Source organism: Chinchilla lanigera, unplaced genomic scaffold (assembly GCF_000276665.1).
Source record: "Chinchilla lanigera isolate Chin_1 unplaced genomic scaffold, ChiLan1.0 scaffold00046, whole genome shotgun sequence".
NCBI classification, from domain to species: Eukaryota; Metazoa; Chordata; class Mammalia; order Rodentia; family Chinchillidae; genus Chinchilla; species Chinchilla lanigera.
In genome coordinates, this window is record NW_004955447.1 from 2,916,001 (window position 1) to 2,978,012 (window position 62,012).

General features: G+C 36.7%; 1 protein-coding gene and 1 pseudogene across 1 annotated transcript in view; one reads left to right on the plus strand and one right to left on the minus strand.

Annotated features, from left to right (window-relative positions):
* The window catches only part of Csn1s1 (casein alpha s1), a 20,350-nt gene extending 7,906 nt beyond the window's left edge, over positions 1-12,444 (minus strand). Inside the window, exons 1-9 of the mRNA XM_013518489.1 lie at positions 12,364-12,444; positions 6,359-6,421; positions 5,043-5,075; positions 4,555-4,584; positions 4,058-4,096; positions 3,520-3,543; positions 3,022-3,063; positions 2,512-2,535; positions 884-916 (exon numbers count right to left, since the gene is read on the minus strand). Of these exons, the coding sequence (XP_013373943.1) occupies positions 884-916; positions 2,512-2,535; positions 3,022-3,063; positions 3,520-3,543; positions 4,058-4,096; positions 4,555-4,584; positions 5,043-5,075; positions 6,359-6,409 (276 nt within the window). The 5' untranslated portion in view covers positions 6,410-6,421; positions 12,364-12,444. The remainder of the gene's footprint in view (positions 1-883; positions 917-2,511; positions 2,536-3,021; positions 3,064-3,519; positions 3,544-4,057; positions 4,097-4,554; positions 4,585-5,042; positions 5,076-6,358; positions 6,422-12,363) is intronic.
* Positions 12,445-40,540: 28,096 nt separating this feature from the next.
* Positions 40,541-44,029, plus strand: LOC102028354 (annotated as a pseudogene).
* The last annotated feature ends 17,983 nt before the right edge of the window (positions 44,030-62,012 follow it).

A 62,012-nucleotide genomic window follows, 5' to 3' on the forward strand; every position in this document is an offset into this window, starting at 1 on the left:
TTGGTTTTTCTCCGGTACCGGGAACTGAACTCACGACCTTGCGCTTGCCAGGCAGGCGCTTTTGCCGCTGAGCTAAATCCCCAGCCCCTAATATTATGATTTCTTAATTCACATTTTAGGTACGAATACTAATGCACTAGCTCCTAGCGTGGAATAACTGAAGTAAACTGAATTGAGTCATAGGTTCCTGAATAACTGAGATGAGGTTAATAGCTTGTTCCACTTGTTATATTTATGCTGCCTTTTCTCTGCTCCTGCTTTCACCAGGATGTTACTCAAAATGGTGGAGGTTTAGCAAGTAAAAACCTTGGTTTGATGCAAACATATTGGTTTTATGAAGATCCATCCACCTTGGCGGATTTGGTTTATTTTTGTAATTTGTGTGAAAAGCTTGCTTCCAGCATCAAAAAGGAACTTATCACCTGGTAGGCCTGCTCCCTTTTTTCTCTAGACTACTAAGTGGAAAGAATGATCAATCTTTAGAGGAGTCTATGCTTAGGTATGGCTAGAATTGGTTTATTTTTACACAATATAAAGTTTATACATCAATGATCAGAAGTATAATCATTGTTGGAATTTTTAATGGTAAGGTTGTATTCATGTAAAATCTGGGAAAGACAAACTAAGAAGGAGAAAAGAACAAAAACAATATCATACATGGCCAGAAGGGATTGTTTGCCCCAAAATAATTCTGTAAGTTTGTTATTGATGAAAAGTTGCTGACCTTTTTTTTTCTGAGCTGATAATCGGATACTAAAGTTAGGATAATGTTGAATACATAGTACCTGGTACAGTGAGACCTCATAGAGTATGTAACCCTCATAAGTTTTTATAAATGTCTTCTAGTTAATTGGGACTCCGAATTAATATCAAATTCTTTTACCTCGCTTGGTGAACTGCTGGTAGATTTTATCTGCTAAGAGAAACAAAACCAGTGTTATGACTTTTTGTGGAACTTTTAGAATGCTCTGAAGGAAACTTAATACCATACATTCATATAGATTGTTTATACCTGAGAGAATTAGAATTGAAATGAATTATGTGAAAACATTCAAGGCCAATCTGATGCATTTTCTCCAAGTGTCAATTTCACTTGAAAAATGTAGGGAGGGAGAGTTTAACAGCTTACCAGAGAACTTAAAATTCAAAGCCATTTTTAATTCATTAAACACAGAAATATCACTATATAGAATGCAAAATTTGTAAAAGTTTTTGTGATGTTAGGTGTTCATTCTCATCTCCCTTGGGACTATTTTGATTTGAATAAATTAAAAGTACTAAATCTAACAATTTCAAGATAAAAATAAAGTTACATTAGGTTTCAAGACATCTACCACTTGAAATAATTACTTCTTTTAAGTCATATGTTTATATTTACATAGAGTTATAATTTTTGCTACCAAGAACATTTTAAGATTGATTTTAATATTCATCTACACAGAGAGCTTATTAACTATATGCGGTAGACTGACATATTTCTCCCCCACATTTACAGTAGACTGTATGGTCCATGGGTCTTTCATGACTGTTGTGTAGATTCTTTCTGCTCTCAATGGAAGAACATGTGAGTCCTTTGTTGAGGTTGTCAGATATAAGGTTTTTACCCTCCATTTTAATAAGTAATGTTTTCACTGATTATTGTTTAAATTCCTCTTCCAATTTTAACTTTGGCACTACATTTTACATTTGCAGATATAATAAATCTTTGAAAGTTCAGTAAGTAAAGCATTTTAAAATTTAATCTTTTACCCTGCTTAATCTGATAAGACAGCTTTTTAAAAATGAAGCATATTGCAGGTCCTTGTGAGCTACCTAAGTGTGCAGGTCACTAGAATAAAAGTGTCTTACCTCAGAATTGACCATATGTTCCTCAGGAAAAGAGGAGCAATTATATTTTCATGGAAAATAGCGAAATGCAAAATGAATGATTTCTAAATAAGATAGAAGCCGAGGATGGTAAAAATTTAAGGCAATGTCTAAGAAATCAGCAAAACACAAAAGCATGACTACTCTGATCTAAACTAACTGAAGGATTACTTTCCTAATTTGCAATTAAAATTTTAAAAAATCACTTTAAATTCTCCTACGTTGTAGTAAATCAATATAAACGAGCTTTTCTTCTTTTTAAAAATTTGGCGTTTGGAGATTAAGCAGCAGCACTGGATTCAAGGCCATGGGGTAAGTAAAAGTTTGCATAAAAAAGCATTGGTTCAATGGTGTATAAAATCTGAATCCAAAAGTCTTTCCCTAGGGTGTCATCTTCAGTGGTGTCACTATGCAGAGTAGTGATAATGTTCATAGAATTTAAATTCAAGGAATTAGTTTTGATTAGTCATCTAGGTAATACTGCCCTATATATGATACAGTATACTTTTTGTTTCATTGAATTAAAGATCCTTATTGTAGTTTTAAAAGAATTTTTGTTCATTTGGCTGTAGATATTTAAAGGAAACACTTGGTTATTACCTTTCCTCATGTTGGGTTTAATGATTTTAACACAAAGAGCCTTACCTCAGTAGACTCGCTGCTCGTTTCCTGCCAAGAAAAGATGGCAGTGCAAAGAATAGTGAGGATGATATACTTTTAAATTTTGTAAATTCTAAGCAATCTCTTAGTAGAAGTCCATTTATAAATTACTAGACAATCCAGATCAAAAATATGTTAAAGAAATAAAAATCAAGTATGTTTATGTAAAACGTTATTCAGTCACATATATTGTTCTATAAAACACCCTTGATTAAGTGTTCCTTTATCCTTAGGAATAGTACAGCCAGCTGAGACAAAATTACCTACTGTCCATTCATTCACTCTAACACCTGCTTAATCACAGCTACATGGTTAAGGTAATAAAACCAGTTGTCTTGGAATGCTCTGCACAATTCACTAGCCATTTTGAATGTGTGTCTGAGAAGTTCAGAGAAAGAATAAGTGCCCTAAAATTAATTTTTTCCAAATAAAAACATTGTTTTTTACTCAAGAATATATACTCTTATGACTTAACTTTAAGAAAAAATTTGGTACCTTGATTTCCTCATTCTGTCTTTCGCTCTGATGCTCTGTCTGCTAAAATTAAAGAAGTATAACTTGTGAAATGTATTTTTAGAAGGAAAAACTTCTAGAATAACACAGATTCCTTTGATGTTTCATATCCTGTTCAGTTCATTGATGCATTGCTTAATGATAGGAGAGATAAACAACATTAGTTTGAAAGGGCATACATGAATGAAAGCTATTATAAAGTGTACTTCAAATTATGCTGTTGCAAATTGAAAAAACAAATGTATTTTTATGTGTGCCTCAATATTTCTTATTGTATAATTTCTAAGCTTGTTTGTTTGCTATGCTTTTCTGCTTGAGCGCTCAGTACGTAAATGTACACTTAAACTCTAAAACTTTGTTCCACTTAGTTTTGTTTTCTCTGATTTTCATTTTGTTTTATGCACAGTTCTGAGGTTTTCTGATCTTAACACTTGCTCTCTTGTTTTAATTCTATAATAGATCTTGTGAAATCATTCTTACCTTTCTAAATTCCACTGATGTAGGCTACACACAGCGGGAATAAAAAAGGTTAAGTTAAAATTAATTCAGACTAATTAGATTATCTAGTAAATCTTTTAAATAATGGCCTCAAATTAAAATTTTTTCTTTTTTTTTTTGGTTTTGGTTTTTCTCCGGTACCGGGAACCGAACTCACAACCTTGTGCTTGCTAGGCAGGCGCTTTTGCTGCTGAGCTAAATCCCCAGCCCCCTCAAATTAAAATTTGATATTATTTTACTCAATAAGTCACAGAATCACAGGCATATGTAATGTGTTTTATTAGTTACAGATAAGGAATGTCCCAGTGTAATGAAAATAGAAATTGTACAATTCTAATGTCACACAGAAAAGTGGACTTGTTTTGAAAAGAGGGAAACATTTAGATATAATTTAAACTTTAAAGCAGCTCTTATTAAGGAAAGGCTTAGTCAATTCAAGCAAAAATATTTTTATTGAAAATTAAGTTAAATTTCCTAAATAAGTGAGTTTGTGTTTTAAGAGTAAATGGATGGCACTTACCTGAATAAATTTGGAAATCTTATCATCTTTAAGGATTTCCTATTAAAATTAAATTGTGAATTACAAGAGTGATAAAAATACCATATAATGTACGCATGTACCAAAGCATTGCATGATATCTCATTAAAATGTGAAAAAAAGATAAACATGCTAAACCTGAACAAGTGTTTTTCATTTCAACACGTGTTTCATTTAATTTGATAAACTAGTTGAACTGTCAGATAAAAGGAAAAAAGTCCGTTCTTTAATTTTATAAAAATTTTAAAATCTAAAGGAGACACCTTAAATAGTTCTCTCTTCACCCGTCCTAGAAACAAATCCACGACTACCAAAGTGTCTAAAGACACTAAATAGAGATTTCCTGAAAACGAAACTGAGAGTAATTCAAGCACACGAAAATCAGTGAGAACTAGGATAAAGGAGACATTCGATCTTGATGATTCAAAGAGCAGAGGTAGGAAGGGGAGACACCTCGAGTGCCCGTGCCCGTGGTTTACCTCGCTGCTGCTGCTGCTGTCTTGCTGGTTCTGCAAAGAACAGTAAGACCAAAAAATAGCGTTACTGGGCAGAACGGATTATTAATGCCCTTGTAGCAGTGTGTGATAAAGCTAATTTAAGGATCAGTGCAAAAAATGACAAAACTATAAATCCCATGATTGAGGGCATATAAAACAGAAAAGAGCAATGATACTTCAAAATAGACTTTTAGTATTTTCTGCTTAATTAACCACTTCTCTTATCAGTATAGAAAAGTGGACAGAAGTCTATGTGTACTCTCATCTTAAGAAGTTGAGCATTTCAGTGAGAGTAAGCAGAGGTCCACAGTACGGAACAGAAGTAAATAACTCCGTACTTGAGCTCGGCCAAAGGGATGCAGGCTGTCACATGGGGTAAGGAGAAGCATGTGGGAGCTCTGTGTTGTCGCAAATGGACACATGGGGCCAAGACCAGCGTGAATTCTTGAAATTCAGAGTAGAATACTTACTTGAGAGAGTTCCATATGTCTAAAAGCAAATTTCTGTGAAAACAATCCAAGAATTATAAAATAGGAACAACCTCCAAAGCAATCAAGTGGCAATAACAGTATAGCTCTACACATAGAATATAATTAACTTTGTCATTATATTTTTTAAAAGTGTATAATAGAACATTTTCCAGAGACCAATTTTCCCTGGGATGGAAGAGAACAAACAATGCTAATTAGTTTATTGACAAATACCAAAGGAAAAGTGTTTATTTTCTTTCTTTAAGGTATGACAGGTAATTTTAAAAAGTCCATAAAAAGCCTTGAGTTATTCTATTAATTCAAAATGAAAAGAAACTTATTTAGTTTTCTAAGCTATTTCTGTTCCATAATAATCCTAAAATGATTTTAAACCATTTAAAAAATTGGAGGGTAACATGTACTTTCTTAATTAAGTCTTTGGATTTCTTTTTTATTACCTACCGAATTATGTAAAAATAATGACAATTTGCATTTTGACTACAGAGATATGCCTTAAGGATAAACCAGGCATCGTGGTACACGTGTGTAATCCCAACACTCTGAGAGGCTGAGGCAGGAGGATTGCAATTCTGGACAAGTTTAGGCAGCTTAGCAATTAGTGAATCTCTGTCTCAAAGTAATAAATAAAGAATGAAAGACAAACAGAGCAAGCTAAGACTCTAAATCTTGGGGAAAAGGTGCTGAATTCAATCTCCAGTGCCAAAAGGAAAGGAGCCAAGAAAGGAGAAAAGAAAGGTGGAGAAAACGAAAACAAAATGGAAAAGATGACAAAAAGATGTAAGGAGAGTTAAGCGGTGGCATAAACAAACACATTATTTTCTTTGGAAGAAGAGTTTCCTTTCCTTTGGCCAAGATGAAGGTTGACTTTGGTTCCAAACACAGAATGCAGAGGATTGTGTGGCTTTATGTCATACTGGTAAAGAACTATTGGATACCTATAACATTTTTAGAAATATGCTAATTCCACAGTGGACTTGAGAAACAAACCTAACTGTACTACTTGATGTTATTTGTTAGGTTATATAATACTCTACTTCTTCTTTGCTTCTTTCCATATTTTTAATTTTTCATTGTGGGGCATTCATATTTCAATTCAGACATTTCATTTGGTGGTTACAACTTTGGAGGACTCCATAAGGATTACTGTCGTCACAGTTCCAGTGTCAAGACTTCAGCAGCTGATGAGAAATCAGCTAATGCATGACGACATCATTCACAGGGTCTCATGTCCCGGGAGGTTGCCGGGCCATTGCTACATGGCCTGTAGACTCTTTGAGGTTCTCTCCTGTACTTACCGGCATGGCTGCAGCGGCAACCAGCAGGCAGGCGAGGATGAGAAGCTTCATGGCTGCCGAGTCCTACGTGGAGGGTGAGGGGGAAAAAGTTGGTCCCATAACATTTCTTTCATAAAAAATTCCTGATTTTTCCACAAAGAGGCAAATTATGATAAAACGGGTTCATTTGAAAAGTAGTTCTAAATATTGGTATTCAAAGTAAACATTTATCATTCTTGTCCTTTTTCTTAGTTTTTATATCACTTTGAAATACCAATTTTTAAGCAATTTTTTTATTAATACTCTAAAATAAGACGTTTGGTCTTAATTTGGTAATAATGGCTTCCTTAAAGGAAGAAAAAAATCAATATTTAAAAACAGTTTGAAAACCAATGTTTTTCCTTCAGATCATGAGATTTGTTAAAGTGGGCAAAAAACTACAATTCACTGAGAGTTGGTATTTCTCTTATCTGAAAATTTTTGAAAAAGTAATTCCCTTATAAATCTGTTTGAAGTAGATTGTTCTTTGTGAAAGATACTGTCAGTTCCTTAGGTAGACACTAAAAACTGCCATGAATTAATTTGTGAAAGGATCTGGTTCTCACTTCACAGTGTGCTACTTTGGAACGTCTATAACACTACTATTGAAGATGACTGAATTGGTTCAAACTCAGATGCCTCACATTTGATTGCTTCAGTGCCGTCAAACTTTTAGAACCCAGAAATACTGATAGTTACACATCTTAAAGAAAGTAGTTTCCTTAGGAGAAAAACTGAGCCAAGTTAACACAAGCGGTGTGTTTATGCATTAGTCAGCCAGTGAATACTGGACTATCTGCTGCACACTGCTTCAGTTCACAAAGCACAGCATCTGAAGGCATTAAGAAAGAAGACGTGTTTTAAATTTCCAATTAATTCACTATATTTTCTCTTCTTACCCTTCCATATAGCTTCTCACCTTTATAAAAATAGCCATTATATCTACAGGTTTTTCATTAATGTAGACATTACAGAAGTAATTAGGTAAATAACACAGAATAAAAATGGCCTTTGTATATTCTACCAAAATGGTCTTTGCTATGGCAATTATCAAAATCAGAAATTCTTTTGCATAACAGCTTTCCATAGAATTCAACAAAACTAACTCAAATTTACCTCAAGACTACTGAAGTTATTTATTTACTTTTTTCAATATATGGTATTTTTGTTTCAGAATTATCAGAAAAAGAGTTGGACTTTACAAACCTCTATTTTCACCCGGTGCTTTTAGGTGGTATCAAAATTTGGAAACTACCAGTATATAAGAATGCATCAATATTTTCTAAACATATGGAAAAATTATAAATACACCTTATAGAGAGTTGGAAATTAGGTGTGTGAAATCACAGCAACTTTACCAATGTAAAAAACATACCTTGAACCCAAGCCTGGGAGGCAGGGAGCTGTGTTGGTGCTGAAGGTGATAGTGCGTGCCCTTCTTCACACCTATTTAAACCTAGTGATAAGTACTATGCTAATTTTGTGGTTTTATTTCAACCAGTAGGTTCATTTAAATTCTAAGAATTCTCTCAAATAGGAAATTAATTTTCTGCCTAATTCTTTTCCAAGGAAACTATGAGGAAAGCTAGCAACAAAAGACTGATTCATGCCACAATGACAGATTACACAGGGAACAGAGTGACATTATTAAAAATTAAAAGACAAAAATTTACAAATTTACGATTATTATAACAACTTGATTTTTATGTTTAATAACCACTGGAAAAATTCTTGAAAAATTAAATTTGTGTGCAGGAAATTCTTGGGACAAAGTAGAATCTTAAGGACTTGAAATTTTAGCAATATACTAGGCTACCAAAATAATTTGTCATTTGTTTAACCTGTTAAAGTGCTATTTTTTCTTCTAGTAATTTGATTCTTTACATAGTATGTGGTCTGTTTTTTATAAGAAGAAAATACAATTACTCTATAAATTTTGGCGGTATTTCAGCTACACTAAATTTTTTGTTTGCTTTGTTTTAGGTCTACTGTTTATGACAGTATTTATTTAGCGACTATATTGTTTAATTAAAATTAATAATTATTCACAAATTACAATTTAAAAGGTTTTAGTAAAAAATACATACTTCTAATTTTCCATCTTTTAAAATAAAGGTAGAGTGAAAAGAAAACCTCCTCTTACTAGTCCCAAATTTTACTCTTAGAATTAACTAGCTTTACACATCTTAGAAAAAAATGTTTATGTTAAAAATAATCGTATATAGATAGCATTAAAATAGATATTATTATAATTGTTATTTTGCCTTTTTACAAAAGACAATTATATATTTTAACTTTTAAAAATGTAATAATATTTACAACATATTGACATGTGACAGGAGTTTTTCTGAGTTAAAAGAAATTTCAAAGTGATTTGGAGTCTCCATATTGGGGTTCAGAAGAGATTGTATTTTTCTGCATTAGTGTTCTCCATGGAGATTATCTTTACTGATGGCTGATTCACATCAGTTTAGACAATTTACTGAAATATGTTCAGGGGCTAAGGACAAGCATCATCGGCTGGACTATAATACCATGATTCATCTTGTCTCAGGTGTCTATCCAAGATGGCTGATTTTACCTTACTCTCAATTCAGAGTCATGCTCCATGAAAATCTACTTTGATTGCGAGTGTTCATTTATTATTTATTTATTGTACTTATTCAGAGAGGTGGAAAACTGGAGAAGGTGCTAGTGGTAAAAAAATAACTAAGAGTATGTGGGCAACTCATATGTGAAAAACAAATAGTTTTTCTAAGTCACAGTAGTCTAAAAACAGAGATCTGAACAGGACCTCTGGAGTATGCATGGGCAGCTGAGACTGGGGCTCACCCAAGAGAAGCTCGCTTGGCTACAAGTGTAATAGTAAGGGGATCAATCAGACTTAAAGGTAAGATAAGCCACCTCTAGTGAATTTATCTCTCTGTTTTGGGAATTCTCATGTACTCAAAATGCAAGTTTCCCTATCTATAATCTATATCTATATAATCCATCTACAATTCCTTAGTGGTAAAGATTACTCTAAAAGATATACATTAGAGTTGTCTAATTTTGTCATTGCATAATATAACTATGCACTTTAATATATAAAAAAACATGGTTTTGTATATCCATTGTAAGTCTACAAGATTTTAATAAGTTTACTTGGTATATCTTAATCATTTTCTTATCAATTAAAGTTGGCTAATTCCAAGCAGCAGCAAAGCTCAAATGTAAAGTATATATTTAGAGCATTTGTATTCAGATGAGCCTTTGCCTCAGGAATAAAGACAATGTCAAATTATTATCTAAATGTCGATATCAACTACCTAGTATATGTCAAACATAACTGGTCATTCAGCAGTGAACACTTCTGATAAGAATGGGTCTACTCTTAATCATTAGGGTAGAATAACAGACCTAGATCAGGGCTTCTCTAAACATACAAGGGCACGGTTACCTATACTCATGTCACACAACTGCTTTTAGAAACCCGACAGATTCCCTGAACAGAAGTGGAAATAGAGCTCATGAGGGACATCCAAATAGAAAGTTTCTTTGTTTTCCCACTTTGAGATAATGGAAAAATATATCTTTTCTGATTTATACTCATTAAAATTCATTTGTACAAAAATGAAAGGATATGACAATGTTCTTTAACAATATATTTAGGTTTTGTAAAACACCTAGCTTAGAAGTAAAGTTTACTCTGCAATATTATGTATGTTACTGTTTTATTTTCCACTCCATACTTACGCCTGCTTTGAGGGACTCATTTTGTATGAAGCAGAGCAAGAAGCTTTAGAGGTAGCTCTTCAGAGTTCTCTGAGGACATGAGCTTAAAGACTGATGATTGCTGAGTCTTCCAGAAAAAATATTCTTTCATTGTGCAGTAAGCCGTGGTGAACTTTCAAGAAATGCTGAGAAATGTGAATGTGAAAGATAGTTTTGCTTTTTTGTAGAAACCCATGCATTCCTTGGAACTTTTGAGAGGGCTCGTAATGGATTTTTGTATCTGTTCTTGAGGATTGTATGAATAGAATTTTGGTATCCAGAAACACAGAAGCCAAAACAGAGCTATTTTCAGGAAATTTTTGTCTAGTATGAATTTATACTAGCACTGATATTTGGGATTTGCAATTAGTTTCATGTTGCATTGGAATCTTGCTAACAGATGTCTAGAGAACTGAAACAAAACCCAAAGTGTAAGTGATGGGATCTAATGGGGCCGTAATAATGTGAGGCCCTGGCGTCCAGTTATAAATTTATATCCAAACTCTCACTCACCAGCTGTGTAATTTAGGGTAGATGGCTGTGGCTTGCTGTTCCTGTATGTTCACTGACATCTACTTCTTAAATGATTGGAAAAAACACAAGAGTGCAATTTTAGGAATATCCAATATTTGAAAACGACCTTGGAAACTTTTGAAAATTTGTTAAACTCTTTAATTTGTATAGGAAATATGTGAGGGGGAAAAGACAAAATTTCTAATAGAGAGCAGTAAGAGATTTGGGGTGGGGCATCAGAGCTTAGCAGAAAGGAGAGGTTTGAAGAAATCCTGTACTATCTGATGTTTTCACCTAATAGTGACTAAAACATTCCTTCTTAAAATTTAATTATTTATGGTTAAAATTCAGGTCCAGATTTCACTGTGGTACATCCTAAGATTCTCCTTTTTAAACAAAGTTCCAGTGAGAATTACTGGTGATCTATGGGACACTCTTTGAAGCAGTCCAAGAGCTCAAAATGTAATGCATAGTCTTACCCAAGAGTAAGAGTTTTTATATAAAATACCATTAAAATACTTTAACCATTCAAGGTAATTATACAAACATGAAGCATGTATAGAAAAAGTAGAGATATAAAAAATTCCGGAATCACATTGCCACTAAATCATTTACCTTCACAATAATGTCTAAAATAAAACATTACTTTATCCAATATGGGAATGTCTTTGTAAGTAGGATGTTCCTGCAAATATTGTCTAAATAATACTTACAAAACCACTCTCCTGTTCCACTAATCTTGCCACTGAGACCAGCCCCAGACATATCTCAAAAGTGGAATAAAATTCAACCCTGACAACTAAATCCTACCCATTTTACCTCAGTGAGTTCTTTATGAAAGACTGTACATTTTGATGGATAAGGAAATTTTTATCAGAAATATCTCTTCCTTTGTCTTGATATCATAATTGATATTTTTTGACTAAATCTAATAACTGTGTGTCCTTATTTAACAATAAAATTATAGTTATGATCCATTTAGCAGACACTATTTTTAAAAACATAGTATACCAGCCATTCATCAGCAGAATAGAATATATTCATTTATTGACTTAGTTTTCCACAGTGTTTAAAATCTTAAAATTATTCTATTTGCTATACACAAGAACCATACAATAAAGGGAAAATAAGTGTTAACTTGTCTATTATACATAAGGAAATCAAACCTCTCATAATTTAAGTAAATTAATATCCATAAAGGCCATGTATCAACTAACAAGTAAGGAGAGACTTGGGTCTCCCAACATCAGAATTTATTCTATTTCAAAAATTATATTACCATTCCATTCTATTTCAAATATACCATGTTATATTACTGCCTATACCTTGTGCAAAATATTGAAGTTTTGGATAATTGTTACAGAAAGTGCATATTAGGGAATGTAAGTAATGTTAGGGAATGTGAGGGCGGGGAAAGTAAATTTTACAAACTTAAAAGGCATGTAAGGTAAACTTACATAAGACCTCAAGGGAAGGGATGAGAAAAAGAAATATCTAGTAGAATAAAAAGTATCACCCTATGCTCGAAACAAACCAGAATAACTTTATAGAAGTCCCACTATTTTTAGATTTACTAAATCCAGTGCAATTAGACCACAATTTTCAATTCATTCTGCCTTTTACTTACTACCATACCAATAATAAGAATGTTTCATTTTTTCTTAACTAAACTTTAACAGCTGTTATGAGTATCTGGAAGTAATAAGAAAATACAGAGGTACCTGCCAGTAAATGTTTGAGCAGAAAGGGGATTTCAGGTTTGAGTAATTTGAAAGATAAGGTGACTCTTGATGATGGTGACAGGAGGCTTTGGGTGACCTGAGGCTGTTTTAGTCATGGAGGTCAGAAGTTTCCAGGGAGCCTTTGTGTGCGCACACTGATGGGGCCCAGGGTCCTGACGGGTGTCTTGGTTACTTTTCTCTCGCTGCTGGGACAAAATACCTGATGCCCAAAATGAAGGAAGGAAAGGTTTATTTCGCTTACAGTTTGTGGAGGTTTCAGTCCGTACTTGGCAGATTATAAGGCAGAGTGGCACATGGTAGAGAGCTACAGCTCATGGCGGCAGAACACAGCTAAGCAACCAGCATACACCAGGGAGGAATGGGGGTGGAATGGCCTCAAGCACTCTCTTCCTCTGCCTTAGATATGCAAACTATCCACCCCAGGGCGGGTGCAGCTCTTACACCCTTAATCAAACTTTAAAAGCCTGCCCCGTGACTGCATGAGGCTTTGGGGGGACACCCAGACATAAACCATAACAACGGGTTTGAAGGTAGGATGGAGAAGAAACGGGAAACAGGGTAGCACTAGAGACTGTGGGTCAGGAGACAGGAGTAGTGAACCTGAGAAGGACAAGTATGGGAGGACAGAGGCTTCCATGCAGGGAGGCACTTGGATAAAGTGGATGCAAAAAGTAACTGGGATACTGAAGTGGAAAACAGTTCTGTCCCCTCCTCTAGCTTCCAGATAAAAGCGGCAATGAGGAAGAGCTACCTTCCTCAAGTTGAGATGGTTAGAACATGAGTTATGGTTTTGCCAGGGATATCAAGGTCCAAATTCTGGTCTTTCTTGGATGTAAAAGAGATGAAAAGAGTGTCTATTAATGCTATGAAAAGAGCTATAAGGAGGCTAGGAGAAAGAATTTGCAGAGAAGGGATAATAAAAGGTGAATTGCAGGGAGAAGCTAGCAGACTAGCATTCTTCAGAATATGGTTGGTGATTAAGTGTTACAGAAATGAAGGATGTAAGTACAGTACAGAAGATTTCACAGAGGCAATAAAAATCTACATACATATTTAACAAGTAGCCATGCATGGTGGCCCTCGCTTGTAATTCCAGCCCTCAGGAGATCGGGGCAAGAGGATCACCAAGATCATTAGTGAGCTCAGGAGCATTCAGGACTCTATAGCAAGACCCAGTCTCAAAACAACAACACAACTGCATTATGAAGTAGATTACTCCAGAATTTAACTTTTAAATGGCTGATGTAAATGATGTGTAGAAGTCCAGTATAGAGACAGAACAGGATCCAATGAGGTGGTCAGGAGTTTGATATGACAGTATTTGAGTAAAATGTGGAAATACTGAGAATGAGGTGAGAAGCTTATAGATGAAAATGTGGGGACATGAAATGAAAACTGTGAGATAATTTTGGGGAAGCCAAACAGCAAGCCAATACATTTTATATTTTGGAAGTCAGTATGGTTTTGAGAAACCTGAGAATTTGGATGGGACAGAACCAGCAAGTGCTACTGTCTAAGCGAGCGGATGGAGAGTGGAGCCTTGGTGGAGAAGGCGAGGGAGGGACTGGAGACAGAAGACAGGCGGTCACACTGGGAGCGGGAAGGTGGAGAATGACCACGATTGATGCGACTGTATCACGGCGAAAGTAAGGGTAGTGATGAGCGAGGTCGCTGGAAAGGAAGGTGGAAAATGTAGAACACGGAAGACCACAAAGTACGAAAAGAAATTTGGACTTGACTGAGAACTGGAAATTCTCCTTCCTTATGAGGAAGGCAAAGACTGAAAGGCTGGCACCTTCTCTCTGCGGACTGCGGTGAAGTTCTTCCGCAGTGCTTGTTTTTCCTACCTCACTTCTGACCTCATTTCTTTCCAGGATGCCCTAACTTCCTCTTGTTCTGAACCAACACGATCATTGTTGTGCCAGTACTTTCTGGCCTTCCTCTTCCCCGGCCCAGGAGATCTCCAACAAGGATGTTGGAGTTAAGTCTTTCCTTGCTTCAACAATTCATTTGTCATGACTCTGGCCTCGTTTTCCTGTTTCCAAGCACTCAACTGAACAGCTAAGGAAGGACTTTCACAATAATGTTCCATTGATGCCAGGGCCAGCTCTGTAATGCAGCTAGACTCTTTCCCCAGTGATAAGCACTGGCATTTAAAGTGAGGCAGACCGTAAGGCATGGAGCTAGGACTTTACGCCTTTTCTGACTGGGAAGATATTCTCAAGGAACTCAATGTTTTTGCAATTTCAGCTTTAGAGATGAAGAAATTCTAACGTTCTTAGGATGAGGTTCAGGACAGTCAAAAATCTTCCCGAGATTGCAGCATAAACAGTTAAACTGCGACTTGTACCGGACTTTTTTATTCTAAAGTCACTGGTTTAAAGACTGCTGTTTATTTTCTAACTTGTACCTCAAAAGACTTTCTGGGCCCTTAACAAAGATTTAGGCAGTTCCAAAAGGCTTTGTAATATTTTTGCAGTTTATTGTTTAAATTTAATAATCAAATGGTAAGTCACTGAAGTCAGTTTTAGAGGTTTCTGACAATATATAATGTGACACTGTGTAATGTTTGCAGTTTATGCTTTTATTTATTGCAGAAAGATTACAGCTTTAAGTTTAGTCATTAAATCTATACTTTTTTAAAAAAAAAAGAAGACAAAAAAGTAAAAATATAAATAAAGCATTAACTCACCACCACAAGAAAAACTAATTGATCAATATAGAGTACATAAACCTGTGGCACATGCCAATAATCCCAGCACTTGGGAGGCTGAAGCAGGAGGATCAAGTTCAAGGCCAGCCTGAACTACATAGCAAGACCTTATCTCAAAGAAAGGAAAAAAATAGAGTATATTTGTTGTTTTATGGTTTATACATGTGAAAATTTGTGTATAGTATATTTACATGTAATTAAAAAACTGCCTTTCCCCACTTTGTTATAATAGTTTCTATAGTTATCTTTATAGAGTAATGATTTTCAAAAATTTTTTAAGCAATTGATTTTGTTATTCAAAGTTGAAAACAAAGAAAAGAAATAAATGAGGACTTCTGCCCAATGAAATATTGATCTTTTCATTCTGTAGGTACAGAAATAAAGCACTGCAGACCACAAACAGATAATATGGTTCATATAATCTTATTGAGTCATTCCACAACAGTTTTTCTTATTGATACATCTGTATATACCCATCATACACTAGTATTAACATTTTTCAGAATGTCTTTTTTGATTGCTTATTTTCTGCTGGTGTATCTAACGAGGTCATATACATATATGTACACACATTTTAATATGTACCCTATGATGTCTTTTGTGTGCATTCCAGAAAAGAAAATGGAAATTATTGCTGAGTGTAAACCTTCCTAACATTTGATTAAGATTTCCAAATAACCTTCAGAAACATTCTTTTCTATTTACAAAGGCAGAATCAAAGTTTGAACATAACCATTTGGCCAGTGGTTTTATAACTATTTTCTTCTAATTTAAAATATTACTTGTTTTCCTCTGTAGAAAACTCTATTAGTAGGGGATGGGGATTTAGCTCAGCGGCAAAAGCGCCTGCCTGGCAAGCGCAAGGTTGTGAGTCGGTTCCCGGTACGGGAGAAAAACAAAACAAACAAAAAAAAGAAAACTCTATTAGTACTAGGTTACATTTTTCTTATTATAGGAAGTAACACTGAATATTTTTCAAAAATCTTGTCAATGTCTACTGTTTTCAACTATTTTGTATTGTTTATCTTGTATATTAAGAAATGCTTTTATATTTTTTTAGAATTTAATGGTAAATATGCAAGTGTAGTATTTGTCTTTTTTCCATCACAAGTCTTGTAAGCACATTTTCACAAATGACGTATTCCTTTTAATATGGTTGATTTAAAATTCAGAAATTTTCAATATTTATATAAAACCAAATTGTTGTTTTTCTGTATTTATTTTCTTTGACATTTAACAGATTACATATTTACTGATTTTATTTTATTTACTTAGCATATATAATAAAGAGAGTGTCATGAGGTAGAAAATTCATTTCTTTTCAATAAAATTATTTTTTCACATTCAAGAAATAAAATCATTACACAACCAAAACTTCAGGAGGAGTGTCTTTTGATATCATAAGTACAATCTTAAGCTACAAAAAAATTTCTGCTTGTAATGTGCTTTTTCTTTCTAGTTTTAATCTTTACATTTAATTCTTAGTTAATAATTTTTTGAGAAAAAATAGAGAATCAATCAGGTAACTTTACCTGTGGTTAAGGAAACATTTAAACTGGAAGTTGAAGACATTTTGTTTGCTTTAAGTTGTGTGTGAGAAACAGCTCAAAAAGAAAGAACAACTGGGATGGATGAAAGGAGAAAAGAAAAGGAAAAATAAAAAAATATATAAGATAGCTATACTGCTGACTTGTTTTAGTTCATTGAAAAAAACAGTTTGTGCTTATATGGTCTGATCAGTTATGCATGCCTGTACCTTGTAATCTGAGCAATTACTCTGAACATATCAATACACAATATATTAACCATTGTTAATCTCCTATTATCTTGTATTGCAATTCTATATTATTGGTTTTTTTGTTATCTTCTCTTTAAAAGAAAAAAATTAAAAGAATTGTTTCACCTTGGCTATACCAGATCACTCAGGATAAGTGGTATCATTTGCCGTCCATAGAACCATCCTTGCTGTGTGACAGCCCCAGCAAGCCTGACAAATCCTTTATCTCAGTCATAAAAGTGTAATAGCTTACCAGAATCTTTCAAAGCAGTGGCTTCTTTAAAAGCCATTTAAGCAGATGATTTTTGCTTAAAATATAAATGTAAAATTACATTTTAACTCAGAGAAGGAATAACCAAAAATTATGTTATAGTGCAGTATTTAAATTTGATAAATATATCAATTAGTTTTGGATCCCTTTAATATGCAATTAGCATTCATATATAACACAAGTCTTAAAACTGTGGCTGAATTTACCACTTCAGTCCATTTACCACAAATTGCTTTTATGCAATAGCTGCTTACAAAAGCTTATTTTAATGACATGCTCACCTTTTGGAAAGATCATAATCTCAGTTATAATTCTGAATTATAATACGGATAATAAATAAAAATAATAAGTTTTTAATGTTTCCATTTTTGCTTTCACAAAGGAAAGATCAAACTGCCTGTTACTTCTTCATATTGTCTTTTCTTTCCTTGAGCCTTTTTTAAACTATGCAGAGGTTGAGAGCTGCGTTATGTGACTAACAACTACTGTTAAATAACCTTGCACTATTCGTGACTAAAATTTAGACTTCATTTTGGCAGAAATCATAAAGTTAAGAAAACCATCTAATATTTCAAAAGGTGGAAAAATCAGAGATGTTTCCTTTAGAGTCAGTCTTCACAGAAGCATTTGAACATCCTCTCTGGCTTTCACTGAATATTGGGAGACTGTGTCCTATCAGTTCTCCATGCTGTATGCCCCACAAGCAGGGGAATTGACCGCATTTGTTCTGCATTACATTCTCAAGTGTGTTATTACAGCATACGTCCTAGGAAAGAGAGATGTAGTGTGTCCTTTCAGAATAAAGGACTTTGTGTGTCCCCAGAGGTAAAAGCTCAGGGAGGCTCAGGGAGGCTCAGGAAGGGAGGCTCACTGCTTATCATAAACTATTGTAGTCCTCTGCATTTGGAGTCTCTGCCTTGGTGCACACCCACTGCAGATGTGGCTGCCTCATTCTCTGAAGTTGGGACCCACAGAACCAGTGCAGTGCTGATAACTGTCCACAATCATTGCTGTGAGTAATAAAATCCATTGCTTAGGCCCAGGAGTCTTGGGTTTTTCTGCCAGTTCTTTGTAATTATGGCTATCTCATTAATTGTGGCAGGCTGTCTCATTAATTTGAAAATCACAGACTCTTCAACGTTTCTGATTTTGAGGTCATGGGACATTGGAAAGTATTTCAGAGTCCATTCAGTAGATGTGTCGTCCTTTTAGGCAAACTGTTACTGGTTTGCTTTTGGGAAAAAAAAAAATAGAAAGAGATGAATACCAGAGAAACTGTCAGAGGTCAAACCTGACTGATGAAAGAAAGAAAGAAGGAAAAGAGTAGAGGAAAGTAATAGGAGGAAAAGTAAAGCACAAGACTGAAGTTATCATCAAAAAGAATCCGAGAGGATAGAAGGATTCAGAATTAATGGAGATTTTGAGATTAAATAATCAAGGTAGTACTTCCTAGTACTCTCAGTGGCTTGTGCTGCTCCAAGTCTATGCACCGACTGTTCTGAAACACAGTGAGGAATCTCAAGGGGGGCGATACGTGTAAATTGAGGGCTAAGGCATGGCTGCTCTCTGGCCATGTTATAGCACAAGTACGAGAGAAACCAGAAATCAAGACCATTTTAGAATGTTCAAGGAATAATGTAGACATGCATGTTTCCAGTATCTGATATGTATTTTAGGCTGTATTATCTCATAGCAATAGAAATTTTAGTTCTGATGATAATAAAGAGAAGTAGATAATTGATCTATAGATATGATTATCAGGCAGATAGACTTGTCTGAAATATTGTTAGTGAATGAATAGGCAAACAGATGGATAAAAGGTGAGTAAAAACATTGAAATAAGAGTTTCTGTAAATAGAAGATTAGAAAATATATTTAGGTTATAAAAGGAGTGGTCAGAAAAATATTCCACTTCTAATATTGTAACAATAATATAATTTTATATGATCACACAGCAATAGAATTTTATTATAGTCATTTAACATAATAAGCTCATATTATGAAAAACGTATATTAATGACTATCATTGCATTTTAAATAGTAGTCTCACTCAAAAATTAAAAGCAATTTTTTTTCAAATATTGCAGAAATCGTGCTGGTCCTCCTTACAGGAATAGTATCCATGAATGGGCACAATAGCAAACATTGTGCACTGGTCATGTGCTTCTTAAACAACTGTGCTACCTACCAAGTGCATCTAGGCATTAGTTTCAGGATGTCAAAATTGCTGAATTAGGGAATTATTACTTTTCCCCATTAAGATAGTTAATTTCTTAGGTAACTGTTTAAAAATGTATAATTTGTTTTAAAAATTCATTATCACTTTAAACACAAATAAAATTCACTATCATTTTAAACACATACACACACACACAAATAATATTCACCATCACTTTACATGCACACACACACAAACACAACCCCTTATCCATTTTGAAAATGTAATTGTAAGCCATAATTCTGTTTAATATTCATCAAATTAATAGCTTTGTGACATATGGTTGGAATTTCCAAGGAGGATCTTAGGTTTTACATAAGCAATGAGAGACTCACTGGGACCATAGCACCCCCTGAAGGTCCCAGGCAATCTCATTAGGAGCTGGTTTCCCTAAATTTTTGGTTTGGATTTAGTGCTTCCACTTTGCCATGTATTTTTTGTATTATCCCTTGTGATCCATGGGATTCAGACCTATCCTTTTTCTTTATTAGCCAGGCAATACTATGTATTGTGCACCAGGTTAATCAATGATGAAAATCTTCATCCTTGAGCAAACACGCAGAGAAGTTTTGAAGACAAGGGGACTGAGGGGTGGAGGGGAAGACTCAGCAACAGAGAAAAGGAACAAAGAAAGGAGATCAGAAGCTGAAAATCTGCTCTACTCAACATACTGGACAGTATTAGAGATGTCCACATGGTAGCCCAAAGGCTGACTATTTTGTTCTGGAACAGTCATTTGTTTGCTTCATAAAATGAAATCACTAATGTGTGCTTTATTCACTATTAAACGTCATTGTTAATAACCTAGTATATAAGGAGTATTGTACTAGCTAATACAGATTATGCAAAGGTACTTTAAATTATGGGCCTTGCCTTTACAGAGCCTTAATGGTAGAAAGGGTGGTAAGTGATTAGTACTCCAAGAATGTTTATCAATCTATAAAGCAGTATATTTCCAATTAGAATATCAGTAAAAACATGATGTTGTGGGTAGATCAGAGTAAGAACTTGGTGGACTCTTTAAGGATAGGTAAATATGTATTTATAAAGTTATGTGCAGCTGGTAAAAGTCATCACACCTGAGAGATTATCAGTATTAAGCATTAGAATAAACATATTTATTTATATATTATACATGTGTACACATGTACAAGTCTGTTATATTCATATAGGGTATTTATATTGTGTATACATAGAGAGCACATTGGTATTGATCACTTGCCCCTTTGCCATTTACAAATCATTGTAATACCTTGTCCTTTTGCATATATTGAAATTTCAGGGCTGGGGATTTAGCTCAGAGGCAAAGCGCCTGCCTGGCAAGCGAAAGGTCGTGAGTTCAGTTCCTGGTACCGGAGAAAAAAAAAAAAAAAAAAAAAAAAAAAAAAAAGAAATTTCATACAAAAACTTTAAAGAAGTTCTGAAAGGTTTTAATTATCTTGAACCACTTTAATGCACTTAAGCTAGTATTAGTTTTTAAATATAATATTAATTAATGTTTATCAACATAATAAATTATATGCTCAGTACTTTATATACTCTATGTTTCTTAATTTCTATAAGCATCCTAGGAGTTATCACCAGCATATATATATATATTTTTGGTTTGTGTGTTTTTTGTTTTTCTCCAGTACCAGGAATCAAACTCATGACCTCGTGCTTGCCAGGCAGGCTCTGTGCCGCTGAGCTAAATCCCCAGCCCCTATCACCAGCATATTGATATGAACTGAGTCTGAGAGATTTTCAACAACTTATCCACAGTGAAAGGGCACGTGGTAAGGTCAAGCTGTGAGTCTAGCTATATTGCCACAGACCTAACATTACTATGATATATAACGATTGAATTTGAAAGGAAACTCCAAAACTTTTTTTAAAAAAGAATACAAAACATTCAAACACAAAGCTATCACAAAAAGGCTAGTAAAAAGTACATACTTGGCTCACAAGCTTTGTTAATTTCTGTTGAGCCTCCTCCTTGGAGATGAATAGCAGCTCTCTGAATCCTCAAAACAAGCTTGCTGGAGGGCACAAACGGTGTTGGAAATGTGCTGAAACCTACTGGGTTTAACGTTAGATTATTTACTTCAATAGCAAGAACTTTCATCTTAATACCAAGAAATAAGTTATGCTAAAAGAGCGGTCATTCTAGGAAGAAAATGGCATGCACCATTACTCTATTGGATTAGCCAATCTGAACCTTTTGTGACACTCTTAACAACAAAGATAACACGGAATAGAGCACAGTGTTGTGGACACAAGTGAAGGGGGCCGGAGATCTGGAGAGATCAGCAGAGGCTTCTTCCGGGGAAATTGGCACTTCAGCTGGTGTTGACAGATGACAAAGAGTTGAAATATTTCTTGAAAAACCATCACACCATGTGCATGGGCTTGGTAAAGGAAGATTGAGATGTTGCGGCAGTGTTGTAGTCAATGTTTAGAAGGGAAAGTGTTTAATACAGGACATATAATTTATAGGATTTTATAATATTCACCCAAAGAGTGAAATGCAAAAGAGTGCAGGAGATCTGTCACACACTAGAGACCCAAAGAATGCAGCTGAGGGCCTGGAACCCATGGCCATGTCCACCCCCCAGGAGTTCAGCTGGAGGCCAAGAGCGCATGACAATGTCTCATGCAAGTTTGTTTCAAAGATCTGCACTGGGAAGACCCAAAGGCCTGTGGTGGAAGCTAGGAAGTCTGTGCCAGTGGGGTGAAAGATCCGTGCCAGCAGGCTGAGGGATCTGCACTGCAGCCAGGAAGTGAGACTCAAAGTAAGGACAAGAGCTCCCACAGGTGAACCACAGCCGTCCTCAGTGCCAGCAAGGACCTGAGCTCCTCCAATAATGAGAACGGCTGAGTTCACATACTAGAAAAGCTAATATGAAAAGCTTCTCCAGGAGAATCAGTAGCACATCATCTTCCCCTCCAGTTCTCCATTTATGCTGCTGGCAATAGTCCTCAGCTGGGGCTTCATCACCCTGGGCCATGCTGGTCAGTTCAGCTGGGTGTTACAAGTTGACCACCAGTTCTTCATTCACCACAGGCAGGATGAGACAAGCCAGTGTCTCTGGAGTGAGGAGGATGGGGAGAGAAAGCAGCCTGTGACACTGGGACAGCAGGACTCAGGGCATCCGGGGATTTGCAGACCAATGGAAGGATTTCGGTTGACAAGACTAGATTTATATACTGAAAATAGTATTCTGGGTCAAGTGCGGCTAACAGATTGGGGTAGAGGAAAAGTGAAGCAGTTGATCAGTTCTCAAGTCATCCAAATAAAAGCTGTAGTGTTTAAATTCGAGGATTGGTAGGAATGGAAAGAACTGGAGGAATTATCGAGATTTCGGGAAGGAAATGCCTTGGAATTCTGGATGTGGGTGGCAAGGGAAGTAGGACATGCATGGATATCAATTTCTTTCGTAAGATAAGAACCCTGATGGGAAGATGATGGAGGTCTCAGACGTCTCAGATTCAGTTTGCCTAAAATGGCGTTTTTCACTTTTCACTTGGTCTTCCTCCATCATTTCTTTGGTTGTTCAGAGCAGGCATCTGCTTGCTGTTCTTGACTCCTGTCCTCAATAGATCTCTTAGCATTAAATCACTTGGGTCTATCTAAAAGTGTGCTCTGTCTAATGAAGTCACCAGGTCTTACTGAGCCCTTCCTGGGCCTCGCCACCCCTGATACTCTTCCTAACTCATGTTCCACAATTACATTCAAGCAGTTTCTCAAATATGCAAAACTAACCATTCCCTCTTTTACTACAACCCTTCCTTCGTGGCTCCCGATTGCTTATATGGTACTAGGGAAACCCCAGATCACCTGTGGACCCTGCGTGCTGCGAGCCTTGCTTCCTTCTTTATCTTCACTTACCCATCAGCATTCATCATCGTCAGAGACACAGCCACGGATAACTTCCTTTGGCTTCAGGAATGCGTGAGACTCTTTTCCACTCTTCACAGGCTGCTTGCTTCTCACCGATATTCTCACTTTGCACTGCTCCGTTCAATCCTCCATTGCCTAACTGGCATCTCCTTTGTCACAATTTTCCCTCCAGTGTTTGTAAAGTGAATTTTTCCTGTCAGTAAGACACTGTTCAACTTTCACAAGTGTTAGCATTTACCAGTGCATTAATTCAACTGTGTATTTAAATTATTGTCTTTCTCTATAGTAAATCAGGGACGTGGTGAGGTATAAGTGTAGCTACGCTGTGAACAACTTGTGGTATTTGAAATATACTTGTCCACAAATTGATAACTTAGAACTGAATTGAAAGTGAATTAACTGACCTGTCAGCCTTCACTTAAACTCAAAATTAATATATGTTTACTTAGAGACAGAGGTGTGTACACAAGAAAATAAACTAGGGCTCTGCTTAGGGCTTTTCCATAATCCTGACTGAATGGAGTGAAAAACAAACTTTACTAAGGAGATTCCCCTGGGAAATAAGTCAAAGATAGGGGTAAAATAAAGTAAAATATCAGATAAGGGAAGGCACCAAATAGCCTTGGGACTTGCACCAAGAGACTAGGAAAAGAGCTGATAGACAGGACACAGACAGAAAGTCAGGGGCACAAATGATAGGCCGCCCCAGCTTCCAATAAAATATAAGGGAAGCAAAGAGGGGCCTGAGTAACCTTAATGCAGTGTGTGTTCACAACTATGCATGAGCTTGTACAGCAAATGCAACAAGAGCAAGGAGTGGGGGAAGCAAGCCTCCTTCCTCCCTTATGTTATAGGCAGGCTACCACCCCCTAGGGTGGGTGTAGCACTCACACCATCTCCATGCCCTCCTCTGGCACAGGATGAGGATGTTTACAAAGTGAGGACCTTGGCTCCCTGCTGAGTTGCTTAGTTAAATTCCACACTTCTCAAACTGACACACTGCATCAACCGTTACAATTGGTGGCACATTTCTTTATGCATTGCAATGATGAGTTCCTGAAGAACGTAAATGTTAAGGACCTGATCCACTGACAACAAAAATATCTAGACAAATGTAATTTCTAATGCTTATTTTACTTATTTTTTCGTTTTTATTTTCTGGTAGTATCTGTTTGCCATACATAATAATTACATTTCCTTTAGGAAGTTGGTACCTGTAATAACACATCTTAATTATCTTCTCAGCCCCTCCCCCTCCCTTCTTCTCATTATCTTTTATTGCTCTTTATATTTTGGGTTTCTCATATAAGAGAAACCATGTGATATTTAAGCTTGTGTGTCTGATTTTTTTTCACCTAATATTATGGTCTCAGTGTTTATCCATTTTCTTACAAATGATTGAAGTTTATCCTTCTTCAAGGCAGAGTAGTATTCCATTGCATATTGTGTATAAATACCACACATTTTTATGCATTCATCTGTTGATCAACAAATAGGCTTCTTCCAAGATTGGGCTATTATGAATTAAGCTGCTATAAACATAGATATGCATGTATCACTGTACTATAATATCTTTAACACTTTTGAAGATATCTAGAAGGGGGATAGTTGGGTTCTGTGGACTTTCTATTTTTAAGTTTTTTTGAGAATTCTCAATATTGAGAACTCTTAATTTTTCTTAATGATAGTACTGGTTTACACTCCCACCAACAATGAAGAAAGGTTCCCTTTTCGCCACATTCTCTCCAGCATTTGGTATTGTTTATTTGCTTGATGATTGCCATTTTTTCTGGGGTAATATGGAATCTCAGTGTTGTTTTAATTTGCATTTTTTCTAATGACCAGAGATGTTGACATATTTCATGTAAGTAGTGCTTATTTTGAGAAAAAGTTAAAAAAATTCATATGATGAAGTTGTTATGATTTTTAATTATTTATAGATTATGTGGTCCATTCATTTCAAAGAGACTATTTCGTGTTATCCAGTCCAGATACAGAGTCTTGATGTTTCTACAGAAAAATGATTTACTGTGGGAGATGCTTTGCTCTTTGTTTTTCTGTTATTTCCCTCTTGCTCATCAGAACACACCAGGCTGCTGTTTGATGCCACCTAATGATCAAAGCTTGTACTCCCTTCACAAGTAAAGGGTGAGATTTATAGCTCTGTTACTCACAAAGATGTGTCAGAACCATGGCGTACGGAGGGGATTATTAATTCTCCCACGAAGCACGTGTTACGTGTAGGTGTGCCGGGGAGCAGAGGGGGACAGAGAGAGGAGAAAAGAGGTAGTGTGGTAGTGGGATGAGCTCTCCTCACTCCATGAAGTCACATCTTTTGTCCACTAAACTTCCCTGAATGCAATTTCAAGTAGTATATCTCTGAGTTATGAACACGGGAGTCACCATCTTTCACAGGTGTGCTGCGTAAGACCCACTTTGTCAGACTTAGGACCCAATTTGCCTCATGAAGGTTCTCCCCGAAGGGAACTGATCCCTAAGTCGAGGACTTACTGTTTCCATTAAAAATGGTCCGAAAGCAGCTAGACTCAAAAGCGAAGCTTTGCATTCTTAACCCCTCGGACTAAGTTTGACAAAAGTGTTTGTAATTATCCCCCAAAGTCTGGGTTTCAGCGCTGTGGGCTCCTTGTTTTAGATCTTTGGGTTTTACCTCCCCCTACTGGAGCAAAAGAGAATAGCTCTCTGAAAAACCTCAGAAATCATTTTTTCAATACTTACTAAACATTTTCTGCTGAAATATTTTTATAAAATGCTTTTTTTGGTCATCTACCAAGCTACTTACTAAATTTTAGTTTTTGTTTGTTTTTTGAGACAAGGTCCCATTCATGTAGTTCAGGTTGGCTTTGAACTCATCATGTAGCCCAGGCTGGTCTCAAATTTGCAGCAATCCACCTGCCTCAGCCTCAGGGCTGGCATGTGCCACCACCTCCCGATATTTATTAAACTTTTGAAGGCCATATCATTATTTCCTTATACATTTCTTAGTTGTACAACACTACTCAATAATTAAAGAAATGTAAGCAAAATATTGTATGATGTTTTTCAATTTTTTTCTTATTTTTGTAGACTAGAAATTTATATTGTCCTTCTTTTGTCCATTTCATCTACTTTTTAATTTTTCACGAGAGGTATTCATAATTCCTGACCACTTTAATTTTATGAACCACTTATTCTCATGCTTAATTTTTATATGTGCCATATTTTACCTTTCAATATATTTTACCTGAAGGTCTTCAATTTTAACTTTCACTTCAAAAGACTGCATGACTTTTCTTTTTAAAGGATTGTTTTAATTATTTTCAACTCTTATTTCTGATATTGAGTTCCACATGTTTTGAGCTTGTCCTGTGTATTATTCTCAACTTTTACACATAATTGTCATCTCATTATTTATTTTAAAAGACATTTTTATATGTACAAAAAAATAAAAATGGGAAAATCAGCTTCCACAGACCATCCATACCTAGTTTCCCTATCAATACCTTTGATAGTATATAACATTTGTTATATTTAATGAACCAATAATGATATATTGCTATTAAGTAAAGTCTACACTGGATTCAGTATTCTCACTTTTTATTCAACCTCTTTTTTCTGTTCTAAGCTCTCATCTGAGATGGGATGCACAATATGACACGTACTCTTCATGTTTTCTAGGTTCCTTTTGGCTGTGACAGCTCTCTCTTCATTTGATGATTTTTATAATTTGTGCACCTGCCTGGCAGAATGTAGACTGTTCCTCAACTGGAAGTCAGCTGATGTTTTTCTCACTGTTAGGCTGGAGTTAGGAATTTTGGAGAGGAAGAAGCAGAGGGGGTGAGGTGCCCTTTGCATCTTGGCATACTCAAGCCAAGGATAGTAACTGTTGACGTGGACCTTCGTCACCTGATGGAGGGAATGCTTCTCAGTTTTCTCCACTGTACAAATTCTCTCCTACTCTACTTTTTGCAAGGAAGCCACTGTGTTCTGCCCTGCTTCATAGAGGAAAATTATGCTTTAGCTTTTTAAAAGCAAAATGTATGCACAAACTATTTACAACTCTACACAAGAGATTTATCTGTTCTCCATTTATTTATCCGATATTTTATTTACATCAATATGGGCTTGTTGATATTTTAAATCACTTGTTTATCATTTTAATTTTTACATGGATATATGTAATATGCCCAATTTTGTATTAACAGTTTTACATTTTCTATTGATGCTTTTATTTCCTTAGATTTAATGTTGCTGGAGCATTGGACCCTTTTAATTAGCATAATTTTATCATTTAAAAATTATCTTGGATTTCATTTTTATTTGACATATTTTATCTTCTTATATGAGACTGATAAAAATGATTTTTAAATTCATAAGAGATAATGTGAATGAGTAGAACATCCAAAATGTGGGAAACAAGATGGACTTTTTACAAGTTCAAACTTTTTATGCAGTCATTGTTCATAGCTTGTGAATAGCACCATCTCCATAAACCTCTAGGTGCTTCTATAGTCAGAGCTAACTACATAGTATTATCTAAGGTTTCTTAAAAATGACTGTAGTTAATTATAAAATTTACAAAGAAAACCACCCAAGAAAAGATAAATATTAATTGAATGGCTACAGAATAATATATTTGCTAAAGTTAACAATTACTGTTAATGCCAATTTATTATTGCAAATATCTAATTGGATTTGAAAATGAGTTTTGTGCCTTGGGTGCTGGATATGCAGCTATAAGACCTAATGTTTGCACTTCTGGGTTTTGGTTTGATTTTGATTCCATCCTTTTTAAAAATGCAATTATTTCTTCCTTTTGGAATGGAAATATTTTTGCTGTGTCTATCCCAACATTTTATGCTAGAAGTTCATAATTTTGAAATTATAATTGTCAACCTAGACCCCAAGTAGCAATTGAGACCACCAGGACAGGCAAGATTGAAGCAAACAGAGACATCTTTATTTCAGGTTGGTGCAACCTGGCCAAGGGTGAGAAAGCCACTGGCTCCAAGCAAAGGACGGGGGCCTACTTTGTAGACTATTTTAGGTATGGGAGGGGGAAATTCCACTGATGAAGGTGGAAAGCTTTAATTTCTCGGGGGTGATTGGTGGGTCTGGTGCCTCTGGGGGAGGGAAGTGCAGGAGAACATGGGCATATTGCTGATTTACAGTGTGGCATTCTTAGATTTGCAAGGTTTCCTGTAAGCCTGAGAACTAGGCCTGGGAACTAGCCTGACTTCAGTCTCTCGAGTTAAGCGAGGGGTTTTCTGTTTGAATGGACTAGTTGTCTGCTGGAGTTTTTCTTTCCTAGTTGAGTAGGGTAAAATGTGAGGGACCTAACAATAATTTTTACAGAGGCTGATGGCTAAGTATTGCCTTGAGTCACAAAAGAGACTGAGATTTCAATACTGAAAAGATTCCATCTTTGATGACTCTTGGAGATGGACAGAATGCATTTTGTATTGTGAAATGAACATAAATGTTTGGGGGCCAGGAGCAGAATGTCATCAGTTAGATGTGTTAAAGGCTTAGTCTCTGGTTGACTGTGGTGACAGAAGCTGATGAAACCTTTAAGAATTGGGGAATGGTTTCTTTCCATTTCCTAATATCTATTATTCATTTTTGTCCTTATTTACATGTTTGGTTTCTCAGAGCACAGAAACCGTGTGATATTTGAACATGTGTGTCAGATTTATTTCACTTACGAGTATGGCCTCTGGGTGCATCCATTTAGATAGAAATGTCCCAAGCATATCCGTTTTTATGACGGAGTATTCTCCATTGTATAGAAAACGCACATCTTCATCCATGCATTGATTGATGGGCATTTTGAGGAGGGGAGCAAGGGAGGGAGAAAGGACAGAAGGCACAAGAAGAAATAGAGTAGAAGGCAAAAATGGAATAAAAGCTTTTGTAAAAAAAGAGGGGAAGGTGGAAGTTAAAGGGAGAAGAATGGAATGCGAAAAGAAGAAGCAAGTTATATCATCTACAGCTACAAATTCCAGGTGATGAATGTTATCACCATGTATATCTCTACCAATGAAATAAAAAAAGTGTTAAAAAAGAATTGGGGGATGGTAGAAGAGGAATACTCAGCTAGAAATGAAAATTAAGTCTTATCAATTGCTGCAGAGTGGATGAAACTGGAGCACGATATAGTAAGTGAAATAGTGCAAATGCTGAGAGAGAAGTAGGTATGTTCCTTCTCATGTTTGGGAAAAACTAAACCCAAACAGATCAGCTTAAAAGCTGCATGCTTGTTACGGTGGGAGGAGCTTGGAAGGGGACACACGGCAAGGGCAGAGGAAGGCAGCTGAGAATGAGCGGCACACCGTATGCACGTGTGCGAACATCATGCTGAATTCCGTGGCGCTCCAGTGAGCACATATTCACAGAGGCGGTGCTTCTTGGTAATTGCCTTCAGTTCTGAGCTCCACAAAACTCTTCTTGCCCTTCTCCCTGCCATGCTTTGGCAAGATTGCATGTGATGGGCTGGGGATTTAGCTCAGCGGCAAAGTGCCTGCCTGGCAAGCGCAAGGTCGTGAGTTCGGTTCCCCGTACCAGAAAAAAACCAAAAAAAAAAAAAAAAGATTGCATGTGAAGTTTTTCTCTCCAAAAGAGTAGTGATTATTTCTCTGATAAAAATAATACATAGCCATTTTTTTCAAGGACTATTAAGTCCAAATATTCATCATCCAGATTAACAGTTGGATACCTGGCTAGTTACAAGCAAAATACATGAAACATTGAGGCATTTGCACATAGAATGCATTAGCATTATTCTCATGTGGCTCTGAATTTGAATTTCTGATGTAGTTGAAGACATTCGTGGTTCCTGTTAGTTGTAAGCAAAGAAATTTAATTAACATTTAAAAGTCATGAATACTTGTTATATTCTAGTTTCTGCAGTAGGTATTAAAGTAGTGTGCCGTTTACTTGTCCTCTTGATGGGATTAAGTTAATCCTGGAATGGTGATGGGATCTTGGGGTACCATGCTGGTCCATGGGTTAATTCATCAAGGTTCATAGCTGAGTGTGCTGTTAAGAGATGGCGTCCCGTGGAGGTGGGGCAGTGAGGCGTGCCTTTGGAGGGTCCCTTTCTTACTGCGGTCTCCTGTCCTCTGCTCCCGTAAAGTGAGCGGCTTTACTCCAGCAGGCCTTTCTGCAATGATGCCTGCTTTGAGGCCAGCCAGCAATGAGTGAGGCGCTCTGAAATCATGATCCAAATTAAACCACTCCTTTGGTTTGCAGGTGCTCTGTAGCAGGAATGGAAAAGCTGACCAGTAAAGGCACTGCGTCATGAGATGCATACACGAGCCCAAAGAAAAATCATATACAGGACTAGCAGCAAATCTCGAACTCTAAGAACAATGACAGCCAAAAACAGCATCCATGCTCTTCCATTTATAAAATGAGTTCATTTTATTATTTCATTGGATCTTACACTGTCATCTTCAGTTACTTCACAAATTAATGGCAGGTAGCAACTTGCACTACGTTGTATGCAGTTTCACATGCGTAAATTATCAGTGTATTTCTAAATATATTTATAGCAGTTATTACTTGGAAATATGTAGATAAATATGGAATTTTTGTTTTCCCCCACTTTAAAGCTTGTGACTGTAATGGCATTTTCAAAAAGAAACATATGTTATTATTTACTTATTATTTTATTTGCATTGTAGTCTCTCACATAAATTTCTGGTACACTGATTAAATGAGTTTTATAATAACTAGATACATACTGAGTTTAGGATATTTTATTATACTTTACATCTCTGTGACCCTTGTGTTGATGTAAAAAAACTCTACTGTACCTGTATCTTATATCTTAATTAGACTGTTTGCTATTTTATTAGTCTATAGAATATATTTTATTTGATTATTCATATAATTTCTAAAAGTAGTGATTTTTTTCTTTTCAAAGTGCTCTATTTTAAAATAGATGTACATCATAGTGAATAAGCTGGGGATACACTTACTCACCTTTTAATATTTATTTTCTGCCTAACTATTTTTACAGATGAACATGTTGCTTCTTATAATTTTGAGAAACTTTATCAAATATTTCTAGTATTGCTAGTCCCTGACGTGCTTTTAACAGTACTATTGTTCTATATTGCAGGTTACCAGCGGAGTACATGACATGAAGCCAGTGTGCTCTCCCTAGGGCGAGCCTCCTTCTATTGGACAGAGGCACCCATTTCCCTTACTGTGATCCTCAGTAACCCAGGTCGAACTTCTCCAGCTATATTTGCTGTAGAAGTCTTTGGTGTCAAAATTGCAATTTTAGATAGTTTCATTCTTCGTCTTTGCCTAAAGGAAACCTCCAGGGGTTAGAAGCGGAGATTATCCTAACCATGTATTTTTCTGAACCTATGAATTAAATGTGTAGCTGCAAAAAAAGACATCTCCTTCCACCAGCTTCTGCTGCCTCTAACCAGAAATATAGTGCTCTATATTTCTGCTGAGATAATTCTTCAAAAATCTTTGAAAACACACTTTTGTCTCTATAAGGCTGTAATCCTACAGACAATCAATATGTTTTCTATGCTACAGATAGATATCTCTGTTTTTGGTATTTGATGCTTGTTTTTTGGGGGTAGATGTTTATGGTTTTCCCATTACTTCAGTATTTTTTGGAGAGACTGAATAGGTAAAGATATATTTCCAGTAAGCCTCCTTGAACCAACAAATGTTTATTCTTCTAAGATATTTACTATTTAACATCTTAGTCATAATATGTATATGCTTTTAAAGAATTTTCATTCTATGTAATTTGTTATCTAAAGGATTTGATTCATGATGTCTGTCTCTTACCAATCAGAGTTAGTATAAAAGGGTTGGGTTGTAATGATTGTTACCCACTATTAATGCTAAAGGAACTTCCCTTCCTGGGAATCTATGGGAAATGTAATTTAAAAGTTAGTCTTTGTCCTGACCAAGTTATGGTGACCAAGTTCAAAGGCAGCTTGGCCACTGGGGTAACAATGTTCTGAGGAAATTCTAAGAAGTTCGATGATAGCAAGAGCTACATTGTCATTAATGCCCTCAAAATACTCCCCCTCACTTTGAAGACACTGTCTCATAATTCCTGTGGCTTTCTGAAGCAGCTTGGGAGTCCTCTTCCCTGAGTGTCTTTAAGAAGTGTGATCAAAAAATGCAGTGAATGCTACTGCAGGGTGCCATCCAGTGGAAAGGAGGCTCATACAACATGGTGTAACCTCAGCCACGGTGTTCAGTGTGTCTAGCACCATATGACTCTGGCTCTTCTGCAAAGTTAAAAGGGCCATGCAAGAGGACAGCCCAACTAGAGACATGAAAAACGACTTCCAGAACTACTTCAGAAAGTGGCAAGAATGGTGGGATAAGTGTGTTCTAAGGGAAGATGAGTCCTTTGAGAGGAATTCATGGCATTATGTGTTTTACCATGGTACATTTTTAAAGAATTAAATATTGACTGCATTTTTTTGATCAGTACCTCTTATAATGTGTTCAATGTGGCCCTGGTTTAGAATGATGAATTTAAAAGTGAAAATTTTTTAGTACAGTGTGCTGGACAGCTGGGGGTTGTTCTTTTTCATAAACTTGGTGTGTTCAGCGTCCGGTGGTTTGCAGTGATAAGTTACTGAGTAATTCTACTTGGAATAAGCACTCAAAATGCAGCAAACTGTTACTCTTAAAAATGGAGTTATTCAGCCAGGCACAACAAGAAATCAACTGCTGCATGTGACACGGAGTCATTCAGAATAGGACACAATCTCTTCTACATATCCCTCAAGAATGTTTTAAGACTTATTTTTAAATTTTTTTTATTTTAAAGAGAGTGAGAAACAAACAAACAAAAAAATACAACAGTAGCAGCGTACCAGGGGTTAGAAGTATCATGAACATAAACAAATAAAAGCAAAAACACTCAAAATGTTACAGGGTCTCAAGAGAAAATAATACAAATCAACAGTGATTGTTATGTTGCATATTGCTATCCTCAACTACATTGCTCAGATTATCAGATGTAAGAATGAAAGATTGCTCAAACCATTAAAGAGAATAAGAAAATAATTCTTCAGTAAAACATTAGAAATATTAGTGAATTTCACTAGGCGAGATGGGAGGAATTCACCATTGTAATTCCATTGCATATTGTTACCTTCAAAGCAGTTGCTCAGACCACCAGACACAAGCATGCACAATCGATCAGAACATAAAAAATTGTGAGCATTAACTGTTCATTTCAATACACCAGCAGACAACCGCAATACAGTCATTGCAGCTATTCATATATATGTTGATGTTTTGCCTGCCTTCTTTCTTTTTTCTTCTTTCCCTCATCCCAGTCATTCCTTCTTTCAAGCAATTTCTTTCCCTTTCCTATCATCTATTGTACGATTTGAGATTTGAGTTTTACCTAGACTTTCAGGTTCCTACAGCAAGGAGACAATATGATGTTTATACATGTGGGTCCTATTTATTTCACTTATGAGTATGGTATCTAGTTGCATCCATTAACTAGCATAATAAAATTATTATAGCTATCAAATAGAAGTCTTTATCCTCTTTTCTCCTGTTTTTCTTCCTTCTTTCTTTTTCCTTTTGTTAAGCCTGAGCTTTTTCTTATGTCTTTTAAAAGTCATTTGTTACCATCAAGACTAAGAAGCTCTTGGTTCTGATGGTCTGGGAGGCTGGGGGAAAGGTGGGCTGAAGACAAGACTGGCAGTGCTGACCTGCCTGAGGAACCCGTTCCTGGGGTATTGCTTATGAACCAAGAAACAAAGTCCACTGGGGTGAGACAAACTGGAGAGTGATTATAAGTGGATTTTATGTCCACTGGAGGACAAGATTTTAAGTGGGGGGGGGTGTCTCCGGAGTGGTGATATTGATAAAATCCGTGGGTAGCAAGGGGAAAGTTCTGTCTTGTGCTTTTAGATTGCTTTCTCTCCCGAAATAGGATTCCCCCAGTTACTAGAGTGACCATGGGAAATACCAGCACCTAAAAGAGATAGAATTGGGGTAAACATCACTTTCTCTTACAGTTAGTCCAAAAGTCAGCACAAAATTCCAGTGCAGAACAGAGGTAATGTGTATAAATAGCATGGAAATTATTAATGATGTTTTGCTTTGTGTATGTAACAGTGTGTGTTAGGCCATTTTTGAAGTTATTGGAAAGGACTACAACATAGTTTATAAAGAGACTTTCCTGAGAAATAATCATGAAATGGTAAAACTAATTTAGAGCTCTTCTCTACACCAAGCACTACCAAGTTTATTTCAAACACTCAGGGGACCCAATTATCTCATTGTAGATGAAAACCTTCACCTAAAATTCCTCAGGGATGGAATGTGAAGACATTACTGTCCCTTGCTGAACTTAATTTGTATTGTGACATTATGTGTAATATGGCAAGCTAAGTGCCTTGAAGGTCAGGTCAGCCTCTTAAAGAATTGTTTGTGTTCAGCAACTAATGTTTGGCTGTTAGCTGTTGCCAAGAAATCTTTAGTGATTTAATTGCTCTAATTTTTAAATAATCTGAAATAACAAATCATTCACATGAAGTGTAAAGAAAGACCCTAAAATTAATAGAATTGACTATCTCTAAGATTTCCATTATGCCTGATATTTACTGGTTCTAACCCAGGAATCCAAAAATGAAGTAACAGAGCCCCGTCAACCTAGCTGCAGTACTGATATACACCAATAGAGGGCAGGATCTCCCTCTACTGCCAGCATAGTGTAAAGCCTCAGGAAATTGTGGGATTTTCAGATGACTCAGTCATCTGAAGTTGTCTCACTTGTTTGGGTAAAAATGTGCTACATGGATACTAAAAGAATTTAAATAATTGATATCTAATTTTTTCATTAGGACCTGAGTTTTTTTTTTAACAAGTAAATGCAACTTTTATTTAGAGAAGACAAGAAGAAAAGAAGGATAAAGAAAAGAGCAGGGAGAGACGACCCAGTGCAGAAACAGGAAGACAGCAAGCTGCGAAATGGCAGCGGGGGGAAGTCAGGACTGCTGTCTTCACACTCTTTCAGATCCAGCTCGAGGACCTGATGATGTCTTTATAATTAGTGTTTTCCTTTTTTCAGCAACCAAATCTTTCTCAGAGAGTAAGACTTATACAAAAGCCTATATGTTCAAAGGGTGAAGGTTTTAGGTTGATTTATTCATATGTCCTCTTTTTGTACAATGCCCCTGAAGCTATTTTTAATAATACATAGGCCAGAAAGAATTAAAATTAAATATGCACTACTCCAGGAAGTAAAATAGATGTAATTCTATGTACTAGAGTAGTATTTTATGGTTTTATGGAGTTTTTGGTACAATACATATGCATCCCTTGTATAATTAAAATGCAAACATGGAAGAAATGATGAAATATTTTGGAGTGGCTATGCTGGCATTCATGGGGATTGTGCAAATCTGAGGTAGGGAAAAAGTTAGGAGGAACAGGATACACTGTTTTAAGTTCCTGGGTAGCCTGAGTTCCCAGGGAGAAGACTGACCCTGAAATGCAACTCCCAGCACAATGGCTTTCAAGTAGTCATCAAAGTGTTCTGTTAGAGCAGTTGATGGAGAAAAACAACCATTTATACAAGACAAGAATAATAACAAAACTCAAATACCCTTCCTCTCCTGGTTAAACTTATAATCAAAACATCAGGAACCTTAAAGAAGACTGAAATCTAAGATTTGAGCAATTGAGTGAATACAGTTTTTCATAGGAAGACATAAATTCAAAGACATAATTCCTCCTAAGACAGTGAATATAGGAAAGACTACACTCAGGGTCCTTCTCCAAAAGGCTAATCTTAGAGACCTTGGAGAGAAGTCATGTTGCAGTTTAGCAACTATTCAGAAGATTGGTCTAATGGATCTCAGGAAAAAGGTCTGGTAAATTTACTGTGGGTTCCATCTGCACCATCACTTGGAGTTTGATAGCCCCTAGGTGAGAATAAACAAATTTTACCCAAAGATTACAGCATGTATGAGCAAAGCATGAGCATTACAATGGAAAGTAAGATTGAGGGGGCTGGGGATTTAGCTCAGCGGCAAAAGCACCTGCCTGGCAAGCGCAAGGTTGTGAGTTCGGTTCCCAGTACCGGAGAAAAAAAACAAAACAAAACAAACAAACAAACAAAAAAAAAGTAAGATTGAGAAAAAGAGCCCTGTACATACATTGCTCTTAAGAGACTGGAATAAGCATTATAACCAGTGGCTTCTAGACCTTTCTATTGAGTAACGTTATCTACAAACCTGCCTTTCTGTCATAAAGTTTCCCAGTTTTAGCTGTAAGAAGATGGAGAGTTTGGAGTTTTGAAGAACAATTTTAGCTAAGGAATTTAAAGACTCTTGCTGAGCTTTTATAAGCTTTTATAACTTCCACTGTAGCTTTCTAGCCTCATTGAACCATAACAGTGTTTGCTACAAGTGTAACTTGAAACTGTCAGTGGTGGCGGGGGCAAGAATCAGTGATTGAAACCTCCTTTTTTCTATATCTAGTCTTTATTACTATGATTTTTTTTTTTTTTTTGGTTTTTCTCCGGTACCGGGAACCAAACTCACGACCTTGCGCTTGCCAGGCAGGCGCTTTTGCCGCTGAGCTAAACCCCCAGCCCCTACTATGATTTTTTATATGTCTTTTCATTCTACATTTCTGCTGGGTGTGTAAGACTAAGTTGAAGTAAGGCCTGTGCTCATAAAAATTAATCTCTTGCTGTCTATCAGGGCAAATTAAGGCTCTTTAGGGGTTACTTTTGGAACCATGTACAGAGCCTCTCTGCTCCTCTGTTAGTGTCAGTGGCAATTGGGGCTCTGGCCTGGAACCACCAATCTCCTGCTCAGGGGTATGATGACAGAATAAAATACAGACATAATATACATTTTAATTATAAAGGGTACCAGGATCATCAAAGTCCAAGGAAGGACTAAGACACAGACACGGTGTCTTCGGCCTTTATTAGGTGCACATTGGGAGTGTGCTGGAGGGCTGCAGGAAGTGGTGGGAGTGAACTGCTGATGTAGCCAAGGTTCAAGCACTGAGGAACAATACAGTTTTGGGAAAGCACAGAGCAACAGATCTTGTTTAACTAGTAAGCTGATTGTCTGCTAACTGGGACCATTGGACTAGAAAGAATTTGAATGAACCAAAGTCTGCAGCTGCCTTATCTTGCTTTGAGGTGCCAGGACTTCACAGGCTATTTGTTAGTCTCAGTTCTGGCCAATGACTTAAGGATTAACCTGTCTGTAAACCAGCTGTGGGTCTCACCACAAGTCACATAGGCCTAGGACTGATTCTTAATTTATTCTCATGCCAACTTATCCTTATCAATTATTGCCTGCTCTGTACCACATTAAGCTGGTCCTCAGCAGTTCCTTCTTTTTTCTTTTGAAGCTGAAGCAGCGGCACCCAGGTAGGTTGGGGGTTGCATAATGGCTAGACATCGGCTGGTTGCATTTCCTCCATGGCAAAATGATGTTGCTTCAAAGCATTTTTATTGGATGATACAGCAAAGATTCTCAGCATTCTGTGGTCTCAGTGCCAAATCCCTTGGGGGATCAATTGGTCTCCATGGAGGCAGGCTGTTGGTCAGGCACATCTGTTGAAATGCTTGAATGGGGGAAACAATCACTTGGCATCTTGACCAATGAACTCTTCCTGATCTGACATATTCCTGGATGGCAAATATAGCATCTCTTATTTCCTATCAAGATACAAGTGTACCTCCATCCCCATGTTATTAGCTATACTGGGCTATCCTGCTGCTTTGGTTTGGGGTTTTGCAAGGGGAAAAACATAATACAGGACACATATTTTATAAGATTATTTTATAACAGTCACCTAAATAATCGTAGACAAAAGAGAGTGCAGGAAATCTGTCCACATGCTAAAGACCAAAGAATCCAGCTGAGGGCCTGGATCCCATGATAATGTCCTGCATAAGTCCAGGTGAAGACTTCGAGCCCATAACAATGCCTCCCACAAATCCAACTGGATGCCCAGAGCCCATAAAAATGTCTCTTGCAGGCCTGTTTCATAGATCTGTGCTGGAAGGCCCAAAGGTCAGTGGTAGAATCTAGAAAGTCTGTGCCAGCAGGATGAGGGATCTGTGCTAGCAGGATGAGGGACCTATAATGGAGCCAGGAAGCAATGCACAAAGTAAGAACCAGAGCTCCCCCAAAAGTACCACAGCCATCCTCAGCAACAGTGAGGTCCTGAGCTCCGATGATGAGGAAAGCTGAGTTCCCATCCAGAAAGCCAATGGAATGAGCTTCTAGGAGACTGAGAAGGTCATCATTTTCCCCTCTGGAGCCAGGAAGCAATGCTCAAAGTGAGGACCAGAGCTCTCCCAGTGAACCACAGCCACTCTCAGCTACGAGGTCTCAAGCTCCTCGTCTGATGAGAACAGCTGAGTTCATCAGAAAGGCAGCATGACAAGGTCCTCCAGCAGAATATCCTAGGAGAACCAGCAGTGCTCTAACAGCTTTCCAGCAGCTTCTACCAGCTCCCTACAGCCTCTCTTCTTCTTCTCAAGTTCTGCCTCTTATGTTGCTGGCAACAACCCTCAGGTGGGTCTCCCATACCCAGCACCATGCTGGTTCAATTCAGCTGGGTGCTACAAGTTGACCATCAGTTGTCAATTCACCATACCTGCTTTCTTGTTAGGATGTCCCTTTCAGGACTTCAGCCCTAGACATGACCACTGATTTGTGTTTTTGCCAATGAAGTTTTGATGGGGGGTGTTTATTTTCTGAAAGCTAATTTTAAAACATTAAAATAAGTAGCAAGGTCTAATTATACTTGTGGAGGGCAGGTGTATTCCTCCATTTTGTTTATTTAATTGAATTTTAAGTGATAGATGTGTTTTTATTTTTAAAGCCTGGTCTTTAGTGAATATGTTCTTGGCCATGATTGTTTTATGTGTTGAGGGCTTAGCCATGTTTAACTGTCTATAGCATTTAAACTAACTTAGCTCTCTGTGATATTTTTACCTCTGAAGAGCTATATTTAACTATAGTTAGGGGAGACTGGATGTAGTTTCCATCTTAACGGCTTCAAGCTGAGAAGGGCTAATGCAGGGTAGACTGAAGTCAGAGGCCGTCTCCAGAGAGCTAACCTAGTGGGCTTCAGATAGATGTCTTGTTGTAATTTAGCAGTTATAAACTCTTTTTACAAGGTTAATCTGGTGAATCTCAGTAGGAGAAATCTAGCACATTTATTGTAGGTTTTATCTGTGTGATCACTTGGAGTTGGCAGCCTCTAGGTAAGAATAAACCAATTTTTTCAGAAATTAGAGTTTGTATAATCAAAGCATGAACACTAGAATGGAAAACTCCTGTGATGAGACTGGAATAGTGATTATAACTCACTGGCTCTTAGACTTCTCTACTGATGGAGTTGGATAGTTTGTCGTATGTCTCTCTAGTTTTAATTGATCTCAGCTAAAGAATTTAAGGATTTTTGTTGAGCATCATAGATTTTATTTTAATTTTTTCTTAATAACCCGTAACAGTGGTCAGTTCCCAGTATAGCTGGAAGCTGCCAGAAGGTATCAGTGATTGGAGCTTTTCTCTGTATAGCTTATTATTTGGCATTGTTTTAAAATATGTTTTGGTTATGCTTTACTGCTGGATATTTAAGACCAAGTTAAGGTGAGACCTGTGTTAATTAAATTAACTTCTACTGTCTATTGAGGTCAGTTACATTTCCTCAGGCCTTACTTTGAAACCATGTACAGAGCCTCTCAGCTCCTCAGTCAGTGTCTGTCATCAGGATGAATCACTGCCTTTGCCTGACTGATTACTTTCTATGAAAGCATAGGAAATTGTTTTTCTCTAGTGACATACTGTTAGCTGTGTTTCTGTCTTCTAGGGCTGACTAATCTCCTTGCCCAGGAGGTTGGGCAACTCACTAGATTGTAGGATGTCACAAAAGGTTTCCTTCATGTCCTAGGTCCTTGTTGTCCTCAGAAGGCTGAGGCTAAATTATTGGCTCTCCTTTTAGTTTTGGCCTCTAAACTTCAGTTGTTGAGCACCCAGAAGAGAAGATCAGTGAAATTAATATTGTAGTGGGTTTGATTATTATAATTTTATGTAAATACCAAGCATTTTAAAATATAAAGTGTAGAAGTGGACTGTTACTTCTTTACTGACCATGGTTATCCTAGTAGTTGAATCCCTGTAAAATGTTAACAGGTAACAGTTATATAGTTTTACAAAGAAAACTTGAAATCAAAAGCTACACATGAGAACCACCACATATCCACCAATTCCAGCCTCTACCGCCCAAGCCCAAGCAACATGGTGGTGCTGGCTAAGGCCAAAATCCTATCCCTGGTGGTGCACAACCCCAGTGACCTTCACCTGGAGAACAACCCATTCCAGAACCTGACTCAAATGAAGTGCTGCTGCAGATGCACTCTCATGGGATCAGTATCTCTAACATCCACTATAGGGCAGCATGGCTGGATCAGGCATTTCATTGTGATGAAGCTAATGGTGCTGGAGCATGAAGCTTAGAGGACATTCATGAAAGTGGGGTCATAGGTGAAGCACCTAAAATCAGATAACCACATCACCATTAAGCCTGGGCCCCCCATGAAACCAATAAATTCTGCAAGTTCAGCTGGTACAACCTGTCACCAACCATCTTCTTCTATGCCACACCCTTGGATGGCAGGAACCTCTGCCATTTCTACAAGCACAGGGCTAGCTTCTGCTACAAGCTCCCCAACAGTGTCATCTTTGAGGAAGAGCACCAGATAGAGCCACTCTCAGTGGGCATCTACACCTGCTGGTGTGGTAGAATCTTCCTGGGAAAAAAGGTCTTCATGTGCACCACTGGGTCAGTTGGGCTGGTCACCTTGATCATGGCCAAAGCAATAGGCACAGTAGCCATGGTGGTGACTGATCTATCTACCTCTTGGCTGTCGAAAGCCAAGGAAGTCAGGGTTGACTTTGTCTTCCAGATCTCCCAGGAGGGCCCACAGGAAATCACCAGCAAAGTGGAAGGGCTGCTGGGGTGTAAGCTGGAAGTCACCATTGAGTGCACATGGGGCAGAGAGACCATCCAGGCGGGCATCTATGCCACTCACTCTGGGGGGACCCTGATGCTGGTGGTGCTGGGCTCTAAGATGACCATTGTGCCCCTGGTGCAAGCTGCCATCTGGGAGGTGGACATCAAGGGCATGTTTCAATACTGTAACATATGGCCAATGGCCATTTTGATGCTTGCATCCAAACCTGTATATGTAAAAGCCTTAGTCACCCATCAGGTTGCTGGAGACCACTACAAAGTGGCTCTGAGTAGGATTTAGTATTAACCAATTGACTTCACATGTTTACTTGTGAGCTGTCCAAAACTTAGGCACCTTGTCTGAAGATGGGCATCAGACTCATAGTAAGTAAACCTTGATGAGTCAATGGTCATTGCTGAGGACTGTATTGGCCTGTGAAGCTGTGATGCCTCAAAGGACAATATAAGGCCACAGCTGAGGATGTTTGGCTCCAATCTCAATTAACTAAAAGGAGACTGCACAGGGGCTATACCTGCACAGCTGCAGGCTCTATACTCTTAGAATAAATACCAACCTAAAGATGAGATTGTTCTCCTGATTGACATAATTTACTACTTAGGAAAATATTTACCAAGGTCCTGCTAGATTCCTGCATTTTCTTGAGTATCCTGCTCTTTTGTTTGAAAACCTAATAAATATGGGCTGCCTAGAGAAAGTATGGGTCTTAACCCAGAGAATCTTAAATTCAGTATGAGAGTTAGACCCTCCTGGAGCCCTGAAATCATTTCAATTGTCTCATTCATTTAAGCTTTCACCATCCACTCATGTGGGACACTGCAGGCCTGATAAGCTCGGACTAACTAAGGGTTATTATCCTGATATTTGGTGCCCCAGAACAGGCACTTCTGGACTAGAAATTTTTATCCCAGCAAATAAGTCTATCTAGAGTAGAAAGTGTGGGAGATGGAGAAGACCTTCACAGGATGAAAACTTCATCAGGGACACCTGTAGAAGAGAGGAAAGAGAAGCATTCCACAAGTATTAGGGGTGAGTCTTCCACCATGAAAAGCCATTTTACCTAGGAGTAAAATGGGCCCAAAATTTTCAACTGAAGAGCAATGATACACAGCTGCTCCAAGGTTTGCTTAAGTGCTCAGGGGCTGGTCTGCCAACAAAGCACCTAACAAAAATGTTCAGAGTTGGAAAATATTTTAAAAAGGCACACAGTAGAGGAAAAGTATTTTCCCCTGAGATATTCTCAACTTGAAACCAAGTTTGTTCAGTTTTAAGTCTGTTGGAGAGCTCACAGCCAACAATCTCTGATTTGGACAACACCAAGGAAATAAAAGAGCTCCCAGCAGAGGCACCTGTAGCAACAGCAGAGTTTTTAAAGGGATTGCCTCAGCAGGAGCAGGAGCCTTTTAAAAGAACTCCCCATGTAGCTCAATCCAGAAACTTACAGGTTTTAAAGGGACAAGCAGCCACAAAAGGGAAAATCACTAACATCCCTTCTTGAGTCCAGTTGGAACTCAGAGAAATGCTAATAATAAGTTTTTGTTCATATGCCTGTTGAATTACAAAATTCAGGATTAGATCAGCCTGCAGCTTGCAGAGTTGCTCTTGTCAGAAGTGATAAACCTACCCCAATTACCAGAGGAGTTTGGGGTCCTCCCCCTCAGGGAACAATGGGTCTTGTGCTAGGAAAAGCTGTTCTAAATTTAAAAGGAATGACTATTGTGGCTAGTGTGATTGATGGTGATTGTTGAGATGAAATATGTTATTGCATGTGCCATGAATCTCTGACTCTTTGAACAAGGAGAGTATGTAGCACAATTGATTTTGTTACCTATAGCTAAACCTTCTGTTTTTAAATATAGACAGCTCATGAGGGAGCAAGACCCTCAGAGTAAGACTACAAAGAGAGGAGTTTATTTTACATAGGTGGTGTCTAAAAACATGCCTATGTGTTTTGTAAAGATGGTTAGAAAATGTTTTGAAGGCTCAATAGATACTGGCATGGATATGTCTGCACTTGCATTAGAACAATGGCCCACCATGTGGCCAACACAAAAGGTCCCTAACTTTTTAATAGGACTGGGGTCCTTTCAGCATGTATTAAAAGTGCCTCACCCTTGCCTTATGGAGGGCCAGACTAACAAAAGAGTTTCTTTTTAGCATATATGGCACCTATTCCAGTCAATTTGTTGGGAAGAGATTTATTACAAAATTGGAAATTAATATTGATTAGTGATTCTGATCTTAACTTTAAACAAATAAATTCCAATTCTAAAATTAAACAAATAGATTCAAATCCTAAAATTAGACAAATGATGATTAACATGGGATATCAAGAAGATAAAGGACTAGGAAAAACTTACAGGGAATCAGAGAGCCTATAGGAACTACATGTAAGAATGACAGGCATGGTATCAGATATCAACAGGTGTTTTTTTTTTTTTTTAACAAGGACTATAGATCTCCCCCTGAAACAGTTCTGCCTTTACAATGGAAAACTGAAGAACATGTTTGGGTGTATCAATAACCCCTTTCCAGGGAGAAACTAATCCAATTACACAAATTAGTTGAGGAATAATTCCAGCTAGGACATTTAGAATACTCACTTAATCCTTGGAATACTCCTGTCTTTGTTATTCCAGAGAAATCAGGCAAATGGAGGTTATTGCAAGACTTAAGAGCTGTAAATTCTTGCTTGCTTCCTATTCAGGTGCTACGACCAGGATTGCCAAACCCAAGTGCAATTCCTAGTACTTGACCTAAATCTATATAATTTCTTTAGATATATCTTTGCTATGTTAAGTCTTACAGAAGGATTCCACAAGTGTTATTTTAAAAAGGGGGGTAAGTCTACATAAGTGATAATATTAACCTAAATTATTAATCTAACAGAGTGATCCCAAGAACCCTGTTGCAAGAAAAGAAAAGAAGATCTAAGTATGTGACAGAGTGTAAGTTTTATAGAGAGCGATCCCCTGAACACTCTTGGAGGAAAAGGTCTGAGTAGGTGACAGAGGGTGTGGAGATGAGTAAGTTGGAAGCTACATAAAAGAAAGGGACATGAAAGTTGCTGGTATTGTTAAGAGAAAATAGAGTACTAAAAATATATTAAATATAGATAAAAGCTTTTTATTTTTCCAAATTCTTTTTATAAGAGATCTCTGCTAAATGACCTATCCAAAAAAGGAAATAAAGTTCTGATTAGTCTTTCTATGATTAGAAACTTAAACAATTGTAAAAGATTATTACAATTTAAGATGGTCAAAACTATATTTGAGTGCACTCTGATTTTACAAGAAGATTGTCTTGTGTAGATTTTTTGTTTGTTTGTCTCTTTGGTCAACCTGTAAACAACTGTTTTACTTGAGCTCAAGAAACTTTTCTTCTTTTTGTATTTCTTGATTTTTGAAGCAATTGTCTGATCTAATTTGGCTTATAGATAAATGTTATCTAAATTGAAGATTTGCATCTACCAAGTTGCCACTGGTCAAAATGGTATTAAAATTAGTTTTATAAATGTTATGCAAATTGTTGCTTATGTATTATGATTTGAGAATCTTTCATTGTTCAAATTTAATGTGTTGAATATTGAGATTGTTTTCGTAGGTCATCAAAAATTAGTTAAGAAAATTAAATAACAATCCCTTACGGTGGAGAGAAATTGTTGGACAGGATTCCAACTGATGAATTAAAAGGCAGCTGCCTAGAATAACATAAACCAGGTTTTGCTCATTAATAAGGAGCCCCAATAATCTCCTTGGCCTTATGGAAGGCACCTCAATAAATATGGTTCAAAATATATTCTTGTGATGTATTTACATTGGCCATTGTCAGAAGGTTAAGTTTTTTACATTGGCCCATGTCAGAAGGTTAAGTTTTTAAAAATAAGACATGAAAGTTTTCTGATTAAAAGATGCTCTTGGTACAAAACTAAATTAAGAAACAAAATAATGACAATTTGTTATTGCTAATTTCATGATGTATTTAATGTGTTCATGCCTTCCAAATGTACAGTATTCTAAAATGTAAAAGTGGGATTGTTTATATAGTGATAGACATTTTCTTTCAGATTCAGACATCTGCTTTTCTTGTGCTCCAGATATTTGTAATAAGAGGTTCATGTGAAGACAACATGAGGTCATCAGCCAAGGGATAATTTTTAACAAAAGCTTATGTGGTATGCATGTTATGTATAGGCCACTACATTTAAAAATGCTTCAGTATTATACAGCCCAGACAATGCTACAAATTTCTACAATGACATCCTATTAAAGGACAGCAAATTAGGTGAAAGCTTCTTATGTATTATGTAGGGATGTTTGACTAAAAAGCTATTTTATTCCAAAATGGAGATTTAAATGTGCTACAAAAATGTCATCATGACTATTATGCTATGCTACTATGTATGGCTTTTGATTTGAAATTTTCTCTGTAAAACTATATAACTGTTGTCTGTTAACATTCTGCAGGGCTTCAACTACTAGAACATACATGATTGTTAGGAAGTAATAGTTCTGTGGCTAAACTTTGTAATTTAAGGTGCTTAATACTCAGATAAAATTTTGATAATTAAGTTCACTGCTCCCACTACAATATAATGTCATTAATCTCTTCTGGATGTTCAATAATAGGTTGAAGGTTTGGGGACCAAAATTAGAATGATAGATGAGCTAAGAGGTTAGCCAATATTTTGGATCTCGCCCTCTGAAGTCAATATAGACTCAGGATATAAGAGAACCTCTGCTGTGACATCATATAACTTGGTTGAGTCACATTAATGAACAAGGACTAGAGAAATATTTCCTGGCAGCTGCTTCCTTATTCATGAAAGGGAATTCTGTCCAATAGTTCTCTTAAGTCTAAAAAGTCCTCCATTTAATTAGCTATACAAATTTTTGATGACCTATGAATATCAGATCATAACATTTAATACATTATTTTTGAAGGATGAAAGACTCTCAAATTATTGTACATGGACAACAGTATGCATTATGTTTACAAACCAATTTTAACATCATTTGGGTCAGCTTGCAATATGGGTGGAAACATGTCTTTAATTTTGATGATGTCTATAAACTAGTTTAAATTATAGACAAATGTTTTAAAAATCTAAAAGGCAAAATGAAGAAAAGTTTGTTGAGCTAAAATAAAACAGCTCCTTACTGGTTGGCCAGACAGACCAAAAAATCCACAAATAGCAATTTGTTTATTAAATCAGAGTGCACTTTGATGTATTTGGCCAAATTGAATTACAATAACCTTTTTTATAATTCTAGTTTATAACTATAAATAAAGTCAGAACTTTTTGTAGGTCAATTAACAGAGATTGCATAATAAGAGTTAGAAGGTATAAAGCCTTTTACTCATAATTAATATTTTTTGTATTTTATTTTTCTTTTAAGAATCCTGAACAAAAACCAAACTGCAAGTGAAATACTTAAAAGAATTGACAACTGGGATCTCATTTATTGAAAAGTTTTCAGACATCTAAGGAAATCACCAATAAAGTAAAAAGAAAACCCACAAATTTGGGAAGAAATTTTAACCAACTGCATCTCAGACAAAGGACTTCTATCTAGGACATATAAAGAATTAAAAAAAACAGGCCCCCTAAATTCAAAGATCCAATCCAAAAATGGGCATCTGAGATGAATACACACTTCTCTAATGAAGAGGTACTAAGGGCAAATAAATACATGAAAAAATGTTCAAAGTCATTGGTCATTTGAGAAATGCAAATTAAAACAACACTAAGATTCCATCTCACCCTAGAAAGAATGGCTATCATCAAGAAATCAACCAATAACAAATGCTGGAGAGGCTGTGGGGAGAAAGGAACCCTACTCCACTGCTGGTAGGAGTGTTGATTGGTGAAATCACTGTGGAAATCAATTTGGAGATTCCTCACGAAACTAGGATTGGAAGTCTCATTTAATCCAGCTATTCCCCTTCTGGGTATTTTCCCAGAAGAATTAAAGACATCATACCACAGCAATATATACACACTCATGTTTATAGCAGCACAATTTGTTATAGCTAAATCTTGGAAACAACCCAGATGCCCATCCACTGAGGAATGGATAAAAAAGATGTGGTAATTTTATACAATGGAGTATTACTCAGCTATTAAAAAGTAAACTTGAGGCTTTTGTAGGTAAATGGGTACAACTAGAGACCATACTCATAAGTGAAATAAATCTGACCCATATGAGTAAACATCATGTTGTCTCCTTGGTTCAGGAACCTGAAAGACTAGGTAAAACTCAAAACGTACAGTAGATAATAGGTAAGGGAAAGAAATTGCTCAAAGGAAGGAATGACTGGGATGAGGGAAAGAAGAAAAAAGAAAGAAGGAAGGCAAAACATAAATATATATATGAACAGCTGCAATAACTGTATTGCTGATGTCTGATGGTGCATTGAAATGAACATTTAATAATTATAATTTTTTATGTTCTGATCAACTGTGCATGCTTGTGTTTGGTGGTCTGAGCAACTGATTTGAAGGTAGCAATATGCAATGGAATTACAATGGTGACCTCCTACCATCTTGTCTAGTGGAATTCTGTATTATCTCTACTGTTTTATTGAAGAAGTATTTTCTTTTTCCCTGTAATGGTTTGAGCAATCTTTTATTCATACATCTGGTAATTTGAGCAATGTAGTTGAGGATAGCTATATGCAATGTAACAACCACTGTTGATTCACATTATTTTGTCCTGAGACTCTGTATTACTTTGGATGTTCTTGCTTTGATTTGTCTATGTTTGTGATACTCGTATGCTGCTACTATTCTATTTCTTCGTTTGTTTGTTTCATATTTACTACTCTCTTTAAAAAAAAATAATAAAAAAAAGAATCCTGGCACCTTCATCTATCTTCCCCTTCATCTAGCTTTTGCTCAGTCTTCTTTCTACCTTTTTTATTTAGACCTTTTCTATTTATTTTCAGAAAAATTTTTAACAGCACTTGTGCAAACTCTTTGTAAGATTTAATGTAGCAAAGATGTGTCTAAAGGAATTATAAAGATTTAAGCCAGTCAAAAATGAATAGTAATTTCATGTAGCAATGTATGCCGGATTTTAATCATAGATTTTATTGGCTGCATTCTTTTGATAACTGAATCTTTTGATACTAACTCTTTTGTAAGATTTAAATATGATTGAGAGGCTTTCTGTGCAGTTTGGGTGAACACTGAACTTTTATAAGATTTGGCTTGTACATCTTGAGAAGATTTTAAGTGATTTTTAAGATCTTGTTGTCACCCTGATTGTCTGTTGATATTATTCCTTTGGCTCTGGCCTGGGCTGTGACCTATACCCCTTAGCTCCATGTGTACCCAGCATCTCAGTATCTATCCCATTGATCTGATTGTAATTTTTTATTTATATTCTTAAAAACCAGTTGAACCATGATAATTGTAGAATTCTCTCTATGGCTGCCTCTTGTGTTCTTAGAATTACAAGCACATGCTATTTTGCCCCACAGTTTGGTTACACTTCATGACTTAAGAGTGGTGACCTGAGCACATGTGAAGGAGTTGGTGCTGGGGTGCCTGGTGCAGGCGGAGGCACTGCTGGGCAGAGTCCTGCATTGACAGCATGGTGTTCTGATGGCAGAAGCATGTGGGCCTGCAACTGTCCCCTGTTCTGGCATGGGACAGAATTCTTATAAACCCCACTTGGGTGTGAAGTGTGGTCCGGGCTGGAGCCAGTTCCCTGTCTTGGGTCGGGGTAGGCTCTGTGGTTCTCAGAGCTTGGTGGGTCTCAGTGTGTGCCACTGGCTTGTGCCCACTGCTCCAGCTCCCTCCCCCTCCTAGAGGTCTGTGAGACGTGGTGGTAGGAGTGGGTCAGGGCAGTTTTTCCCCACTCCCACACTCTTGGGTTGTGCAGCTCCTTGAGGAATCTGTAGGTGTCTAATTTGTGCTGGTTTGTCTTTTCCTATACCTTTCAGATCAAACTGGTTCCTCCCAAACACCTCTGGAAGTGGTGACTGCTTTGTAAAGACACCTCTGGTGCCTTTGAAGTGGAAGCTGGGAACATTTTTGTTTTCTCTGTGCCTGAAGCAGGAGCTGTTGGCTATGAGCTCCTCTGTAATGGATTTAAAGCTGATTGAGCAGTTTCCTTTTCTCAAAATGTATTGCAGATTTTGTATCTTATTTACTCTTTTAGCTTCTTACACTAGGGAGATATGCTTACACATACAAGTTTGATTTATTTCACTTGTGAGTATGGTTTATGCTTATATTGGTTGATTAATTTTGCATGCATATATTTTGTAATCTGAGTAACTACTTTGAAGACAACAATACAATCTATTAACCATTGTTGATTTCTTATTATCCTGTTTTGGAACTCTGTATTATTGTTTTTATTTCTTTTTTATCTTTCTTTAAAATAAAAGTAAGAGAAAAATAAAGAAGAAAACAGGTTGAACACAGTTCCAAGTTGAAGAGATCTCAGGGGAGATTATTTCTGCTTTCTCATGTGCCGGTTTACTATTTTTTCTAATTTGTGTTAGCACATAAGCCCCTCATGTTGTAACCTGTTTTTTTCCCCATGTTTAATCCCAGCTAAGAACCTACTCACATCAACAGTCACTGACATTATTCTTTGGGCATCCCCCATTGTTTGTCACACAAGGTTCTGTCCTTTTCTCTGCTCTCTAGTGGCATTCACTCAGGGTGGCCTTTTCTGAGCAAGCTAGTATTGCCCCATGTTGTTCCAGTTCTTGCAGCTCTGGCCTAAGGTCACCTATCTGTTGCTCAGGGATGTGATAACAGAATAAAACAGGGAAAATAATATATACATTACAAGGATACTTGGATCATCAAAGTCCAAAAAAGGACTAAGATTCCAAGGCTCAGTATCCTTGGCCTTTATTAGGTGCACATGATTCAGTTTAGCTGGTTGTTACAAGCTGATAAGAAAGCAACCCCAAATTATTTAGACAGAACTTCTGGGTACAGACTTCCCATTTATAACCCACTTGGGCTTGCTGAGGAATGTCTGTTTCCTCCTTGTTCTTGTAGTACTATGTGAAAAAACCACTTTTACAGACTTAACTGGTGAAATTCTAAGAGCTGTGGACACTGTTAGCTGTAAATAAACCCTAAATGAGATTATTGCCTCTAGAAGTTTTATGTGATAATCTCCTTCAATATGTAGTTTTACATAACCTTCCAGAATCTATGTGAAGAAATTATTATATAAATGCTACTTATCTCTCACAAAGGATAAACACATTGTTCAAGGTCACGTGATTACATTATAGACTTACAATTCAAATTTACGCTTGTCCCAAGTGTAAAGTTAGAGATCAATGCCACCCCACTTACCTCTGCATAGACAGTCAATTTTAGAAAATTTTTCTATGGGGAGATAAAGTAGTGCAACTTTAATTCACAGCTCTGTCATGGTTGGTGTTATCTAGGGTTACATCATATCCAGCAAAAGAGATTAAAGTCACTCCCTTTAAACAACTCTCCATAAATATGGCTTATTGTAACTAAACTTTTGTGCAAGTTCTTTCCTACTTAAGAAATATGGGGAAATAAACATGGGACAGAAGAAGCAGTACATTCTCATCACAGAACACAACTAGAGCCTAGAGCCACCTGTCCCCTCAGCCTTGGGCATAAACTCATTTGTTTAGCTAGTGTTCTTTTTGTATGTGTAAAAGTAACATGCGGTGCTTTGTAGTTTACAGAGCAGGCTTAAAAATAGCTTAGTGTTTGGCCCACTCCACCTAGTGAGAGGTTTTAAATGTTGTCTTCTACACTAAGAAATAATAATTAAAGCAGTTACCCTGCATTCCTCAGCCCATGGTGATGCAGGTAGGCTGTCGATTGAGTGTGCAGTCATTTACTCCCTTGTGCCACTGAGTGTGGTTTAAACAACACTGAGAAGTTAGTTCAAAGGGAGGCGATGACGAATAATTTCTCCCTCATTTTGGTTTTCTTATAATTTTGTGATGTTAGTGACAGTGTTGAATTTTGCCTGATTTGCATGTTCCTGGAAAGCAGCAAACATTTAAAAAATCCCTGTATATGAGCAAAGCAAACAATGTGGCCATGTGTGAGAAGACTGAAGTAGAGAATTATACTCCACCTATGGGTAGCAAGGCCAGCATAGTAGTTTTCTAGGGTCACCTTAACAAAGGACCACAAATTGAGATGCCTAAAACAATAGAAATTTATTCTTATACTTCTTGAATCTAAGAGCCCCAAATCAGTTGTCAGCTAAACTAGAATTTTTCTGTGGCTCTTCCTAGCTTCTGGCAGTGCCTATCATTCTTGGCATTCTTTGGATTGCAGCTCCAGAGCTTCACTGTCCCTTCAGTCTTTGCCTCCATATTTCCCCTAATGTTCTTACGACATTCTTCACTCATACATCATATGCTTGTGGTCTTCTTTGAAAGACATGATTCTAATAAAATCAAACGTCCACCACTTTTTCCAGTATGATCTCCTTTTAACTAATAACATTAGTAATGATGATATTTCCAAATAAGTTCATATTCTAAGGTGCAGTACTCTGGTTAAAACTTCAATGGATTCTTTCAGGGAACAGAATTCAACCAATAAAAGGCAGTGAGAGAGCATTCTTATAAACATATCATAAATCTATCATAATTTTTCTTCTTTATATCCTTAGTAGTCTAAGACTTTAGACTTCAAAAGTTATCTTTGAAATAGAGAAATGGACTACAACTCAAGAGAATAATTTTCTAGTGGATGACTCAAAATAATAGAAAATGGGCTTACCACAGCAGGAACCCATTGTTGAAGTGGACCAGGATACATAAGTGTGCTATTCCCAGTCCTCTACACACAAATTTCCAGATCTAGTTGGCTCTGAGAAGATTCCCATGAACACAGTGTGAGAATTATATCTGCAACTCAATTTATGGACATTAAAGGCTTAGGTGGACTAGAGTAATTTTGATAATTTGTCTTTCTTCCTTTAGCACTGCTTGAAAATTAGCTATGTGATCTTATCAGAAACAGAAAAGTGAAGAGGTAGTAAGGACATGAAGAATCTTTCCCTACGCCGCTATCAATCATGTGCTGCAATAAGCTAAGCAAATTGGAAAATAAAAACAACTATGTATTACTAAAAAGTTAGATTATGATGATTTATACTTAAGAGCTTTTACATGTATACATGTGAGCACTACAGCAAAATGAAATTAGATAGAAAGGACTTTATAGGATTACTTCTCAAGTAAGGAAACTGAGTTCCAGAATACTTCAGTAACTTGTCCCAGAACTACAATGCTACAAAGTAGGATGAGTGCTACTTCCCAGGTGCCTGACATGATTTTCTAACTCTCATTGCAGTCCACTTTCTTAACTGCTTCCCAAAGCAACCTTTTCAAAGTAGAGCTATAGGCGTATTACTCTTCATATTCACCTAGTCACCAGACCCATCATCTGACTGGTTTCTTTATAATGGAATATAGAGGAGGCTGGGGATTTAGCTCAGTGGCACAGTGCCTGCCTGGCAAGTGCAAGGTCGGGAGTTCGATTCCCAGTACCAGAAAAAAAAAAACCAAACAAAAAAAAGTAATGGAATATAGAAAAATGTTCTTTTTATTCAATCTCTTGATAACTGAGTAATTTACCTCTGTATTCCACATGTTTGACGTACTTATGATACTCTCTAAAAGTCATAAGGCTAGGGCGTGGTGGTGCACTCCTATAATCCTAGTACTTGAGAGGCTGAGGCAGGAGGATTGTTGTGAGTTCCAGATCAGCCTGGGCTACAAAATGAGTGAAAGGCCAGCCTGAACTGCATAGTGAAACCCTGTCTCAAAAAGACAAAATAATTTCAAAAGATCATAAAAGCACTTTTACGTGTTTTATACTTTATTTTATTAAGTTCTTTGAGTTCAGTACAACTTTTTAACTTACTTCTGAGGCATAAAAGAGACTACATAATGTACCCAAAGTGAAAAATTTAATATTAGTGCTAGAACTCAAATCTTGAACTTTTCCAAGTGATTCTATATTCTTAACAATTATATTAAACTGAAATAGACAACTGAGAGACTTCATAAATTTGTGTAGTCTAGACAACATTTTTTCTTCTCTAAAATTCTGTTTGCCTCATTTTCTGAGTCATTTCTGTTACATAACATAGTTTTTGTAGCTTTGATGGTTTATTATCTCTTTTTGTGTCGATTATCATTTTTACTATTCTGGCATGAGAATGTCAATGTTAGAATTCTGTAGGCATATAAGTGAAGAGAGCACTATGCACCAGCAATACTCAGATTTTGACTCAATCTAAAAATGGTTCCTTTGGGTGTCAGAATTAGATAAAATCTTTTTCTGTAAGTGATTTGTTATGTGAGGAAAATTGAACTTGTATATTGGTATCATGTTTGTGGAGTAGATCCTCTGAGGAGTGCATTAATTTGGTTCTGCAGAGAAAGAGAATCAATAGCATATGCATATGATAAGATACACACACACACACACACACACACACACACACACACACACAGTCATATTGCTATTATATATCACATGAATTGCTTTGTGTGATTATGGAAGCCAAGAAGTCCTGCCATCTGTTATCTTGCAAGAGAGAGAATGAAGAACATGGCAATATAATTCAATTTGCATCTGATAGTCTAAGAACGGGGAAACTAATTTTATAACTTCAAAGTCAGGTCCATATGGTCTGAAGGAAGTGGTCTGTGGTCTGCTCATCCATATCCTGGAGTCTGAAGGCCTGACAACCAGGAAGCTAATGTTAAAGGCAGGAAGTGATGTGTGTCCTAAGTCATGAAAACAGGGAGAAGGAGAGAGAATTCACCCTTTTTCTATCTTTTGTTTCTACTCAGGCCCTAAACACATTGGATGATGCCTGTCTACTCCTACAATTGAGGCAAGAAGATCTTTTTCCCTCAGTCTACTAATCTAATTGCTAATCTCTTGCAAAAATGCCCTCATAGATATGCCCCACAAATTGCTTTGCCAGATATTTAGATATCCTTTAGCTGACTCAAATTGGTATATACAATCAACCATTGCAAGCCTTTTTCAACTCCACAGCCACATATATCTCATAAAACCATACATAATTTCCAAATGAATAAACAAGGCTATAATCCTTCCTAACATGAGACAATTGTATTGCACACAAGCAGAAATACACTCATCTTTTCTGCACAGGAGGAGGTAAAATACTTGAGGGATGCTCACTCTTCTTCTGATATCCCATAATACAAATACTATAATGTACCATTAACAATGTGTAAATACTGATATAGAGTCAATATATCTTATGTTATATGGAAAGAGAGTTAGAAAGAAAATCAAACTAAGATGCTCACTTAATATTTCATAGATTTTCTACACAAAAGTATGTAAGAAAATAAGGAGGAAGTGTCTATGAAAATTATGGCCTTTGTTTCTGTAAATGACAATATTGTCATAATTTGTATTTATAAATACCTTCTTCTACCACTCATTCTGCACTCTGTCACGCTCAATATTTCAGCTGATCATGGATCTCTACCTGGCAAGGTAATGCTAATCTTCATTCCTGAGTATTTGGACCATTCTTATACCTGCCTGGATTGGGCTGTCAACAGTTTTCTAGTGAACTTAATCATAAGACATAGCAACTCTAAGAGAGGCACTAAGACATCTATGTTCTAGATATGTTCTTTCTATCTTCACAATGGGGTGCTGCTGGTCCAGTTTCCCTTGGTAGTTAATCTGGATCAGTCACCTCAATCAACACCGTAACTCATTTCTTGGTCTGTTGACTCAGTGTTTAAAGTGGTTGAACCACAGAGTTAAATTTAGTTGAATGGAAATATCATTGTATCACATGGTAGAAGACTGTTCCTTATAGAATTATGACTTCTAAATAACTCAAGCTCAAAAGTCTTTGGGTAAAGGAAGAAAAATTTGCTAGTGGGTCATTTGGGGTAATGGTCAGTGGCACTGTATCCATTGTTACTCCTTCAGCTTTGGCCTCTGAATCCTCACAATGAGATGAGCTGCATCAGGCCATGGACACCTATTCAGAGCACATGCACCCTATGGAGAACTCTGCAGCATGAAAAATGAAATAAGCAGCAATACAATCATAATAGGGGACTTTAGCACACTATTGTCACAAAGAGATAGATCAACTAGGCAAAATTCAGCAAAGAAATAACAGAACTTAACCAAACTTGTGAACGAATGGACTTAGTAGACCTTTACAGAGTGTTCCACCCAATAGCATCAGAATATAGGTTCTTCTCAGCTGCACATTGGATGTTCTCTAAAATAGACCATATGTTGGTGCACAGAACATGCTTAAGTAAATGTAAAGGAATTGAAATTTTCACATGCAAACTATTACACCATAGGAATGAAATTGGAAATTAATGACAAAATAAATCACAAAACTCCATAAACACATGGAAATTAAATAACACCCTCCTGAACAACCAATGGGTCACAGATGAAATAAAAGTAGAAATTAAACACTATGTACAATCAAACAAAAATGTAGATACAACTTACAGGAACCTGTTAAATGCAATGAAAGCCATCCTCAAAGGGAAATTTATAGCAGTGAATTCCCACCTCCAGAAAACAGAACGAGCACAAATAATCTTATGCTATACCTCAAGCTTCTAGAAAAAGAAGAGCAAGTCAAGCCCAAAGCCCAAAGAAGACAGAAAATTATAAAGCTCAATGCAGAAATTAATGCAATGGAGACCAAAAAGCAATACAAAGAATTAATGAATTGAAGAGCTGGTTCTTTGAAAATATAAATAAAGTAGACAATGCCCCAGCCAACCTTATCAGAAAAAGGAAAGAAAAACCAGAAATACACACAATAAGGAATGAAAAGGGTGAAATAACTACAGATCTTGAAGAAATTCAGAAGATCATCAATACCTACTTTGAAAATCTTTACTCTCATAAGATGGGAAACACAGAGGACATGGATAGATTTCTTTCTTTCTTTTTTTTTTTTTTTTTTCTTTTAGAGACAGAGTCTTGTTATGCAGTTCAGGCTGGCCTTGAGCTCACTTTGTAGCCTAGGCTGGCCTTGAACTCTCAGTGATCCTCCTGCCCCAGCCTCCCAAGTGCTGGGATTACAGGTGTGAGCCATCACACCTGGCCAGATTTCTACATATGCAAATGAAATACTAAAGCTGCATGAAGAAGATATAAAAATCCTGAATAACAAAATATCAGCCAGAGAAATTGAGACTGTAATAAATACCTTGCCAATTGGGGAGAATTAAATACACAATTTTACTTATTAAAGAACCACTCCATTGAAATGGTCGTTAAATTTTTGGAAATTTAACTACTTTCTAAAAGACTGTAAGTGAGATTTCAATTATTTTTTCATATATACCTCCTTATAGTCACTGTAATTATCACATATTGATATCTTGTTACTGTGTTTTTCCCTTTCTCTTGTGCTTCAATTTTTAAGAAATCTACATTAGTATAGAAGTTTAGCCTTGTTTATTGCAGTGATGTGAAAATTTTCTGTTAAATTTTAACCATAAATAAATGTAAAAGGTTAAGAGAAAGTACAATATATTAAGCAAATATAATATGATTAATATATTCAAGCTAATGCCTGTGACCAGTTTCTTTCAGTGGATACATATTTTGCAATTACTGTTTTTGGAATAAAGATATAAATATTCTCAGATAGAAGAAAATTTACCTGAACTTTATAAATCAATATTCTAAAATGCTCTGAACTTACATTTTTATATTTGATGAAATATAGATTTGTCAACTCTCAGCGTGCATAAGCCATCATGGACTTCAAACTCTATCTCCAATTTAAACTAAGAATAATGGATTTCCAGGAAGATCGTAGAATAATAAACAGCAGTAAATCAGCCTCTCCAAGATTCAGAATCCAGGCACTGGATTATAACAATTTGGGAAAGCAAAAAAGGAAGGAGGTGTATCCTCAGGACGAAGCAAGGAGCTAAATGGAGAAGTGGAGCCCACAGGAAGGTGAGGAGACAGACCTCAGTGCAGACAAAGGCAGTGCAAACTGCACTTTCTCCCCAACTGCCTGACAGCATGAGAGAGGATGAATGAATATACAGACATAGTGAACGTGGATGACTCCAGAGGTCTGCAGGAAGTGCCCCAGAGGAACAAAACAGTGGCTGTTGTGTGTTACAACAGTGGGTGACTCCAATCCAAGCATCTGCCTTATCCCCTAGAGAGGGTGTTTAAACAAATGCACAGCTACGGGATGGCTTCATCTTAGGGCTCCCAGTAACTGGGTGAGAGACAACATGGAAGATGTACAGATTCAGGGAGCTGAGGTCAGGCCAGCAAGAGGCAACCAGAGCGTTGTAGATAGAGGAACTCAGGCCTCAACTCATAGTCAGAGACCAGGATCAGCCTGAACTTCTGAAAATTACCAGGCTCAGCACTCTGCCTTAATTCTACAACAGGCCTAATGGGATCATCCAACATGGATCTGGGCTCTTTATCTTAAAGATTAATTATATTGGCATACATTAGAAATACATAATGATCATATTCATCATAGGGAATTATTACCTGTACATGATATATCTTAATTCTTCTTTTTTCTCATCCCCCCTTTCAGTCCCTTGTCCTGTCCTTATTTACAAAATTTGTTTCAAATTTTTCCTTCTATTCTATTTTTTTCTTTTCCTTTCCTTGCTTTCTCTCTCTCCCCTCCCTACTTCCCCTTATTTGAACATTTTCTTCCAGTTTCATAATATCTATGATACACTTTGGTCCTTATTTACACTTTTTGTTTCTCATGCCAGAGAAACATGTGATATGTGAACATTTATGTCCAATTTATTTCACTTAAAAGTATAGTCTCAAAGTACATGTACCTAGAAATTTCTCAAGTTTATTCTACTTTATGGCAGAGTAACATTCCACTGTATAAAAGAACCACATCTTTCATTAGCTGATGGACATTTGGGCTATTTCCAAACTTTCACTATTACAAACTGTGCTGCTACAAACGTGTGTGTGTGTGTGTGTGTGTGTGTGTGTGTGTGTGTGTGTGTGTATTGCTGTGGTATAATGCTTTTAATTCTATCAGAGTGAAACTAAGAAAGGACAAGTGGAGCCTCTAGGTTCAGTTTTCTGAGGAATTGCCACACTGATTTCTGTAGTTGTCATACAAGTCTACACTGCCACCAACACTGGAAAATGGAACACTGGTTCCATTTTCTCCACAGCCCCATCAACATTTGTAATTGGTTATTTTCTTGAAAATGGTTATTCTTTTTGGAGTGATGTGAAATCTCATTGATATTTTAATATGCATCTCTTGAATGACCAGTGGTATTGGACAGTGTTTCATATTATTTGCCATTTTTGCTTCTTCATCTGAAAAGTGTCTATTGATTTGAGATGCTCAGTTTTGGACTGGGTCTTTAAATTTGGGGAGACTAACTATCTAAATTTTAATTTTTTCTAGCTTTTATAAATTCTAGATATTAGTCCTTCAAGCAACAGCTAGCAAATATTTTACTCCACTCTCTGGGTTGTCTCTCACTCACTTGGTGGATTCTTTCTCTGTACAAAAGTTTTTTGATAAGATGAGATCTTATTAGAAGATTGATTGGTTCCTTTTTGATATGTCCTGTGTGATTAGGTTTTGTTCATGAAGTATTTGCCTATACCTATGTCTTCAAGAGTTTTACCTATTATACCTTCCAGAACATTTAGTTTCCAGAACATTTCCATTTTAATATTTAGATCTTTAAATGATTTCAATTTTAGTTTAGTGCATCATGAGAGATATGGGTCTATGTTTAATCTTTAGCATGTGGAAAGCTAGTTTTCCCAGCACCATTTATTATTAAAGAGCCATCTTTCTTCCAGTGAAAGTTTGGCCTCTTTTTCAAAGACAAGATGACTGAGTGCATTTGAAGTACTTTCTGCATCTGCTAGTTTATTCCCTTGGACCTTGTTTCTGTTTAATTTTCCAGTACCATCTTGTTTTCTTATGGTAGCTTTGTAGAATAATTTCAAGTCAAAGATTGTGATGCTCCTTATTTTGCCTTTGTTGCCCCAAGTTTCTCTTGCTATTTTAGGTTTGTTCTGTTTCCAAATACATTTTAGGATTGTTTTCTCTAGTTCTGTGAGGTATACTATTGGCGTTTTCATCAGGATTGCATTAAACTTATATAACAACTTTGGAAATATGGGCATTTTCATTATATTGGTTCTTTTTCTCCAAGAACAAGGGGTATCTTCTCATTTTTCTGATATCCTCTTCAGTCTTTTTCAGAGTATTGCAACTTTCAATGTAAAGGTCTTTTAATTCCTGTATCAGTCAGAGTTTACTAGAGAAACAGATATAACACAAGATATACAAATGTATAAGCAATTATAAGTTTGGCTCACAATGGTGATCCACAGAGTTAGATGAGAAAGCATGCAGAGGGTATCTGCATGCTGGAGACTGAGGAGACCAGTCCCAGGTCTGGAGCTCACTGCAGTGTTTGTGTGTCTGTATCAGGAGGCTGATGGGTCTGTGACAGAATGCTGAAGAATTTATGATGAAGGCCAGAGACTTTACACCAAAAGGTTGAAGAGTGTCAAGTGGAAGCCAAACAATCTGCACCAGAAGCCAGGAGATAACCAAGCCAAAGGTGAAGACTGAAGCTCCTCTGAAGAATCAGCAGCCAGTCCTCTTTAAATTTATTTCTATGCAGCCTGCCCACCCTGGAGGTGGGGGTGCAGGTGGGTGATCCTCTATATCTATATCCTCTGCATTCATTCCTCTTGCACAGGCTCAGGATGAATATAAAGAAAGCACCCTGGCTCTCTGCTGAGTCATATAGTTAACCTTTTAAACTTTTAAAATTGACGCAATAAACAATATCCCAGAAGGGTAAGGGTGTGTACTTTTTACCCCAAGATGCAGAACTGCTGAGTCACTTAGCCAAGGCTCTAGACTCCCCAAGTTAACACAATGTATCAACCATAATGTTAGGCTGATTCCTAAACAGTTCATTTACTTTTTGATGGTATTGTGAAATATGTTGTTTCCCTAATTTCTCTCTTGGTGAAATTGTTATTTTTTGTATAGGAATTCTATTGACTTTTTGAGTGCTGACTTTTTATCCAGCTATTCTACTGAATTTGGTAATTAAATCTAGAAGACTTTTGGTGAAGTTTCTGGGACATTCTACGTACAGTATCATGTCATCTGTGAATAGTAATAATATAAATTCTTCCTTTATTATCATTATTCCTTTTAACTTTTTCTCTTGTCTAATTGCTTTGGCTAATGTTTTTAGAACTATATTGGATAGGAGTGTGATAGTGAATATCATTATCATGTTCTTGATTTTAGAGACAAAATTTTCAGTTTTGATCTTTTAGTGTGATTTTGGCAAATCATAAGATTATACACCATGACCAAGGAGGATTCATCCAAGGGATGCAGGAATGGTTCAATATACACAAATCAATAAATGTAATACATCATATCAACAGAGCCAAGGACAAAAATACATGATCATCTCAATAGTTGCTGAAAAAGCATTTAAGAAAATCCAGCACATTCATGGTTTTAAAGAAAACTTATAGAAAACTGGAATAGAAAGTCTTATATTTTTAAATTTCCTACTTAAAAATTTCACATAATATCATACTAACATGATAGTATCATGTGATGGCAGGTATTGTTACAGAAACAAAGCAATATAATTAAAGAAACAAAGGACTAAAACACATATGTGCATACACATGCATGATCACACACATGCACATTTTTTAAGGTGTTACATTTATCTTATTTGTAATTCAGGTTTCATTAAAATTAAAAAATATTCCAGAGCTATCATAATGCATTTGTTTGTGCTTTTGGAAAGTAATGTAACTAAGAAACTAAGCAATCTCTTCCATTGCTATGACACCTCGGGTGCTATTCTCTAGGTATTCAAATCCCCCAGAGATCCTAAGTGGAAAAGATATGATTAACTCTTTACAGTCACAAGTCTACATTGGAGAATATTGCCCAGTACTAAATGACACCCACTTTCTTCACTTTGTACAATTAGTTGCCTGAAGAAATATCGAGGAAAAAGTTATGGTTAAACTTCAAATATCTGCATGAAATGGAGGAGCCAGAGAATTGTGCTTACATTCACTCACAAGTTAAAGTTCTCAAGCCCTTTTCTCATGACTGATTAGAAGGAAGGGCATAAATATAAAAGTGAAGCTGTCTTTTTGCAATGAACTGAGTGAAATGTGTGTAATACTTATGGCGTAAAAGAGAATGCATTTTCTTTTTTTTAATTTTAATTGGTGGCTGTTTGGAAGTGATAGCAAAAAAGCATGAATATTAAGATTAGAATTGTATGTATGGTGAAAAGAGGATAATTTTAGAAATGCTTAGCTATATTGGGCAAGTTTGATGCATCAAGATACTGCATGCTTAATGCATGAAGTTATTTTATTAATGAAGTTGTAGCATGATAAAAAAGGTAGCAACTATAAAGAATTAGCTCAAATGAAGAAATCTCTGCTCAGTCACACATTCTAAAGCTACATAACGTAACTGTGAGGAGCATGTCGACAGTCAGGTGAGCCCCAACGACTCTAAGAAAGCAGCACCCAAAGAAGCTGATGAGTTCTGCCCAAAAACAGATGGCCTGACTGCCACAGCTATAGCAGCAGATGAGACGGGTGGATATGATCACAGAGATCACATCAAGAGAGACACCGCTGAGCT